Below are 72,089 nucleotides of genomic sequence, written 5' to 3'. Positions count from 1 at the left end.
AGTGCAAAACCAAAAGAAAAAGAAAAATTGATGAAACGAGAAAAAGAAAGAAAAATAAAGAATTGAATACTCGAAGATTCAAAAGAAAAAGCATGAAAAAGGGCAGTCGTTACAAATTCAAGAAATAATAAAAGAAAACCGAGGAAATAAAAGAAACAAACACAGGATGTAACATCGACTCTGAACCAAAAGCCCCTTGTTATCCTTTTTGAATCCATACCCTAACCCAAGCCAAGCTACAACCCGAAAGACCTCAAATAGTGTGTGTGTTGTGTGTAGGTGATGAGAAAAGAAAGACTATTCAAACTTGTGAGTGATATTGCATACTTTGAATTATGAGTGTAAACAACTTACCCTGAGAGAATTGGTGAGAATGTGAAATAAGCTGACAGGTGAAACGGTGCTTTGAAGTGGAAGTGTGAATGATGACTTACGAGGATGGGCAACACTTGTGGAAGGAAAAGGGAAGACGTTCGCGAATGATCTCAGCAGTGGTGGGAAGCATAAAGTATTATTGGGAGTGATAATGAAACATTACTTGGGACAAGCAATGAGCTAAGTTTGGGGTTGTGTCAGTCACCATTTATAGTAAGTTTTCATTACTGATCCGACGTAAAACAGAGACATTTGATACACTGTGCAAGCAGTTATGGTACATTTCGAGTTAATTTTACTTCTGTTATTTTATTTACGCATTTTTAATCTTTGTTATGTTTTACCTTTTATTATCTTGATTTTATGCGTGGGATAGCTGTGTTTATGTCCGAGAGATCCAGGTAGAAGAACCGGCGAACTCAGAAGAAGACAGTGCGAGATTCCAGCATGCAAAGGAGCCAGAAAACCCCGGTACAGGAGGCCTAACACGGCCACCCGTGTCACCTGACACGGGCCGTGTCAGGGCAAGGGAAGCAAAAGAAGGAAAATAGTAGCCTGACACGGCCACCCGTGTCAGCTGACACGGGCCGTGTCAGGCAGAAACCCCCCCGTGTTAGGCTTGCCATGGGCGTGTCAGGAGAAACAGTAGGCTGACACGGCCACCCGTGTCAACCCAAGCCCAAAATTTCCAGTTTTCCCGGGCTTTTCATTCTGCGGGCTTTTTGGAGACATCTTTGGACCTGTCCAACTGCTGCTGGGAACTTTCACTATAAAAAGAGGTCTTCTGCCAAAGGAAAAATCATCTTGGAATACAACAAACCACAGTATTATGAAGCAATCAAGTATTACAGAGATCAAGGCATTTGGAGAGCTAAAGAGATTCATGAGCGGGAGCGATTGAAGATCAAAGTCCTCCAATTACTTGTAATGTGTAATTTTTATCTTGAATTTGTTTTAAACAATATGAGTAGCTAAACCCCCCAATGCTAGGGGGGTGTCCCTGATTTAGAATTGTAATAGATTTGAGTTTACATTTGCATTTATAATATTTTGTTTACGGTAACCTTTTGATGTGTTTATTGCTTTCTTTTTCGGACCAATTGAGATTGATTTATGGTTATCACTTAGGCTGGACCACCAGTGATAAGGTTTTCATCAGGTTACTCTACAGTAGATATCACCTAGGACTAGGGATACCCTGTATGAACCAGAGCATTCTTGATATTATACAGCTTAACTTCACCCTAATTGGCTATGGACATAGGAATTAGGGTAGATTGATTAAAGGTTTTCTCACCAAGTGTAAGACCCCAATTTTGGGCCCTAAGATCCCTCATGGCCCATATCATTCATTTCATAACCTCAAGGATCAATGCATGCTTTTGTTTTCCTCTTAGTGGATAGATTGCCTTGTGGGTGGATTTCTTGATCACCAAGCATACTTTGCATTTGTATATCTTTGCTTTCATATGTTTATCATTCAAAAAGTACAAAAATATTGTCAGTCTAACCTTGTTGCTTGCAGTGGAAGCAATCATCAGAAATTAGGTCAAAATCAGTCAGTGGTCAGTCAAAGCAATGGATGATGGCCATTCTTGTGGAATTTGGGCATCATGATCATTAATCAAAGGTTCATACAACTTGAGACATCATTTGAAGTCAAGTTCTCAAGGAATTAGGGTTTGGAAATCATCAGAAATGGTCCAATCATTCAAAACCCTAGAAAAAGTCAACAGACAGTCAAACTTGGTCAACTGTTGATTTAATCAATAATTTGATGGATAGAATTGATCTGAAGGAGTTCATTCATGCTTGTATAAGCCTTATCTATCATGTTCAACCTTATCATGGAAGAAAATCAAGTCAATCAGAAATTTTCCAGAAATAGAAAGTGGACCTGTAATTTCAACTGCCAAAAATGGAAACTTCTTGATCTTTAACTTACATCATGATACAAGCTTCAAATGAATTTTTGCCCAACATGAAAGTTGAAGATCTTGTCTTCCCATTTTCAAAAAGTCCAAAAACATCAAAATCCCATGTGTGGTTGTCAAGATATGATCAAATCATTTTCACCAATTTTTGAACTTCAACAAGCCATAACTCTCAAACCATAAGGCCAAATTTGGTGGGGTTTTTTCCTACACACCACATTTTTCATCCTCTTTCCAAAAATATAAATTTCATTCATTAAAACCTTATCATTCAAAATGGCATTTTTGGACCTTTTCATTTAAAAATCTAAGTTTGACCAAACTTTGACTTTTTGATTTATGGACTTTTTCATCATTTTGCCAATTGGGAAATGTTTCACATCCTATTTGAAACTTGCTCAAAGCTTAAAACCATCATCACATCACCATTTTACCACCATTTTGAACCATAGTACAATCTTGGCAATTTTAGCAATTGGTTGGAAAAGAGCAAAAGCAAGTACATCATTCCTTTAGCAGACCAAAGACAGCATTTGTGCTGGCCATTTGCAGTCTGTCCAAGCCCACTCAAGCAGACAAACACCTCCCATTTTCCACTTTGAGCATAGTTAGCAATTTTGGCAAATGGAGCTCATTAAGCTAATCCAGCTTATCATTCCTTAAGCCAATTTAAAACAGAGAATATAAGGACATTTTCTGACATTTTGTAACCCTAGTTTTCAGAGCCTACCACACAGAAAAACTCATTCCCTTCTCTCTTGCAACCTTGCATTTTGACTCGATTTGGAGAAACCACCAAAAACCACAAAGAACCTTTGCATCCATCATCATTTGGACTGCATTGTGAGGCATTTTGAATCATCCTTTATCAACTGGAACACCTTCTTTAACACTGCATCTCCAAGCTATCAACAATGGTGAAGGAGGATTTGAAGAACTCGATGCACCTCTGAGCCAAACCACCTCAAGATTCCATCATTGTAAAGCATAAACACCATCTGTTTCAAGGAGGATCATCAAGAACATCACTGTTACACGATTTCCTCCAAAACAAGTAAGTTTTTCGACCCTCTCTTTTCTCTTATCCATGCTATGCCATGTGAACTCCTTAACTTGCTGATGCCAATAGACTTTAAACCATCAAAAATAATCCACTGTGTTAAAAGAAATATGGTCTTAAAGTTCTAAGCTCAAACTTGTTTATGTGGATTTCTCTGTTATGTGCTTAAATTATTGGGTGTAGATGGTGGATTGTGTGTGTGTTTGGCTAGCTGAAGCTTTTGATATACACATTGTCAACTTTCGGGCACATTTGTTCATACTGTTTTTTTTAAGAAATGAGGAACACTGTTACATTCGAGCCCTATCACTCTGACCAGAAAACTCCCATAGTTGTGTTGTTTTGTTGTTGACTAGGATTGCTTAATGATAATGGTTCATTACCATGCTTGATTATTGCATGATTGCTGTGTTACATGCTGTTTGCTTGCTGTTGTTCATGTTGATTACATGATGCTGTTAAACCCTACTGCTGTTTTGCTATCCTAATATGCCCAGTTTTTCCATGGTTAATGTTTTGTTGTTGTGAGTTAATACTGCATGATGATGAATGTTGACATGCTACTGTTAAACTACCTGTCCTGCTCAAACTTTGCTTGAATTGATTGATTGCTGTTGTATGCTGTTATTTGAGTTGCAGTATGAACATTACCATTGCCATGTTAATTTTTGTTTGGCTGGGTTTAATGATGATGACATGATGTTGATGAACCATGTTGCTAACAATGCTAGTTAAACCATGCTGTTACTACCCTGCTATGTTGTCTGCATTGCCAAGACCATAAACACATGAGCTGCCATGCTAATTAAGCCCTAGCTGCCTTCCAGACTTTCTCCATTGTGTGTGATTTTGTTGCTTAAAGCTGTAGGAAGCTACCAATACCATGCTGCAGTTTTGAACTCCTTGAACATTTGTCTTGAAAATCCATCTTGATTCATGTTATATTTTTTGTTTGTGTTGAATGCTGTTTGTTTATTACATTTGGTTACATGATGATGAATATGCCAATGCTGCTGTTCGAAATTTCCTGAACATTGCTCATAAAATCCTCATGTTGGTATTTGTTGTGTTTGGACATGAATGTTGGTTTGTTGTATGATCAGTGTTTTACATGCTGCTGCTTAATTGATGATGTATGCCCTGCTGCTACAACCAAACCCTGCCCAGATTTTTGAATATCATGCTGTTGCTGCTGTTATTTAAACAATTACCTTGTCCATAATAATGCTATGCTGATTGTCCATGCTGTAGACTGATGATGAACTTATGCTGTTGTTCAAACCATCTTGCCTAGAATTTCATGCTCATGTTTGTTTGTTGCTAGATGATGCTGCCTGTACCAATACCATGTGGCTTATATGTTGGTCGAATGTTGTGTTGATGTTGAACATACTGAATGCCATGGCTGCATAACCCTGCTGCATTTTTGAAACATGTTGTATGCTGTTGTTTGGTTGCATTGTGAACATTACCAATTGCCATGACAGTTGTGTATTGTTGGAATTTCAATTGCCATGATCTCAATGATGATTACCTGAACCATGCTAGTTAAGCCATGCTGATTGAATCCTGCTGCTTGTTTAAACCTAGTTGCACAGAATTTTTTCATGATTTGTTTTAGTCTGTTGCTGTTGTATGGTTGCTTGTTGGTTGGGAACTCCAATTGTTGATGATTTTTTGATGAATACATTGTGCTGCAGTTTTGAAATCCCATGAGCATTGTTTTGAAATCCATGTGGAATATGTCGCCCTGCTGTTGGTCGATTTGCTTGTTTCGAGTGTTAGTTGATGATTGAGCATGAATGATGATGTTGTTTGTGGCTACTGGATTGTTGCACAATTGTTCTGTTATATGCTGCTGTTCATTGGATTTTGTTTGATCGGTCGCTTGAAGCAAAAACATGCATGCATGCTGTTTGAAACCCTCGAAAATTTCCAAAGAAAAACCATGTGAATTGTTGTTTGCTGTTGTTTGGATTGCAGTAGGAACATTCCCATACCATGCTTTTTGAATGATGTTTGGTTTGAACTTGCTTGACATGCCATGATGTTGTTGCTGGTCGAGTGTTTTGTGATGATGTTGTTGAACCAAGTTGCCTTTGCCATGCTACAGCCCTTAGGGTTTTGTAAAACCCAGAAAACTTGAAGGTGATTGGTTGTTTTTGCCATTGCCACTGTTCCATTGGGTTTGGACCAATAGGAACATTTCCTGGTCGCCCCCCAAAACGCAGTAGTTTAAGTTAATGAGCTCAGAATTACAGCTATGCCACCCGTTGACCTTGGTTTGACCAATAGTTCATGTTGTTTGTCCATACTTCATTCAATTATTCATCAAGTTTCCATAATTCATTTTTTATTCATTTTAACTCCAAAAATTATGAAATTTTTTCCACATATTCACAATTGAGTCTAGTATTTAATGGTGAATTTTAATTAATTTTCCATTGGCTGGTTTTTAATTGATAATTATTTTCTTGACATGTATGCATAAATGATACATTGTGCCATTCTCTTTGTGAAATTGTCATATTGCATCCAATGAGCTTGAAATTTTTTGTGGTAAAACTAGACACATTGATCTTCATTTCCATATAAAGTTTGTGGATTTCTCATTTGTGGTTTGATAGATATGAATTTTTGAATTAGGGTGTGACAATTTGTGTCACACCAATGATATGCAAATGTATGATATTTGTTCACATGCTTCCCCTTATTCAAATCATTTGAAATTTTGCATGAATGATCCCTTGTATGTCTAGTTTATGTATGAATTTTCTTGGAATTAATCTTGCTGTTTTCCATTTAATTGAGGATTTTCTTCCATACTTGGTCATTTGTTGACTTTTTGTGCTATGTCTTGCCAAATCTTTTGTGAAATTCTCAAATCTTATTGTATGTCCATGAAATTTCATAGGTGATAACTAGACATCTCAAGCTTTGCATTGATGTTAATCTCATTCATTTATCTTCTGTTTTCAAATTGATATGATTTTTTGAAGTTGACCCATGCTTGTTGACTTTCACCATGTTTACTTGAATTTGATTTGACTTCATGATTTTACTTGACTGCCTTCCTCTCATCCAAATGCCATGAAATTTTGCATGTATACCATGTTAGATGTTAGGATTGAGTGTGATTTATTTCATGATTTTTGAAAATACTTGAGTTGACTTTTGAATGAAGTCTTTGCTGTTGACTTTTGTATGCTTCTCTTGCCATGCTTTGCATTCATTTGTGTATGAAATGACCTTGATGCATGATATAAGTTTGAATCCAATTGTGTTTGATTCCTACATGATTGAGCTTGACTTTGATTGAATATTGCTTGCTGCCTTGACCTTTTTCTTTCATCTTTGACCCTAGGCTAGCCCTAGTGGTCTTCTAAGCTTACAATTGAGCTGTTTGTTTCAGGCTGAGCACCAATGCCCCAAAGACCTTTCAATTTTGATTGAGTTGGTTTGTTTATCATGTGCTAACACTTTGTTTTGTAGGTGACTCATACTTGAGTCTTTGTGCCTTGCACAAGTGGTCCCTCTGTGTGACTATTGGGTTATTTCCTTTTGATTTTGATTGTTGACTTGTTTGCTAATAAGTTTGACTTTTGCAGGTACTTTAGTTGCCTAAGTTCTTTGAACTTGATTGCTTGCTTTGCTTTTTAGCATTTGCTTTGAGGTATAAATACTTCTTCTTCATGTAGTCTGGAGACCCGGTCTGTTATTTGACCGGGCAAACTGTCTGAAGTCCTCCTTAAGAGGCAATGCCTGTGTTTGTTTATATTTGTCCTAAGCAGGAAAAGTCCTCCAAGTAAGGCAATTGGTGGAAGGTAGGGATAAGTAATCTATCCCCCACTATTCAGTGTGTCCTCTCTTTGCTCCCATTACATGGTTGAAGCAATGAGATAAATACCCAAGATCTAATCGAGTCAATAATGTGGAGAGAGTTCCTACTTTCTGAACTCCCACACTGTCTTTGATGCTCTCTCTGATATGAGATTGAAGCAATGAGGCACACCCCTCATCTCCTTTTCATCTGCTTCACCTGAGCCCCTCAATGGCCAGGTTAAGAGCGACCTTCACCCATTACAGTGGACTTTCAAAGTCAAACCCTCTTGTGTGAGCCCCCATTGTTTGGCTATAGAGTGTGCTGTTTGTTATTCATTGATTGTTTGATCGCTTCATATGCACTTGCTTGCCTGTATGCTATGCATTTATCATCATCATCAATTGCCATTAATGTATGATCATCTCATTTGCTTGTGTGCTATCATTTGTTGTTTGCCCATTGAGGACAATTGTAAGTCCATCTCTTTTGGCATTTGCTCCTGTGATATGGAAGGATAGAGTGTAAGACCTCATTGGTCACTCATATCTTCTGTTATCTGTTGGCATGTGAGGATACAGTTATAAGTCCCTGTAAGTTGGCATCTGTTATCCTGTGATCATAATTTGATCTGTTTGGTTTTGTATGTGAGGTTGCAGTTATAAGTCCCTGTAAGTTGGCATCTGCTTTCCTGTGATCATAGTTTGTTCATTTGTTTGTGTGAGAGGTTGCAATTATAAGTCCCTGTAAGTTGGCATTTGCATTCCTGTGATCATATTGTTTCTTTTGTTCTTGTATGTGAGGATCCATTGTAAGCCCCTGTGATGCGGCATTGGATTTCCTGTGAGCATACTGTGGAGTTAACCTAAGTCCAGATAGATTGGCAGTTGACTTCCCTATTTCATCTTTGTTTTTCTTTTGAGGAGATTAGTGTAAGACCATTGAGTGGCATCTGATATCCGTTTTGTTTTAGGAGATTGGTATAAGACCATTGATTGGCATCCGATATCCGCCTTTGCTTTGTTTGTTTATTATTAATTGCTATTCCAAAGGACACACTTGAATCATCTGCTATATGACCTCAAGAAGTGAACCTTCTAAGAAGTTTTACTATCCATCCTTCATCCATTCATCATTCATTATGTCCTAGATCTTTTCACACTATACCTTTTAAACTTGACATAAGTGTTGTGCAAACATCTTCATGTTTTTCTAACTAAAAACCTGGACTCAAGTCCTTGACCTTTTTTCAAAACTCCATTTCATAATACTTATTTGAATTGATCTTAATCATACTTTGACACCATTTTCATAATCATAATCAGTAATTCCACTCATTCACTTGTTTTGGCTTTGTCCATTAATCTTTTCATACATGAGCTATAGGTTTGATTTATCTTAGTGGTTGATGTTAATCTCACCTTCTGTCTTTAGTGATTGAATTGTAAGTCTTCCTCGCCTATTATAGGGTTAACCCCTCCCGGGCCAGTTGAAGCTGTTCTCACATGGTGGACGTTGTTGTTTGTATAAGGTTGAGTTTTCTCCCGTGGATAACGTAAGACCTAGGGTTTGTGTTTAAAATTGAACCTAACCCACTTTTTGGAAATCTTTTAGCCGAACTACGGCGTTCTGATCCTTACCTTTGATGGAAGGTACGTAGGCAACGGGTTCATCCGTTCGAACCCAATAACCCAATAATAATAAATTGTACATTCTTTTCTCACCATCCCAATCATGTTTGCACAATCTTTATGTCATAATAAATAACAATATTTTACAACAAGTGTGAAAAGGGCTCCCTAGGAGTACCTAGGACGTAGTGGGTGCCTAACACCTTCCCATTGCGTAATTTACCCCTTACCCAGACTCTCTGATCTTTTTTATTAGTTTTCTACGTGTAAAACTTCTTAGGCTTTTGTTCGCTTTTTAGCCAATCCTTTGGATAAATAAAAGTGCGGTGGCGACTCGAAAATTTCAATGTATCTCATAGCTTATGATTTAATCGATAGATCATATAGCGACGAATACACCGCTACAGAAAAGTGGCGACTCTGCTGGGGAAGATAACCAGAATCCCTGGTGGTATTGCCTACTTTTCACCCTTGTTGTGCTATATTGTTATTCTTTATCTGACATATTTTTGTACAATTTGGGATGAATGTATTGATTGTAATGTGTGAATTGCTTGATATACATTTGCTGTTTGCTTTGGTGATCTATGAGATGAGTTCTATACCCGAACTCGAGTGCTCTCTAGGATAGGAGAATGGCATAGTCTTGTCGACTGGTGTGGAGTAGTCCTTAGCCAGTTGACTTGCGAGTCCATTCACTTGGTGGAGGTCATGTTGAACTAATAATGTCACACAAGTTATTTGTGGTTAGGCATTATTCTTTCAATCATGTTCCGCAGAAGCCAAGGACCTTAGTTTACCAAACCCATCTTGGCCTATTTTTAGGACCGTAGTGCGGAGGTCGTTCAGATGTCAGTTCTGATACGATTGTTACGCGATACTACACTCATAAGAGTTTCTCTTGAGAATATTCTTGGAATACGAGTATTCGTTCCTCCGATAATATTCGAAAGATGGAACGATGATTATGGGAACCTCTGATAGAACATGTCTGGCAGGTTTAAACCCTAGTACACTCCCTTTGGGTGGTTCTTAACTGAGACTCCATGCTCGTGACTCTCAACAAACCCGTGATTCGTGGTTGAGTCGTTCAAACATTGTTAATATCAATGGATCCCGGATCAGGTGTAAAACCTAAATCCATCAAAGCGGCTGGTTGATATTAAGAATGTTTGAACCGGTTCATGTACCGTTAATATCAATGGAACTTGGGTGTCGATAAGGTGAAAACCTAAATCCACCAAAATGGATGATTGATATTAGGGATACATAGAGCTTTCCCACGACCTTTGTTTGGTGTGCTTTGCTTGATCCTTGAGTGTGTTTGTTGCATTCATGCATTCACGCATTCATCCGCATTCATGTCATCAAAAGAGAAAATTTTCAAGGAACTTAAAGGGTTATTTGCAAAATTTTCAGACATGGAAAGACCGAAAAGGCATACAAAGAAGTACAGCTTCAAGCAGCCTGATGTAAAAGAGTTAAGGAATCTGACATCATATGTATTAGATCCCTTGGGTTTCAAGGCTCGTTATGGGAAGCTTCTGCCGTTGCTGACTACTCAAGTGGATGAGGGATTGATGAGCACTCTTGCTCAGTTCTATGATCCGCTCTATCATTGCTTCTTATTTCCAGACTTCCAGTTGTTGCCGACTTTGGAAGAATACTCTCACCTTATTGGGATTCCTATTCTGGATCAAGTGCCGTTCAGTGGCTTAGAGAGTATTCCATCTGCTCGAGAGATTTCCAGTCTGTTGCACATAGATGAAGATTTGATTAGAGCTAATCTGACTACCAAAGGCGGAATTCAAGGTTTTCCTTCCGAGTTCCTCATTGCCCAAGCTACCTTTTATGGGAAGGCCATGAGTGAGGATGCCTTTGAGGCTCTATTTGTATTGCTCATCTATGGATTGGTGCTATTCCCCAACTTCGACAAGTTCGTCGACATGAACGCCATTAGGATCTTTTCAGTCCTTAATCCAGTTCCGACCTTGTTGGGTGATGCGTATGTCTCCATGCATCTGAGGAATATGAAGAATGGAGGAGTTATTGTCTGCTGTTTACCCCTGCGGTACAAGTGGTTTATTTCGCACTTGCCGCAGACAGTTGCTTTCAAGGAGAACAAGGGATGTCTACGGTGGTCTCAGAGACTCATGTCTCTCACCAATGATGATATCACCTGGTATGATCGCGTGTATGATACCGTTCAGATCATTAATTCTTGTGGTGAATTCCCCAATGTGCCTCTTCTTGGTACATGTGGTGGGATTACCTACAACCCTACGCTTGCACGTCGTCAGCTTGGGTTCCCCCTAAAGGATAAACCCCATAACATTCTGTTAGAAGGTTTGTTCTTTCAGGAGGGTAAAGATCCCCAAGGCCTGAAAGCCAGATTTGTCCGCGCTTGGCGCAATATTCGCATAAAGAGTAGGAATGAATTGGGTCCAAAGAACTGCATTGCTTTGGAGCCCTATACCTCTTGGGTCAGACAGAGGGCTGCTACCTACCTGATGCCATATGATCATCCGAGACCTACACTGTTGGATGTGGCTGGGCCTTCAACCCTCCCTACCCAACGTGTAGAGGAGTCGAGAGAAGAAGACCTTTCGCGTGCCTGGATCCGCGAGAGAGAGGAATTGCTGCAGCAGCTCAAGGAGAAGGATGCTATGATTGAATTTCTCGAGCACCGAGTGATCGACGATCCGAATGACACTTGGACTTCTCTGCTTCCTCAGTCATCCAAATTCTGGAAAAGGAAGTATGACCAACTTGCAAAGGAGAAAGCTGATATGGAGGCCGCCTATGAGAGAGAGATCAAGAAGTTGTACACTTCTCGCCTTCCAGCATCCCGAGCTGATAGGGATCCATAGGATGTTATTTACCTTTTCTCTTTGTAATATTTAAAAGAATGCTGTACTTCTTTGTCTTAATATTTTTGAATGAAATATTTTCCATGAGCAATCAAAATGTTTAAATATTCAAAATATTGCAAACAAATACCCTAAGGGTTCCTTGAAAATCAAAGCATTTGCACAAGCATTTCATGCATCATTCTTGCATAAACAGGTACCCATTTTTCTGGTCTTCCGGTTCTAACATCTGCTCTTCATTTATTTTGAAGACAAGCTGACTCACCGGTATTATACGCGAGTCAACTCTGCAAGGATTATGGAGCAGTTGGAACAAGAGAACCAGAGTTTGAGAGATGAAGTCGCCAGACTTGGCGCTCTGATGGAGCAACTTCTTGCTGCCCAGAATCAGCCTGCTCCTCAACCAGCAACTCCGGTTCAGCGGACGGTCATATCTGAGATAGCTACATCATCGGTGCCTGTTAGTGCCCAGCAGCCAAATGCCATGCCTCCCGGTTTTCCTTGGGGAATGCCTCCTGGCTTCATGCCTGATCTGCCAGCTCCAACATTTGCACAAATGCCGGCATCTAGCCCGGTCCCTATTCCTGTTCCTCCTGTCGTGCATACCATGCCGAGGGTAGACGACACCATTTATCACTCTGAAGCGTCTGAGGGCTCAGATGTTCACGAGAAAATGGATGCTATGAACGATCAATTCCTCGAGCTGAGGAAGGAATTGAGAACTCTTAGAGGCAAAGATCTCTTCGGCAAGACAGCAGCCGAACTTTGTCTAGTTCCCGGTGTGAAAATACCAGTCAAATTCAAGGTCCCAGACTTTGAGAAGTATAAAGGGAACACTTGTCCTTTGGCACATCTGGTCATGTATGCCAGAAAGATGTCCACGCAGACCGACAACGATCAACTCTTGATCCACTATTTCCAAGACAGTTTGTCTGGTGCTGCCCTCCGTTGGTACATGAGCCTGGACAGCGTCAACATCCGCTCTTTCAATGATCTTGGCGAAGCTTTCGTCAAGCAATATAAATACAACGTTGACATGGCACCTGACAGAGATCAACTCAGGTCTATGTCACAAAAGGACAAGGAGACGTTCAAGGAGTACGCCCAGAGATGGCGTGAGCTGGCAGCTCAAATCACTCCACCATTAGAAGAGAAGGAGATGACCAAGATCTTTCTAAAGACTCTTGGGTCATTCTACTATGAGAGAATGGTGGCCAGCGCTCCCTCTGATTTCACCGAGATGGTGAACATGGGGATGCGTCTTGAAGAAGGTGTCCGTGAAGGACGATTAGCTAAAGATGACGGTTCTTCCTCTAAACGGTATGGAGCGTTTAAGAGGAAAGAAGGCGAAGCGCATGCTGTGCAGTCTCAACCCAAGCATCGAAGACCCTCTGTTCAGAGGAAGCCTGCACATCGTGCCAGACATCAGCATCAGGTGGCTAGTGTGGCACCTGTATTCAAGGATAATGCTCAACAATATCAGCATCAGCAGCAATATCCACAACCGCAATATTACCAGCAACAACAGCGTCCACAGCAACAGGCTTACCAGCCTCGTGGAAGTACAACCAACCAAGCAAATGTGAACTATGATAGGAAGAAGGTCAGCTTCGACCCTATTCCGATGACATATACAGAGCTTTATCCCTCCTTGTTGGAGAGGAAGTTGGTTTCACCCAGGGATCCTCCTGCTATTCCTGCAAACCCGCAATGGTGGTACAAACCAGACCAGCATTGTGCCTACCATTCCGGTGCTCCGGGCCATAATGTAGAGAACTGTTTCCCGCTGAAGAATAAGGTTCAAGACCTCATGAGAAGCGGAATTCTGAGTTTTGAAGACTCCAACCCTAATGTTACCAGGAACCCATTGCCTTCGCATGGGAAATCTGTGAATATGATCCAGGAAGACCTTGGGAAGTACAAGGTGAAGTATGTCAGCCATATCCGGCAATCGTTGGTTAGATTACATAAGATGCTGTGTCAGCACAGCTATTTGAAGCATAACCATGACCAATGCCGCGTCTGCTCAGTCAACCGCTTGGGTTGTGATCAGGTGCGCTGTGAACTTCAGAAATTGTTGAATGAAGGTACCATTGAGATTCTCCAGAATCGCAATGTGGATGTTGTTGAGCCCGAAGTGAGTGTTATCTCCCCGGTGTTCAAATTGCCAGAGCCCGTTATTATTCGGTATAATAGCAACAAGCCTAAAGCTTCGCCTTCTTTGATTATCAAACCAGCCGGCCCTATGCCCTATTCATCTGATCGAGCTGTACCTTTCAGATACAATCCTGTTGCTGTCCAGGATGGAGTAGAGGTTCCTTTGCCTTCCACTTCCGTGACCACTATCGCTGATATTAGTGGATTGACCCGCAGTGGTCGTGTCTTTTCTGCGCCTGCTAAGGCTGTTGCTTCTGAATCTGTTGAGCGTCCTGTGGGGACTGCTGTGAATGTTCAGAATCCGGCACTTGCTGTTGCCCAACCTTCCTCCTCCGTACCAAAGACTCCTATTTCTTCAGTTGTTGGCCCGAGTGGCATTGTTGATGAAGAATCTGATGAGATGCTGAGACTCATCAGAAAGAGCGAGTATAATATTGTAGACCAGCTTCTACATACGCCCTCCAAGATCTCCATTCTTTCTCTATTGCTGAATTCAGAACCCCATAGGGAGTCTCTGCAGAAAGTCTTGGACCTGGCGTACGTTGATCATGATGTCACCTTGGAACAATTTGATAGCATTGTTGCAAACATTACCGCTTGCAACACTCTGAGCTTTTGTGACGCTGATCTCCCTGAGGAGGGAAGAGACCACAACATGGCTTTACACATATCTATGAATTGCAAATCTGATGCAATGTCCAATGTACTGGTGGACACTGGATCGTCCCTTAATGTATTGCCAAAATCCACACTCTCTCGTCTGTCATATCAAGGTCCTCCTATGAGGCAGAGTGGGGTTGTTGTTAAAGCTTTTGATGGGTCGCGTAAGACCGTGATTGGGGAAGTTGATCTCCCGATCAAAATTGGACCAAGTGATTTCCAGATCACTTTTCAAGTTATGGATATCCACCCATCATACAGCTGTCTCTTGGGCAGACCATGGATTCACGAGGCTGGCGCCGTGACATCCACCCTACACCAAAAGTTGAAGTTTGTGAAAAACAAGAAATTGGTTGTAGTAGGGGGAGAAAAGGCTCTCCTGGTCAGTAACTTGTCTTCTTTCTCGTACATTGATGCAGAGGATGAAGTTGGAACTCAGTTCCAAGCTTTATCTATTGATAAACCAATCGAGAAGAAGTCTCCTTCATTCACTTCCTACCGTGATGCTAAGCTGGCCATTGAATGTGGTGCAGTCGCTGGATTAGGGAAAGTGCTTGAACTTGAAGATAACCGATCCCGGGCTGGCATTGGCTATGGTTCTGGGGCATGCAATGAGCAAGGTCTGTTCACCAGTGGAGGATTCATCCATGCTGATCAACCTGCAGAAGAGGAAGCTGCTGCTATCATTGAAGAAGAAGATGCAGAAGATTTGAACAATTTTGTTATTCCTGGTGGTGTCTGCCACAATTGGGTCGCTGTGGATGTTCCTACAGTTATCCATAGATCAGAGTAATTGTTCATTTTGTTTAAAACCCTTCTCCCATGCCAAAAGGAGAAGTGATGACATTGTTGGCAAAGCATATATACAATGATATTTTCATTCAATTTTTGCATTGTCAAAACATTTGTTTTTTCCTTTGTTTTCACTTTTTGCTTTTCTTTATGAAATCAGTGATCACAAAAAACCATAAAAACAAAAATAAAAGCTGTAAAAGCAACATTTTTTCATCTGCATAATGATTTGTTTGTTTAAATTCTGAAATTTTTCTTAACCAAAATCATTATGCAGGTTGATCCTAAAACCCATTGAACATAATGATCCAACGCCATCTCCCAACTTTGAATTCCCTGTATTTGAGGCAGAAGAAGATGACGTTGAAGAGATTCCTGATGAGATCACCCGTCTCCTTGAGCACGAAGAGAAGATCATTCAGCCGCATCTCGAAGACTTGGAAACAGTCAACTTGGGATCTGAAGATTGTGAGCGCCTGGTGAAGATTGGGGCACTTCTTGAAGGGTCTGTTAAGGAAGATTTGATCAGCTTGCTACGAGAATATTCAGATATCTTTGCTTGGTCCTATGAAGACATGCCGGGTTTAGATACAGATATTGTGCAACATTTCCTGCCTTTGAAGCCTGAGTGCGTGCCTGTGAAGCAGAAGCTCAGAAGAACTCATCCAGATATGGCAGTGAAGATCAAAGAGGAAGTTCAGAAGCAAATTGATGCGGGGTTTCTGGTGACTTCGACATATCCTCTATGGGTGGCCAATATTGTGCCTGTTCCTAAGAAGGACGGAAAAGTCCGTATGTGCGTTGATTACAGAGATTTGAATAAAGCTAGTCCAAAAGACGATTTTCCTCTACCACACATTGACATGTTGGTAGACAATACAGCTAAATTCAAAGTCTTTTCCTTTATGGACGGATTTTCCGGATATAATCAAATCAAGATGGCACCAGAGGATATGGAGAAGACAACATTCATCACACCTTGGGGAACATTCTGTTATCGAGTGATGCCCTTCGGTTTGAAGAACGCCGGAGCCACGTATCAACGAGCTATGACTACCTTGTTTCATGACATGATGCACAAGGAGATAGAAGTCTATGTTGATGATATGATTGCTAAGTCCCGAACGGAAGTTGAGCATATTGAGCATTTGTTGAAGCTTTTTCAGCGTTTGAGGAAGTTCAAACTTCGTCTGAATCCGAACAAATGTACTTTTGGAGTCCGTTCCGGCAAGTTGTTGGGTTTTGTGGTAAGTGAAAGAGGTATTGAGGTTGATCCTGCCAAGGTCAAAGCAATACAAGAGATGCCCGCACCCAAAACTGAGAAGCAAGTCCGAGGTTTTCTTGGCCGCTTGAACTACATTTCCAGATTTATATCCCACATGACTGCCACATGTGCGCCGATATTCAAGCTCCTCCGGAAAGATCAGTCTCATGATTGGACCGAGGATTGCCAGAAAGCTTTCGACAGTATCAAGGATTATCTGTCTGAACCTCCGATTTTGTCTCCGCCAGTGGAAGGAAGACCTCTGATTATGTACTTGACAGTTCTTGAAGACTCGATGGGTTGTGTACTCGGTCAACAAGATGAATCAGGGAAGAAGGAGTTTGCTATCTACTACCTCAGTAAGAAGTTTACTGATTGTGAGTCTCGGTACTCTATGCTTGAGAAGACGTGCTGTGCTTTAGCTTGGGCAGCTAAGCGTTTGCGCCAGTACATGATAAATCATACAACTTGGTTGATATCCAGAATGGATCCAATTAAGTATATCTTCGAGAAGCCTGCTTTAACTGGGAGGATTGCCCGTTGGCAGATGTTATTGTCTGAGTATGATATTGAGTATCGAGCTCAGAAAGCTATCAAAGGTAGTATCTTGGCTGACCATCTAGCGCACCAGCCAATTGAAGATCATCAGTCTGTTCAGTATGACTTCCCTGACGAGGAAATTCTGTATTTGAAGATGAAAGATTGCGATGAGCCTACACTTGATGAAGGTCCAGAACCTGGTTCCAGATGGACGATGGTGTTTGATGGCGCTGTTAATCAATATGGAAATGGAATTGGGGCAGTAATTGTTAATCCCCAGGGATCGCACATTCCATTTACAGCAAGGCTAACTTTCAAATGCACGAATAACATGGCGGAGTATGAAGCCTGTATTATGGGACTTGAAGAATGCATTGATTTGAGAATCAAGTATCTTGATGTCTATGGTGATTCAGCTTTGGTTGTCAATCAGATCAAAGGTGAATGGGAGACAAATCAGCCAGGTCTCATTCCATACAGAGATTATGCAAGGAGAATTTCAACTTTCTTCACAGAAGTTGAATTTTATCATATTCCTCGAGAGGATAATCGGATGGCGGATGCCCTTGCAACGCTTGCTTCTATGATAGTTGTCAGATGGTGGAATGATGTCCCCAACATTACTGTGATGCGCTTGGACAGACCCGCTCACATATTTGCAATCGAAGAAGTGAAAGATGACAAGCCTTGGTATTTTGATATCAAGAATTTCCTCCAGAACCAGGTCTACCCGCCTGGGGCATCTGTGAAAGATAGGAAAACTTTGAGAAGGTTGTCAGGCAGTTTCTACCTCAGTGGTGAAGTGCTGTACAAGAGAAATTTCGATATGGTTTTGCTCAGATGCGTGGATAGACACGAAGCAAGCCTATTGATGACTGAGGTCCATGAGGGTTCATTTGGTACTCATTCCAATGGACATGCCATGGCTAAGAAAATGTTGAGAGCAGGCTACTATTGGCTGACAATGGAGTCTGACTGTTGTAAGTATGTGAAGAAATGTCACAAGTGTCAAATTTATGCGGATAAGATTCATATTCCTCCGACACTCCTGAATGTGATTTCATCACCATGGCCTTTCTCCATGTGGGGAATCGACATGATCGGCATGATTGAGCCGAAAGCGTCCAATGGACATCGGTTTATTCTCGTAGCAATTGATTACTTCACCAAATGGGTTGAAGCCGCTTCGTACGCGAGCGTAACCAGACAGGTGGTTGTGAAGTTTATCAAGAATCAGCTGATTTGCCGTTATGGTGTGCCAGAGAGGATCATTACTGATAATGGATCCAATCTGAATAACAAGATGATGGATGAGTTGTGCGCTGAATTTAAGATTGCACACCATAATTCCTCTCCTTACAGACCTAAGATGAATGGGGCTGTTGAAGCTGCTAACAAGAATATCAAGAGAATTATCCAGAAGATGACTGTCACGTACAAAGATTGGCATGAGATGCTGCCATTTGCTTTGCATGGATATCGTACGTCTGTACGCACTTCAACAGGGGCAACCCCTTTCTCTCTTGTTTATGGCATGGAAGCCGTTCTCCCAGTAGAGGTGGAGATCCCATCAATGCGAGTCTTGATGGAAGCCAAGTTGACTGATGCTGAATGGATTCAGAGTCGATATGACCAGTTGAATCTGATCGAAGAAAAGAGATTAACTGCCATGTGCCATGGTCAGTTGTATCAGCAGAGAATGAAGAAAGCATTTGATAAGAAGGTCAAGCCTCGTGTGTTCCGGGAAGGTGACCTTGTGCTCAAGAAAGTTTTGTCTTTCACGCCCGATTCCAGGGGCAAGTGGACTCCAAACTACGAGGGTCCATATGTTGTTAAGAGAGCCTTTTCAGGCGGAGCTTTGATGCTTACAACAATGGATGGGGAGGATTTCACTCGTCCTGTGAATTCAGATGCAGTTAAGAGATACTTTGCCTAAAAAAAAAAGTATGTGCAAATAAAAAAAAAAAAGAAAACAAATGAAAAAAAAAACAGAATATGCTCGCTAAGTTGAAAACCCGAAAGGGCGGCTTAGGCAAAAATGAGCGTCTCGGTGGAGAACCCGCAAGGGTAATCCAGGCAAAAATTAGAGACTTGAAAAAAAAATATATTTGCATACCCGCTAGATTGAGTACCTCACTCTGGGGCAATCTAGGCAAAAATTAGGGATTTTGGCAAGTAACTGCATCCTGACAAGACTTTCTGGGTCATCAGTCGTCATTCGTCAGAAGATTCTCGATTCGTCGTCAACTGAAGCTTCGGATACATCGAGATTCAAATTGGTAGAGAAAGGATCATTATGTTCAATGTAGCCCTCTTCCAATATATATCACTGATTTCAAATTTGTACAGATCTATGGAGTCTTGCCATTTGCAGACTACCATTCTATCAAATCAATTTGAGCTTTTTATCCAATTTATTTGCACTCTTATTTGTTTCAATTCAACAAATGTTTTGCATGTTTTAAATTGATAAAATGTCATTGTTTTAAACAAATCAAATTTTTCAAATTTGTTGTTTTAAACAAAGTGAACATTCCCAAGATTGAAAAGATACTCAAGAATATCTCAGTGCTCTCCCGAGGGTGGCATGATTTCCAACAGGTAGGACATTGGTTCATATTCCTGGTTTGGTGGTATCTTCTTTCTTCAGATTTTTGTTGAGGTTGTTCCTCAAAGCAAAGTTGTTATTGGGGTTGTTCCCCAGTACAGTCGCAGTGATGTGTTGTTGAAGACTTTGTACTCTCCAGCAGCAGTTTTCCCTAGCATGGGTGTTTTCTTGAGAAGTTTCGGCGGTTGATGGTTTGTCATCCTGGTGCCCCGTCACTTTCTCCAGTGGGTCGTGTATCCCCAGACTTTATTTGTCTCCTCAGCGCAGTCATGAGTAACTGATTGATTGGTACTCCCCTCGGAGTCGTGAGTAGAGCTGTTATTAATATCCCCTCCAGGATTGCAAGTGGAGTTATTACCTCTTTTCCCCATGCAGTGTGCCAGCGGATTTATCTGTTTCCTCAGCACGGTTGCTTTCTTTTTGAAGACTCGGTAAGTCAGTGGTTTGATACCCGGTACTTTACCCTTTCCCCGGCGAAGTCGTCTGTGGAATTTTTGCTGTCTCTCCATCAGAGTTTTCTCTCCAGCAGAACAGGATTTATTTTCCTGAGCAGTTTTGATTTGGGTTGGTATCCCAGTATATTGCAACCATCTTTTCCTCAGCTTAGTCTGCAGGCTGTTTGTTGTGGCAGTTTTTGCCTGTTGAATACTCTTTCAATCCCCAGTATGGTCGGATGATGGCTCTAGCCTCCAGTGAACGGATTTGATTCCCTGACTGTTTGTGATCCCCAGTAGAGTGGCTTGTATTGCAGAATCTACTTGTTGTGATCAATTTGCTGTATATTCTCCCAAGCGGAGTTGGTTTATTGCAGAATATATTTGTTGATCTGTCCTCCCTCAGTGGTTTGTTCCCAAGAGAGTAGCCGACAGTTTTTCCCCAGTAGAGTTGCTTATGCAGTTAGATTCTATCTGGATGATATCATTCTCTCTCAGTGGGTTGTTCCCCCAGTGGAGTTGTGTGAATTTGCTTCTACAGCAGTTCGTGCTTATGCATCTTTTGTTTCTCAGTTGACACTGGGATCCCCTGCAGATATACTTTGGGACCTCTCTTGTTCCCCTACAGATTTGTCTTGGTGGCTGTTTCGCCCGTTGTGACTTTCTGTACCCTGATTGGGTTGTTTCCTGTTATTTTCTGATTCTCTGCTTCTTCAGCAGTACTCGCAGATCTGTGCTTTTCAGCATATAGATCTCCGCAGATTGGCTCTCCAGCTGGTTTTTCCCCTGGAAGTATAATACCGGACGTTTGGTTCCTGAACCTGTTTGTGTTAGAATTGTCTGTTTTGTCAGCATTCATCAAACATAAATCACGCATATTCATGCATATTCATAAACATTCAGATATTCATGTTGCATTTCTTGCCATATATCTTTTGTTTGTCGTGTCTCCTGCTATGGTGATGTAGATCTCTTTACAGGTCTCCCCAAGCAGATGTTGGGTGTTATAAATCTCTCCATATAGAGTCAGCCCCGTAAGCAGAAAATGTTGTCTTTTCTTCTGCAGTTCCCCACTGAGATATATCCTCGTGGATGACGGTTTCTTCCGTATCCTCCCAACACATATATTGGGATGGATTTTCCTATTTGAGCTATATCCTCATTAGGACGTGTCTTGATTCAGTCTGTCTTTTCGGATCGTTCCCGAATCGGCTATTTGTCAGATATCTTGTGCTTCCCAGTGGGTTGTTCCCCAGCGGAATGTTTTTGGGCCTCTACCCAGTAACCGGTAGTTGTAAGTCCTATCTTTTCCTGGCCTTCTTAACAGAATTTGTGGTTATACACTTTTATTCTCCAGCCAGAGTTTTTGGTCTTCTACCTCGTACCCGGTAGTTGTAAATCCTATTTTTTTCCTGCTCTTCAGCAGTTTGTGGTTTGTTATAAACCCTATTTTGGTTTCCCGTGCGGATTTGTGATTTGTTATATCCCCACGCGGAGTTGTTGGTCTTCTACCCCGTATTCGGTAGATGTAAACCCTAATTTTGTGGTTATCTTCATCCAATATTTGATGATGATTTTCCTCTGCTTGTATAAGTTGCTCAGATCAGCACTTATATCCTCAGCAAGTTTTTTGTGGATAATTGCCGTATGCTAGCAATTTTATCCCCAGTGGGTCTTCTCACCGTATGCTAGTGATTTGTTCCCCGGATCATTGGTTGTTTACCAGTGCATCCCCAGCTAGTCTTCTGTCGATAATTGCCGGATGCTTGCAATTTATCCTCAGCAGATCGCCTTTCATTTACCCCTTTGTTGGTAATGTCTGTTGCTCCTTTCGATTGGTTATCATTATATACCTATTTTGGTGTCCCGATGCCTTTCTGTTCGGTTGATTTATCCTTTAATTAACCCAGTAACCGGTTGTGGATAATCTTCCATTGCGAGTATATTATTCACGGTCTGCCAGTAATGAATAGTATATCTCATGCACTCTTCAGTCGAAGCCTTTTGCGTTTCCCCAGTCGAGTAAGATTCGTTATTTCCCTTTGCGGAGTCGAACATTTTCTTTGTTGTCGGAAAATTGCCGGATGCTTGCAATTTATCCTTTGAGTTGTCTTTCGTTTACCCGTATGCTTGGTATCGATTGTCTCTCTTTTTGGTTAGTCACCTATTATATACCCAGTAACCGGTATCTCTGGTGTCTTTTCCTTTCGAGTGTATTATTCACGGTCTGCCGGTAATGAATAATATATCTCATGCGCTCTTTAGTTGGAATCCTTTGTTGATTTTCCCCGACTGAGCAAGATTCGTTTTCTTTGTAGAATCGAATGTCCATCCTTTAACCAGTTTGTGTTTTGGATGATGAGTGTTTTGGAAGTGAAAACCAATTCACGTTTTCGGTAAATCACCTATTATATGCCCAGTAACCGGTATCTCTGGTGTTTCTTACCATGCGAGTTTATTATCTACGTTCTGACGGTAATAGATAATATATCTCATGCGAGTATCTTATCCACGGTCTGCCGGTAATGGATATTATATCTCATGCACTCTTTGGGTTTGTGTCCCCATTTGAGTAAGATTCGTTTTCCCGTTGTGGATTCGAATGCCCATCCTTTAAGTCGATTTGCTTTTCCAAGCCCTCCTTTCGGATGATGAGTGTTTTGGAAGTGAAAACCAATTCACGTCTTCGGATCTTATCCTACAACCCAGTAACCGGTTCAGGATAATTTTCCTTTCGAGTATATTATTCACGGTCTGCCGGTAATGAATAATATGTCTCATCTGAGTATTCTATCCACGTTCTGACGGTAATGGATATTATATCTCGTGCGCTCTTGAGTCAATCTTTTGATTGTTTTCCCCTCAGAGTAAGATTCATTTTCCTTGTGGAATTGAATGTCCACCCTATAAACAAGTTTGCTTTTCTAGCTCTCTTTAGGATGATGAGCGTTTTGGAAGTGAAATCCAATTCACGCTTTGGTCGGTCACCTATTATATACCCAGTAACCGGTATCCTTGGTGTTCCCTCCTTTCTGCTCCCTATTATGACCTCGGTCCCCCTGTGGAGTCAGATTTTCCTGAGTTTGTTACCCGTATGCCTGGTAACATCTCATTTTTTTGCTTGTTACTTCCCCAGTGGAGTTTTCTTTTGCTTCTCCTCAGGAGTCAGCTTGTGTCTCCCCAATGGATTTATTTTCCATTTGGAATTCTCTTCCCAGTGTGAGTCCTTCACTCCCCAGTGAGTTCTCCAGTCTGTTTTCTGTTTTTTCTAATCAGAGTCGTGTTTTGATCACGTTGTGTCAGTTTTGTCTTTCCCCAGTTTGGAGTCGTGTATTGTTCACGCATTTCTTTTTCTATTATTATCCCCATAGAGTCTTGTTAGAGTCTCTGTTCCTGGTGAGTGTACTACTCCGATGGATCGTCTTTTCTTCTGGGTGAATCATACTCCCCACAGAGTTTGTGTCTTTTGCATACATACATTTGCATCATGAGGTCTCTTAGGGACCAAAATTTGTCTCATTACTGTTATTTAAGCCCATTCTACCGCGTCGAGATGAAGATTTCTAAACTTCACTTCTCCGGCTAGAATGACCTTAAATAGGGGCATCTGTAAGACCCCAATTTTGGGCCCTAAGATCCCTCATGGCCCATATCATTCATTTCATAACCTCAAGGATCAATGCATGCTTTTGTTTTCCTCTTAGTGGATAGATTGCCTTGTGGGTGGATTTCTTGATCACCAAGCATACTTTGCATTTGTATATCTTTGCTTTCATATGTTTATCATTCAAAAAGTACAAAAATATTGTCAGTCTAACCTTGTTGCTTGCAGTGGAAGCAATCATCAGAAATTAGGTCAAAATCAGTCAGTGGTCAGTCAAAGCAATGGATGATGGCCATTCTTGTGGAATTTGGGCATCATGATCATTAATCAAAGGTTCATACAACTTGAGACATCATTTGAAGTCAAGTTCTCAAGGAATTAGGGTTTGGAAATCATCAGAAATGGTCCAATCATTCAAAACCCTAGAAAAAGTCAACAGACAGTCAAACTTGGTCAACTGTTGATTTAATCAATAATTTGATGGATAGAATTGATCTGAAGGAGTTCATTCATGCTTGTATAAGCCTTATCTATCATGTTCAACCTTATCATGGAAGAAAATCAAGTCAATCAGAAATTTTCCAGAAATAGAAAGTGGACCTGTAATTTCAACTGCCAAAAATGGAAACTTCTTGATCTTTAACTTACATCATGATACAAGCTTCAAATGAATTTTTGCCCAACATGAAAGTTGAAGCTTGTCTTCCCATTTTCAAAAAGTCCAAAAACATCAAAATCCCATGTGTGGTTGTCAAGATATGATCAAATCATTTTCACCAATTTTTGAACTTCAACAAGCCATAACTCTCAAACCATAAGGCCAAATTTGGTGGGGTTTTTTCCTACACACCACATTTTTCATCCTCTTTCCAAAAATATAAATTTCATTCATTAAAACCTTATCATTCAAAATGGCATTTTTGGACCTTTTCATTTAAAAATCAAAGTTTGACCAAACTTTGACTTTTTGATTTATGGACTTTTTCATCATTTTGCCAATTGGGAAATGTTTCACATCCTATTTGAAACTTGCTCAAAGCTTAAAACCATCATCACATCACCATTTTACCACCATTTTGAACCATAGTACAATCTTGGCAATTTTAGCAATTGGTTGGAAAAGAGCAAAAGCAAGTACAGCATTCCTTTAGCAGACCAAAGACAGCATTTGTGCTGGCCATTTGCAGTCTGTCCAAGCCCACTCAAGCAGACAAACACCTCCCATTTTCCACTTTGAGCATAGTTAGCAATTTTGGCAAATGGAGCTCATTAAGCTAATCCAGCTTATCATTCCTTAAGCCAATTTAAAACAGAGAATATAAGGACATTTTCTGACATTTTGTAACCCTAGTTTTCAGAGCCTACCACACAGAAAAACTCATTCCCTTCTCTCTTGCAACCTTGCATTTTGACTCGATTTGGAGAAACCACCAAAAACCACAAAGAACCTTTGCATCCATCATCATTTGGACTGCATTGTGAGGCATTTTGAATCATCCTTTATCAACTGGAACACCTTCTTTAACACTGCATCTCCAAGCTATCAACAATGGTGAAGGAGGATTTGAAGAACTCGATGCACCTCTGAGCCAAACCACCTCAAGATTCCATCATTGTAAAGCATAAACACCATCTGTTTCAAGGAGGATCATCAAGAACATCACTGTTACACGATTTCCTCCAAAACAAGTAAGTTTTTCGACCCTCTCTTTTCTCTTATCCATGCTATGCCATGTGAACTCCTTAACTTGCTGATGCCAATAGACTTTAAACCATCAAAAATAATCCACTGTGTTAAAAGAAATATGGTCTTAAAGTTCTAAGCTCAAACTTGTTTATGTGGATTTCTCTGTTATGTGCTTAAATTATTGGGTGTAGATGGTGGATTGTGTGTGTGTTTGGCTAGCTGAAGCTTTTGATATACACATTGTCAACTTTCGGGCACATTTGTTCATACTGTTTTTTTTAAGAAATGAGGAACACTGTTACATTCGAGCCCTATCACTCTGACCAGAAAACTCCCATAGTTGTGTTGTTTTGTTGTTGACTAGGATTGCTTAATGATAATGGTTCATTACCATGCTTGATTATTGCATGATTGCTGTGTTACATGCTGTTTGCTTGCTGTTGTTCATGTTGATTACATGATGCTGTTAAACCCTACTGCTGTTTTGCTATCCTAATATGCCCAGTTTTTCCATGGTTAATGTTTTGTTGTTGTGAGTTAATACTGCATGATGATGAATGTTGACATGCTACTGTTAAACTACCTGTCCTGCTCAAACTTTGCTTGAATTGATTGATTGCTGTTGTATGCTGTTATTTGAGTTGCAGTATGAACATTACCATTGCCATGTTAATTTTTGTTTGGCTGGGTTTAATGATGATGACATGATGTTGATGAACCATGTTGCTAACAATGCTAGTTAAACCATGCTGTTACTACCCTGCTATGTTGTCTGCATTGCCAAGACCATAAACACATGAGCTGCCATGCTAATTAAGCCCTAGCTGCCTTCCAGACTTTCTCCATTGTGTGTGATTTTGTTGCTTAAAGCTGTAGGAAGCTACCAATACCATGCTGCAGTTTTGAACTCCTTGAACATTTGTCTTGAAAATCCATCTTGATTCATGTTATATTTTTTGTTTGTGTTGAATGCTGTTTGTTTATTACATTTGGTTACATGATGATGAATATGCCAATGCTGCTGTTCGAAATTTCCTGAACATTGCTCATAAAATCCTCATGTTGGTATTTGTTGTGTTTGGACATGAATGTTGGTTTGTTGTATGATCAGTGTTTTACATGCTGCTGCTTAATTGATGATGTATGCCCTGCTGCTACAACCAAACCCTGCCCAGATTTTTGAATATCATGCTGTTGCTGCTGTTATTTAAACAATTACCTTGTCCATAATAATGCTATGCTGATTGTCCATGCTGTAGACTGATGATGAACTTATGCTGTTGTTCAAACCATCTTGCCTAGAATTTCATGCTCATGTTTGTTTGTTGCTAGATGATGCTGCCTGTACCAATACCATGTGGCTTATATGTTGGTCGAATGTTGTGTTGATGTTGAACATACTGAATGCCATGGCTGCATAACCCTGCTGCATTTTTGAAACATGTTGTATGCTGTTGTTTGGTTGCATTGTGAACATTACCAATTGCCATGACAGTTGTGTATTGTTGGAATTTCAATTGCCATGATCTCAATGATGATTACCTGAACCATGCTAGTTAAGCCATGCTGATTGAATCCTGCTGCTTGTTTAAACCTAGTTGCACAGAATTTTTTCATGATTTGTTTTAGTCTGTTGCTGTTGTATGGTTGCTTGTTGGTTGGAACTCCAATTGTTGATGATTTTTTGATGAATACATTGTGCTGCAGTTTTGAAATCCCATGAGCATTGTTTTGAAATCCATGTGGAATATGTCGCCCTGCTGTTGGTCGATTTGCTTGTTTCGAGTGTTAGTTGATGATTGAGCATGAATGATGATGTTGTTTGTGGCTACTGGATTGTTGCACAATTGTTCTGTTATATGCTGCTGTTCATTGGATTTTGTTTGATCGGTCGCTTGAAGCAAAAACATGCATGCATGCTGTTTGAAACCCTCGGAAATTTCCAAAGAAAAACCATGTGAATTGTTGTTTGCTGTTGTTTGGATTGCAGTAGGAACATTCCCATACCATGCTTTTTGAATGATGTTTGGTTTGAACTTGCTTGACATGCCATGATGTTGTTGCTGGTCGAGTGTTTTGTGATGATGTTGTTGAACCAAGTTGCCTTTGCCATGCTACAGCCCTTAGGGTTTTGTAAAACCCAGAAAACTTGAAGGTGATTGGTTGTTTTTGCCATTGCCACTGTTCCATTGGGTTTGGACCAATAGGAACATTTCCTGGTCGCCCCCCAAAACGCAGTAGTTTAAGTTAATGAGCTCAGAATTACAGCTATGCCACCCGTTGACCTTGGTTTGACCAATAGTTCATGTTGTTTGTCCATACTTCATTCAATTATTCATCAAGTTTCCATAATTCATTTTTTATTCATTTTAACTCCAAAAATTATGAAATTTTTTCCACATATTCACAATTGAGTCTAGTATTTAATGGTGAATTTTAATTAATTTTCCATTGGCTGGTTTTTAATTGATAATTATTTTCTTGACATGTATGCATAAATGATACATTGTGCCATTCTCTTTGTGAAATTGTCATATTGCATCCAATGAGCTTGAAATTTTTTGTGGTAAAACTAGACACATTGATCTTCATTTCCATATAAAGTTTGTGGATTTCTCATTTGTGGTTTGATAGATATGAATTTTTGAATTAGGGTGTGACAATTTGTGTCACACCAATGATATGCAAATGTATGATGTTTGTTCACATGCTTCCCCTTATTCAAATCATTTGAAATTTTGCATGAATGATCCCTTGTATGTCTAGTTTATGTATGAATTTTCTTGGAATTAATCTTGCTGTTTTCCATTTAATTGAGGATTTTCTTCCATACTTGGTCATTTGTTGACTTTTTGTGCTATGTCTTGCCAAATCTTTTGTGAAATTCTCAAATCTTATTGTATGTCCATGAAATTTCATAGGTGATAACTAGACATCTCAAGCTTTGCATTGATGTTAATCTCATTCATTTATCTTCTGTTTTCAAATTGATATGATTTTTTGAAGTTGACCCATGCTTGTTGACTTTCACCATGTTTACTTGAATTTGATTTGACTTCATGATTTTACTTGACTGCCTTCCTCTCATCCAAATGCCATGAAATTTTGCATGTATACCATGTTAGATGTTAGGATTGAGTGTGATTTATTTCATGATTTTTGAAAATACTTGAGTTGACTTTTGAATGAAGTCTTTGCTGTTGACTTTTGTATGCTTCTCTTGCCATGCTTTGCATTCATTTGTGTATGAAATGACCTTGATGCATGATATAAGTTTGAATCCAATTGTGTTTGATTCCTACATGATTGAGCTTGACTTTGATTGAATATTGCTTGCTGCCTTGACCTTTTTCTTTCATCTTTGACCCTAGGCTAGCCCTAGTGGTCTTCTAAGCTTACAATTGAGCTGTTTGTTTCAGGCTGAGCACCAATGCCCCAAAGACCTTTCAATTTTGATTGAGTTGGTTTGTTTATCATGTGCTAACACTTTGTTTTGTAGGTGACTCATACTTGAGTCTTTGTGCCTTGCACAAGTGGTCCCTCTGTGTGACTATTGGGTTATTTCCTTTTGATTTTGATTGTTGACTTGTTTGCTAATAAGTTTGACTTTTGCAGGTACTTTAGTTGCCTAAGTTCTTTGAACTTGATTGCTTGCTTTGCTTTTTAGCATTTGCTTTGAGGTATAAATACTTCTTCTTCATGTAGTCTGGAGACCCGGTCTGTTATTTGACCGGGCAAACTGTCTGAAGTCCTCCTTAAGAGGCAATGCCTGTGTTTGTTTATATTTGTCCTAAGCAGGAAAAGTCCTCCAAGTAAGGCAATTGGTGGAAGGTAGGGATAAGTAATCTATCCCCCACTATTCAGTGTGTCCTCTCTTTGCTCCCATTACATGGTTGAAGCAATGAGATAAATACCCAAGATCTAATCGAGTCAATAATGTGGAGAGAGTTCCTACTTTCTGAACTCCCACACTGTCTTTGATGCTCTCTCTGATATGAGATTGAAGCAATGAGGCACACCCCTCATCTCCTTTTCATCTGCTTCACCTGAGCCCCTCAATGGCCAGGTTAAGAGCGACCTTCACCCATTACAGTGGACTTTCAAAGTCAAACCCTCTTGTGTGAGCCCCCATTGTTTGGCTATAGAGTGTGCTGTTTGTTATTCATTGATTGTTTGATCGCTTCATATGCACTTGCTTGCCTGTATGCTATGCATTTATCATCATCATCAATTGCCATTAATGTATGATCATCTCATTTGCTTGTGTGCTATCATTTGTTGTTTGCCCATTGAGGACAATTGTAAGTCCATCTCTTTTGGCATTTGCTCCTGTGATATGGAAGGATAGAGTGTAAGACCTCATTGGTCACTCATATCTTCTGTTATCTGTTGGCATGTGAGGATACAGTTATAAGTCCCTGTAAGTTGGCATCTGTTATCCTGTGATCATAATTTGATCTGTTTGGTTTTGTATGTGAGGTTGCAGTTATAAGTCCCTGTAAGTTGGCATCTGCTTTCCTGTGATCATAGTTTGTTCATTTGTTTGTGTGAGAGGTTGCAATTATAAGTCCCTGTAAGTTGGCATTTGCATTCCTGTGATCATATTGTTTCTTTTGTTCTTGTATGTGAGGATCCATTGTAAGCCCCTGTGATGCGGCATTGGATTTCCTGTGAGCATACTGTGGAGTTAACCTAAGTCCAGATAGATTGGCAGTTGACTTCCCTATTTCATCTTTGTTTTTCTTTTGAGGAGATTAGTGTAAGACCATTGAGTGGCATCTGATATCCGTTTTGTTTTAGGAGATTGGTATAAGACCATTGATTGGCATCCGATATCCGCCTTTGCTTTGTTTGTTTATTATTAATTGCTATTCCAAAGGACACACTTGAATCATCTGCTATATGACCTCAAGAAGTGAACCTTCTAAGAAGTTTTACTATCCATCCTTCATCCATTCATCATTCATTATGTCCTAGATCTTTTCACACTATACCTTTTAAACTTGACATAAGTGTTGTGCAAACATCTTCATGTTTTTCTAACTAAAAACCTGGACTCAAGTCCTTGACCTTTTTTCAAAACTCCATTTCATAATACTTATTTGAATTGATCTTAATCATACTTTGACACCATTTTCATAATCATAATCAGTAATTCCACTCATTCACTTGTTTTGGCTTTGTCCATTAATCTTTTCATACATGAGCTATAGGTTTGATTTATCTTAGTGGTTGATGTTAATCTCACCTTCTGTCTTTAGTGATTGAATTGTAAGTCTTCCTCGCCTATTATAGGGTTAACCCCTCCCGGGCCAGTTGAAGCTGTTCTCACATGGTGGACGTTGTTGTTTGTATAAGGTTGAGTTTTCTCCCGTGGATAACGTAAGACCTAGGGTTTGTGTTTAAAATTGAACCTAACCCACTTTTTGGAAATCTTTTAGCCGAACTACGGCGTTCTGATCCTTACCTTTGATGGAAGGTACGTAGGCAACGGGTTCATCCGTTCGAACCCAGTAACCCAATAATAATAAATTGTACATTCTTTTCTCACCATCCCAATCATGTTTGCACAATCTTTATGTCATAATAAATAACAATATTTTACAACAAGTGTGAAAAGGGCTCCCTAGGAGTACCTAGGACGTAGTGGGTGCCTAACACCTTCCCATTGCGTAATTTACCCCTTACCCAGACTCTCTGATCTTTTTTATTAGTTTTCTACGTGTAAAACTTCTTAGGCTTTTGTTCGCTTTTTAGCCAATCCTTTGGATAAATAAAAGTGCGGTGGCGACTCGAAAATTTCAATGTATCTCATAGCTTATGATTTAATCGATAGATCATATAGCGACGAATACACCGCTACACCAAGGACTTGGGAGAAAATACCCTTGAGAACTGGTAGTAATTGATATTTTATGATGTAATAGTAACTCAGAGTTGTTACAGGGATAAATCATACACCTTCCCTGGCATTGTTCCTTTTTCTCTATAAACCCTTATTTTCATATTTCTTAACCTTTACTTTTATTATTACATTTTTACACTCAAAAACCAAATTAATACTTTTTGTTTAATTGAATGATAATTTAAACTCAATACTAACGTGTAGTCCTTGAGATCGACATTCGAGGAATTTCCCCATTATTACTATAAAAGGCAAAATAGTACACTTGCTATTTACCTGATCAGGGCCTTCTTTTAATATGAGAGGACACATCATGGATATATCCCTCTTTCTTCCTAGAAAAGCCTCCATACTTCTTCGCTGAGGAACTGTCATCTCTAGATAAACGTCCTTCACGGACCCCCTCTTCTAATCTCATCCACATATTCACCATTTCGGTGAAGTCTGAGGGAGCACTGGCAATCATTCTTTCATAATAGAAAGAGCTCAAAGTCTTCAAGAAGATCTTTGTCATCTCCTTCTCTTCCAAGGGTGGCACTATCTGAGCTGCCAGTTCTCGCCATCTCTGGGCGTATTTCTTGAAGGTCTCCTTATCCTTCTACGACATTGCCCTCAATTGGTCCCTGTTCGGAGTCATACCCACATTATATTTATACTACTTGACGAAGGCCTCGCCTAGATCATTGAAAGAGCGGATGCTCGCACTCTCCAGCCCTATATACCACCGGAGCGCAACACCTATCAAGCTATCCTGAAAGTAGTGGATCAACAATTGATCGTTATCAGTCAGTGTTGACATCTTGCGAGCATACATCACAAGATGGCTGAGCGGGCATGTGTTTCCCTTATACTTCTCAAAGTCAGGCACTTTGAATTTAACAGGGATCTTCACGTTGGGCACTAGGCACAACTCAGCAGCACTTTTACCAAAGAGGTCATTATCCTCAAAGTCTTCAGTTCCTTGCGCAACTCAAGGAATTGATCTTTCATTTCGTCCATCTTCTCATATACGTCCGGGCCCTCAGATGGCTCAAAATGATAGATGGTGTCTTCAACACGGGGAAGGGTGTGCACAACGGGAGGTGGTACAGATAGGACTGGGCTAGATGCCGACATGGAGGTGAGAGTAGGAGCAAAACCCTCTGACACGAAATTAGCAGGCATTCCCCAAGGGAACCCGACTGGCATAGTCGGAGCAAAGTGGATTGTTGCAGCATGCACGGTTGACGTTGCTATCTCAGATAGGACAATCCTCGCGGGAGGAGTTGCAGGAGATTGCATGGCAGTCAACCTAGCAATCTCTTCCTTTAGGTCCTTGTTCTCTTGCTCCAAATGCTCCATTATCTTTGGATGATTGGCTCTGGTATTATACCGCTGCATCAACTTGTCTTCAAAATAAATGAAGAGCAAAGAGTTAGACCACTGATCAAGAGCCTGGAACAAAACCTGCTTATGCATATGATGCATGCAATGTTTGTGCATATGAACTTTATAGAGATCTACTTGCAAATATTTGAAAATATTTAACTTTTAAGACATATATGGAAACTCATAGTAATAATATTTGGAAACTTTTTACACCAAAGAAGTAGTACAGTTTTGGTAACCAAATACAATACAAGAGAAAAGGAGAATAAACATCCTACGGAGCCCTAGAAACAATCGTCCAAAGCCTTCGAGATTGGAAGATAAGCTGCACAAAGTCTCTTCACTTCTCTCTCATAAGTTGCTTCAATATCGGCCTTCTCCTTGGCGAGATGATCATACTTCCTCTTCCAAAACCTAGATGAGTGAGGAAGAAGAGAAGTAACCACATCATCAGACTCATCAATAACCTGATGCTCCAGAAATTCTATCACTTCATCCTTATCTTTGAGCTGCTGAAGAAGTTCCTCACGCTCACGAACCCATGCACGCGACCGGTCTTCATCTCTCAACTCCTCTACTCCTTGGTTAGGGAGGGTTGAAGGCCCAACCATAACCATAGGGGTAGGTCTCGGATAATCGTATGGAATGCGGTACTCAAGAGCTCTCTTCCTCACCCAAGAGGTGTAGGCTTCCAAAGCAATGCAATTCTTCGGACCAAGCTCATTCCTTCCCTTCCTATGAACTTTGCGCCAGGCGCGGACCATCCTACCCTTCAAGTTCTGGGGATCTTTACCCTCTTGAAAGAATAAGCCTTCCAATGAATTTTTGTTAGGTTTATCCTTTAAGGGGAACCCAAGCTGACGGCGAGCCAAAACAGGGTTGTAGTTAATTCCACCACATGTACCAAGAAGAGGCACATTGGAGAATTCACCACAAGAGTCAATAATCTGAACGCCATCATAAACACGGTTATACCAATGTAACACCTCAAATTTGCACCTATCATTGTACATACATTCTCATATTAGGTCATAGCATAACATGGTCCACTGCATAGCATTGCATTGTCCCATTTGCCTCAAGTGCAAGCCAATCAAGAAATTAGGTCAAACTGGTCAGGAGATCAGTCAGTCAAGCAAGCAAGCACAATTCTCAAGGAGCCAAGGCCCTAGGGTTGGTCCAACATGTTCACATGACTTGGGGATCCATTTGAAGTGTTTTAGTCAAGGATTGGATGTTCAGAAGTCATCAGTCAATGCACAATCAGTCAGAAACCCTAAAAGTCAACTGTTGGTCAACTGTCCATTTAATCAGTGATTTGATGATGGGATTTGGTTTGAGAGAGCTTATTCATGTCCCAATAGGCCTCATATATCATGTCAAACACCATCATGGAAGAATTTGAAGCCAGATCAGAAATTTCCAAAAATGGAAACTGGACCTGTAATTAAAACCTGCCAAAAATGGAAAGTCTTGATCCTCAAACTTACATCATTATACAAGCTTCAAATGAATTTTTGCCCAACATGAAAGTTGAAGATCTTGTTCTCCCATTTCCAAAAAGTCCAAGAACACTCAATTCCCATGTATGGTTGGCAAGTTATGATCAAATCATTTTCAGAAATTCTTGAACTTCAAAAGGCCATATCTCTCAAACCATTTGGCCAATTTGGGTGGGGTTTTTTCCTACAAGTCACATTTGATCCCCTCTTTCCAAAAATGTAACCATCATGCATCAAAACATTACCAATCAAAATGGCATTTTTGGACTTGCTTGAATTAATTTTAAGTGTGGTACAAAAGTGAATTTGTGAGATAATCATTTCTAACCAATTCTACCTATCAAACATGTTCTGAAAATGCATTTGTGACATGAACCAAGTCATTTTTGTGCAGTACATATAGCCATCATCTACTTGCTTGAAAATTGGCCAAAAGTACACTTTTTTACCAACTCTATCCCACATTTTCATGGACCTTGGTTCAGTACCACAAAACAGCAGACATATAATACATTTTTCTGTCAAAAAAACCCTAGCAGCTGCCTCCAAAACACAGATTTCATCTCATTCTCTCAAAAATCCATTTCTTGCATTTTCCAAAAATCTGTCAAAACCCTCAAAAGACCACGCGCAAACATTGTTGTTTCACCATCTAGGCATCATCTTAAGCTCATTTCAACTACCATTCTTCAACTGTAAGAGCTTTTGGTGGACTGTTCTTTCCAAACATCATCCATGGCAAAGGTCGAGTGAAGCTTCTTCAAGTTGTTTCAGGCCCAAGAATCTTCACCATTCATCTTGTAGAAGCATAATCTTCACCTGTTTCGAGCATTGGCAAGCAAATAGCTACTGAATCTCATCTGCTTTTCAGAACTGGTAAGAAATCGACCTCTCAATTTCTCAAATCCATGCTATGCTTAGTGTAGGTCTATCCATGCTGAGTTTCATGATGCTTTTATTTTCGAAAATGGCTATGTATTCATGAAGTTATGCTGAAAACAAGTTTGATGTTGATTTATGTTTGTGCTCGATTCATGATACACATTATGTTTTAATGAAAATCAATGCTGGATTCTTGTTGTTGGTTGTTTGATGAGTCTTTTAGTGTATTCAATTGAGTTTTCTGGAAAAAAATTGTTGAGCACGATTTGAAGGGGATGAACTTGCTCACTGTGCCCAGAAACCCTAGCCATGTCCAGTTCCTGCTTCTATTTCACGTGTGTGCATGAACAATTTACTGTTCCTTTGGAACTGGCCAATGAAAACATTTCGTGCTGTAGCCCAAAACGACGTCGTCCCGTTTAATGAAGTCCCTTAATTACGCTTTTGCCATCCGGTCTTTAATATTTCCAAATTAATCCATTTAATTTTCAATAATTATTTCATTTGATCATCAATCTTGCAAAATTCATATTTTATTCATTTCAAATCCAAATCCAGTAGGAATTTTTGCATCATCTTCATCATGATCTCTACTTTTTTATCATATTTTTTCCAGAATTTTGTGATTATTGGTTTTTGTTTGGCATATTGGTTTGTGACATGTATGCATATTTTGTACACTTTGCCAAAACATTTGTGAAATGGTGATACTTTATCCAATGGCTCCCAAATATTTTGTGCTTAAACTAGACACACTCATGGTGATTTTGGTGTAGAGTTTGTGAATTTATCATTGCTGGTTTGTGAGTTATGTTTTTTTGAATTAGGGTGTGACAATTTGTGTCACACCATTGATGTCCAACTTCATGATTTTCATTACCATGCTTCTTGAACTCAAATTGGTTTGAATTTTTGCATGAATGTACTCTTGGATGTCTAGTTTACATGTGAATTTTCTTGGAATTATTTGTGGCATTTCCTAATTGTTTGAGATTTTCTCCTCTGTTTAGTCATATGTTGACTTTTTGTGACACATGTTCCCATTTCATTTGTGAAATTCGCATACTTTATTAGATGGACTTGAAATTTTGCATGAGATAACTAGACATCCTCATCTTTTCCATGGTTTTAGTACCATTCATTTATCATACACCATCTCTGATTTATGATTTTTCTAAGTTGATGCATGTTTGGTTGACTTCTTTGAGCATGTTCAAAATTGCTTTGACTTTCTGATTTTCATTGACTGCCTTCCACTTGTCCAAATGAGATGAAATTTGACATGCTTACCATGCTGTGGGTTAGGATTGATCATGATTTATTTGGTAATTTTTGGAAATGTTTGAGTTGACTTTTGATGCAAGTCTTTCTGATTGACTTCTATGAGCTTCTGAATGCCATGCTTTGACTTCTTTTGTTCATGAAATGATGATGATGATTGATATGAATGTGAAACCAATTGGGTTTGTTTCTTGATTGTTTGAACATGATTTTGGACACTTGTCATTTGCTGTTTTGACTTTCTCATTCTCTTTTGACCCTAGGCTTGCCCTAGTGGTCCTGTTACTCACCTTTGAGCTCATGTTTTTAGGTTGACCAACAAATGACCAATGAAACCAATTCTTTTTGATTGAGCTTGCTTGAATATCATTGTTTAACTTGTTTGTTTTGTAGGTGGCTTGGCTCACATGCCTTGAGCCTTATGCCTTGCACATCCATTTGCTTCTGATTAACTGTTGATGTCTGTTTCTTTTTGCTTTGTTTGAAGTTGCATACTAACATCTGCTTGACTATTTCAGGTGCTTTTAGTTGCTTAGTTCCTTGTGAACTTCTTGCTTTGCTTTGCTTGTATAAGCAATTTGCATTGAGGTATACCCCTAATCTTCATGTAGTCTGGAAGACCTGGCCTGTTACTTGGCCAGGCAACTGTCTGAAGTCCTCCTTAAGAGGCAATGTTTGTGACTGTTTACATTTGTCCTTGTATAGAGTCAAGGACCTCCTAAGTGAAGAGGCAATTGGCAGAACCCAAGGGATATGCAATCTATCCCCTGCTATTCTGTGTGTCATCTGCTTTGCTCACACCACTGTGTTGATGCATTGCAGATACAAACCCAAGATCTTGTACAATTGTACAGTTGAGTCAGTATCAAATGTGTAGAAGGGTTCCCACTTTTTGAACCCACACATTCTTGTCTTAAGCTCTCCCAGGCCAGGGATAAGAGCTGTGAAGTCTTATCTTCACTCACCTTTCATCTGCTTCACCTTAGCCCCTCAATGGCAAGGTTAAGAGCTAACACTACCCAGTTCCAGAGGTTTGTTTGTTGAGGTTGATATGACCCCTCGACTAAAACCTAGCCTTGTTTGAGCCCCTTGCTTGTGTATAGTGTGTGCTATCTGTGCTTGTATGTTTGTTTGACTTGCTTCCTGTGCAAGTTAGGGTTAGTTTAGACTTGCTTCCTGTGCAAGTTAGGTTTTGCTTGGCTTGCTTCCTGTGCAAGTTAAGTGTGTGCGTGGCTTGCTTCCTGTGCAAGTCATGATTAGGATAGGCTGGCTCCCTGTGCCAGTTAGCTAGAAACCTTAACTTAGGGATGATTTGCATGATAACATCTAGGCTCGAGTCGTAGTCTCCCTAGTGTTGTGTCTCCCTCTGTTATCTGGTTAGGCTAGTCCTTTGTCCCTCTGTAGGGGAACTACGTCGCCCTGATCCTCATACCAGATGAGGTACGTAGGCAGGAGATGAGCAGATCTCTCCGGGCGCCTGTGTCTTTGTTTTGCCTTGTTGTGTGCTTGGAAGCTGATGTAAGTCCATCGAGTGGCAGTTAGGTTCCAGTGTGGGTTTGTTGGTTCGGATGCTGATGTAAGCCCAGTGATTGGCAGTCGGGCTCCACGTTTGCCTCTTTGTGTGTGTTTTGGTTCGGATGCTGATGTAAGTCCAGTGATTGGCATTCAGGCTCCAGGTTTGCCTTTGTTTGTGTTTGTTTGTGTGCGTGTCAGCCGAGCTACGAATGCTCTGATTCTCCTTCGTCCAAGGAGATACGTATGCATAGGATGCGATATCCTAGCGAGCATGTGTCGTTTCCCCAGTCCGAACTACTTCGACTCTGATGTCTATGCCTGATAGACTAAGTAGGCCCAGGATGCGATATCCTGCCGAGTCAGTTTCAGTCTTGTTTTCTTGTGTCTCTTTCAGCCAGTGTGTGTGTGTTTGAGCAGTGTTTTAGCAACCATTTTCCTTCCTATTGTGCGTGGATCCCGTCGAGTACGACGGATGCGTAGGGGTGCTAATACCTTCCCTTCGCATAACCGACTCCCGAACCCATTCTCTTTGGTCGCGAGACCATGTTCTTTCCAGGTTTACTCTGAGCGTTTCCTTTCCCTCTTTTGGGATAAATAACGCACGGTGGCGGCTCTGTTGTTCTTGTTTTCCCGCCGGTTTTTCGCGTGATGCGACAGCTGGCGACTCTGCTGGGGATATAGAGAAGTTGACCTCTTGCTGGTCCATCTTCCCTAAGCGAGTCTCTCCTAGCGCTCTCTAGGATAGGGTTTGGTTGCTTTTGCTGTTATTTATTGCATTCATTTATTTATTGTTTGCATTCATGTTTGCACTTATGTTTGCATTCATTCACATTCATTATTCATCTGGCTGGTTGTCTGTTTCTCTCTGTTGGGGTGGGAGTTACATGAGGTAAAAGGCCCAATACCCAGGCCATGAGTGAAATCTAGGATACTTAGGAATAGAGTGATTCATGGGAAGCGGGTGGTATTGCGCCACTTAGCGGAACATTGATATCACGAGCAGTTCAGACCCTGGTGGGATATTATCGTTACATACTTCGGGTGTGTATATGATGATGTTCTGCGAAAGGTTATTTATGCTGCGTTTCTCTCGACCTTACCCTGGCCTAGTTGACACCCGTGAGTGGGGAGGGAATGATCATTATTACAGGTACAGTTGGTGACTTGTTGGTGACTTGTTGGTGACTTGTGATCCTGTTGGTGACTATTGGTTCAGAATTTTGGGGTCTCAGATGACCTTGGGTTTCAGATGAATTTGTGGTTCCGAGTTCAAGCCGAAGCTTTGATCCTGTGTTCTGAGAGACACAGCCAACCAGTCGTGTCTGCATCATTTGCATCATAGCATATTTATTTTTCAAAAGAAACGCAATAAAAAAGGATAAAAAAAAAAGGAAAAAAAAAAGAAAAAAAACTAATCCCTGCATGCATATCATTTCTCAGGTACATTCCAGAGCTTGTTCATTGATAGAGATGGCAACAGTCCCAGAGTTGAAGCGGAAGACTTGTTCCTACAGCTTTCACCGTGAACCTTTGACGTCTCTGATTGAGTTGAGCAACCTTATGACCAGTGGTAACCAGAAGGAGTTTGTTGACCAGTATGGAGATATTCTGACACTGTTGAAGATGGTAGTCGATCCGGTGCCGTTGCAGACTCTTCTACAGTTCTACGACCCAGAGTTTCATTGTTTCACCTTTCAAGATTATCAGTTGGCGCCTACTCTTGAGGAGTACTCCATTCTGTTGAGTGTCCCGGTCCGGTATCAGGTTCCTTTCTTGGATGTGCCCAAGGAGGTTGATTTCAGAGTTGTTGCCAGAGCTCTCCATTTGGGTATCAAGGAAGTCAGTGATAGTTGGAAGTCCAGTGGGGATGTTGTAGGATTGCCTTTGAAGTTTCTGTTGAGGGTAGCTAGAGAAGAAGCAGAGAAGGGAAGTTGGGAAGCCTTTCATGCTCAGTTGGCCGTCATGATCTATGGGATCGTCCTGTTTCCGAGTATGCCCAATTTTGTTGACTATGCTGCAGTCAGTATTTTCATTGGAGGAAATCCAGTTCCTACTCTGTTAGCTGACACTTACTATGCTATTCACAGTAGGCATGGTAAGGGTGGGGCTATCAGGTGTTGTCTCCCGCTTTTGCTCAGATGGTTCTTGTCTCTCCTGCCAGTCAGTGGACCTTTTGTGGATGCTCAGAGCACGCATAAGTGGACTCAGAGGGTTATGTCTCTTACCTCCTATGATATCAGATGGCAATCTTACCGGATGGATGTGCGTAACGTCATTATGAGCTGTGGAGGATTCCGTAATGTGCCACTCGTAGGGACTAGGGGTTGCATCAATTACAACCCGGTTCTTTCTCTTCGCCAGTTGGGGTTTGTGATGAAGGGAAGACCACTTGAGGCTGAGGTAGCTGAAAGTGTGTATTTTGAGAAGCAGAGTGACCCGGATAGATTGGAGCAGATAGGAAGAGCTTGGAAGTCTATTGGTGTGAAGGATGGATCTGTCTTAGGGAAGAAGTTTGCCGTTGCTATGCCTGATTACACTGATTGGGTCAAGGAGAGAGTAGAAACTTTGTTGTTACCCTACGATAGGATGGAGCCGTTGCAGGAGCAACCACCTTTGATCCTTGCTGAGAGTGTGCCTGCGGAGCACTACAAGCAAGCCCTGATGGAGAATCGCCGTTTGAGAGAGAAGGAGCAAGATACCCAGATGGAGTTGTACAAAGCCAAAGCTGATAGTTTGAACTTGGCTCATCAACTCAGAGGAGTGCGAGAAGAAGATGCTAGCAGACTGAGAAGCAAGAAGAGATCCTACGAGGAGATGGAGAGCATGTTAGATGCAGAACACCGGGAGTGCTTGAGGTTGCAGAGGGTTGAGGCCAGCTATCAGAAGAAGATCAGAGACTTGGAGAAGCAACTCAGAGATAAAGACATCCAGTTGAAGAAGGAAGTAGACTTGAGACAGGCATCAGAGAACCACCTTGGAGGAGAAGTGGTAGAGCTTAGACGACAACTGAAGGAGAAGATCACTCTTTTGCCAGAATGTTCAGAATGTGACCTGTTGATAGACCAGTGTCAGTACTTGAAGACTCTCATTCCGGGAGGCCGTTTGTCTTAGCTTGTATCTTTGATGTGTATGTTGAGAATCACCTCCAGGCTTGTTGGATGGGATTCATTGTTGTACTCCGATTGTTTGGATTTTCTTTGTCGACTTTGTTGTATGATCCTGTTACTCATATAGATGAGGTTGTTGGTTTCACCTTGTACTCATCACTCTTGTGTATGTTGTTTCTGTGCTTCTATGTTGTTCTTGCTGCAGGTTGCCATCTTTTGAGGATGACTCAGGCTCTTTGAATGCCTGAGGAATGAACATATCATGTGCATCATACGCATCATTAGCACCATACTCATATCATTTTGCATAACAGGTGTTCTTGGTCGTGACTTCTCACTCTTGGTTCCTGTTCAGGCAGGATAGCTGATCAACGTCCGCACCGCTACTCAACAAGACTGAATCAACAGAGAGGTATGGATCAAGTTCAAGCTGAGTTGGCTGAGATGAAGGCTAACATGGCCCAGTTTATGAATATGATGCAAGGGGTTGCACAAGGTCAAGAAGAACTTCGAGCCATGGTTCAGAGACAAGAGGCTGCAATTCCACCGGTCAACCATGCTCCGCCAGAGGGAGGCCCGGTCAATGATAATAATGTTGCTGCTGCTGTACCCATCAACAACTATGCTGTAGGTGATGAGTTGGGGGGTATTCGAATCAACGGTCAACCTATTGCTCCAGATGCCGCTAATGCCAGAGCAGTCCGTGCCCCGGCCCGTAATCCTGTTCCGATTGTTGACAGACAAGAGGATATGTTTACTCTGCTCAGTGAAGACGAAGACGTTCTGGGAAGGGTTGATGAGAGGGATCGTAAAGTTGATGCCCTTGCTGAGAAAATTAGAGCTATGGAATGTCAGAATTCTCTCGGTTTTGATGTTACCAATATGGGGTTGGTGGAAGGTTTGAGAATCCCTTACAAGTTCAAAGCACCGTCCTTCGATAAATACAACGGTACTTCTTGCCCTCGCACCCATGTGCAGGCTTATTATCGAAAAATCTCTGCGTATACCGATGATGAAAAGATGTGGATGTATTTTTTCCAAGATAGTCTATCTGGGGCTTCTTTGGACTGGTACATGGAATTGAAGAGAGATTCGATCCGATGCTGGAGGGATCTGGGTGAGGCCTTTTTGAGGCAATACAAACACAACATGGACATGGCACCGAGCCGGACTCAGCTGCAGAGTCTTTGTCAGAAATCCAATGAGAGCTTCAAGGAGTACGCCCAGAGGTGGCGTGAACTGGCTGCTAGAGTTCAACCCCCTATGCTGGAGAGGGAGTTGACAGATATGTTTATCGGTACTCTTCAGGGTGTGTTTATGGACCGGATGGGGAGCTGCCCATTCGGTAGTTTTTCTGATGTTGTCATTTGTGGAGAGAGGACTGAGAGCTTGATTAAAACTGGGAAGATCCAAGATGCTGGTTCCTCTTCTTCTAAGAAGCCGTTTGCTGGGGCACCTCGTCGAAGAGAGGGTGAAACTAATGCTGTTCAACACCGCAGAGATCAGAACAGAAGTGAATACCGTCAAGCTGCTGCAGTAACCATTCCGGCACCTCAACCTCGTCAACAACAACAACAAAGAGTTCAACAACCGCAACAACAACAACAGCAACGTCCGTATCAGCCCAGACAAAGGATGCCTGATCGACGTTTTGATTCGCTACCCATGTCGTACGCCGAACTGCTGCCCGAACTACTCAGGTTGGGGATGGTTGAGTTGCGTACAATGGCTCCGCCTACAGTATTGCCTCCTGGGTACGACGCCAACGTCCGTTGTGACTTTCACTCTGGGGCACCAGGGCATCATACTGAGAAGTGTCGGGCTCTCCAGCACAAGGTCCAAGATTTGATCGATGCCAAGGCGATCAACTTCGCTCCAGTGCCTAACGTCGTAAACAACCCTATGCCTCAGCATGGTGGGCATAGAGTGAACAATATTGAGGGGAAAGAAGCTGAAGATCTGGTTGTTAATGTTGATGATGTTCAGACTTCTCTGCTAGTTGTGAAGGGCCGTCTGCTGAATGGGGGTGTCTACTCGGGCTGTGATGAGGATTGTTTGGGCTGTGCAGAATCTGAGAATGGTTGCGACCAGTTAAGGGCCGGTATCCAGGGTATGATGGATGAGGGTTGTTTGCAATTCAGTAGGGCTGTAAAAGATCGTGGGACAGTGTCAACTATCACCATTTACTTTAAACCGTCTGAAGGACGTGGACAAAGGGTCGTTAGTGCACCTGCAACAAATGGTACCCCAGTTACCATTTCCGTGCCTGTAACCATCAGTGCTCCAACTACTATCGTTGCGTCTGGAAGAAGGGCTGTTGAGAATAGTAGAGCCGTGCCGTGGAAGTATGATAATGCTTACCGCAGTTACAGAAGGGCTGAAAGTCAGACGAGACCAGTGAATCAAACTCCAGTGACAATTGGTTTACCGAATAGAGTTCCTGCAACTGTTGGTCCGGCTGTGGATAATGTAGGGGGTCCAGGAGGTTTTACCAGAAGCGGTCGTCTGTTCGCACCGCAGCCTTTGAGGGACAATAATGCTGAGGCTCTCGCCAAAGCAAAGGGTAAGCAAGCTGTGGTTGAGGAAGAACCTGTCCAGAAGGAAGCGCCCGAGGGGTCATTTGAGAAGGACGTGGAGGAGTTTATGAAGATAATCAAGAAGAGTGACTACAAGATTGTAGATCAGTTGAATCAAACTCCGTCCAAGATTTCTATACTTTCACTGTTGTTGTGCTCTGAGGCACACCGTAATGCCTTGCTGAAGATGTTGAATCTGGCTTACGTGCCTCAGGAGATTTCTGTCAATCAACTGGAGGGTGTGATGGCCAATGTGAGCACCAGGCATGGTGTAGGATTCACCAACCTGGACTTACCGCCTGAAGGGCGGAACCATAACAAAGCCTTGCACATCACCATGGAGTGCAAGGGGGCAGTGTTGTCTCACGTATTGGTAGACACCGGGTCGTCGCTGAATGTGTTGCCTAAGCAGATTCTGAAGAAGATTGATGTGGAAGGGTTTGTGCTTACTCCCAGTGACCTGATCGTTCGTGCTTTCGACGGATCCAAACGTTCTGTGTGTGGGGAAGTTACCTTGCCTGTGAAGATAGGTCCTGAGGTATTCGATATCATCTTCTATGTTATGGACATCCAGCCCGCCTATAGTTGTTTATTGGGGCGTCCATGGATTCATGCAGCAGGGGCAGTCTCGTCGACTCTCCATCAAAAGCTCAAGTATGTCTGGAACGGTCAGATTGTGACTGTGTGCGGTGAAGAAGAGATTCTGGTGAGTCATCTATCCTCGTTCAAATATGTTGAGGTGGATGGCGAGATCCACGAAACCTTATGCCAGGCGTTTGAGACTGTGGCTCTTGAGAAAGTGGCGTACGCTGAGCAGAGGAAGCCAGGTGCTTCAATTACTTCTTACAAGCAGGCTAAGGAGGTTGTTGATTCTGGCAAAGCTGAAGGCTGGGGCAAGATGGTGGATTTGCCTGTCAAAGAAGACAAATTTGGCGTTGGTTATGAGCCTCTCCAAGCAGAGCAGAATGGTCAAGCGGGTCCGAGTACCTTTACCAGCGCTGGGCTGATGAATCATGGCGACGTCTCTGCAACCGGTAGTGAAGACTGTGACAGTGATTGTGATTTGGACAACTGGGTTCGCCCGTGTGCACCAGGGGGGTCTATCAACAACTGGACGGCTGAAGAAGTGGTTCAAGTTACTCTTCTGACAGAGTAATTTTCTGTTGTTTTTTCATTTTGCATGAAAATCCTACGATCTGCCCAAGGCGTAGTGATTCATTGTAGGGCCTCATCATGTTTTAATGATTATCATTAATGAAGGACATTTTTTGAAATCAAACTTTGTGATCCCTGTCTTTCTATTTTTGTTTTCATCCTTTTTCAAAAACAATAAAAATGGCAATGTTTTTGTTTTTTGTGACTTTATTGAACTCTTTTTCTAAAACAAAGCATTAAACATGCAGAAGCGATCTTATGGCATTCACTATGAACAGTTCTGTTATGGCTCAGTATGATTTCGACAATCCCATCTACCAAGCTGAAGAGGAGAGTGAGGAAGACTGTGAACTCCCTGCAGAATTGGTCAGATTGCTGAAGCAGGAGGAAAGGGTCATCCAACCTCATCAGGAGGAGTTGGAGGTTGTTAATTTGGGTACTGAGGACGCCAAAAGAGAAATCAAGATTGGGGCTGCTTTAGAGGACTCTGTCAAGAGGAGGCTGATTGAGATGCTGAGAGAATATGTGGAGATATTCGCCTGGTCATATCAAGATATGCCTGGGTTAGATACAGACATTGTGGTGCATCGATTACCTCTTAGAGAAGGATGTCCTTCGGTCAAGCAGAAGCTTCGTAGAACGAGTCCTGACATGGCAACTAAGATCAAGGAAGAGGTTCAGAAGCAGTGGGATGCGGGTTTTTTGGCTGTTACAAGTTATCCCCCATGGGTGGCCAACATCGTTCCTGTGCCGAAGAAGGATGGTAAAGTCAGAATGTGTGTCGATTACCGGGATTTGAATAGAGCGAGTCCGAAAGATGATTTCCCATTACCTCACATTGATGTATTGGTTGATAATACGGCTCAATCCTCGGTATTCTCTTTCATGGATGGTTTCTCTGGATATAATCAGATCAAGATGGCGCCAGAGGACATGGAAAAGACGACATTCATTACACCTTGGGGCACGTTCTGCTATAAGGTGATGCCATTTGGGCTAAAGAATGCTGGTGCTACCTATCAGAGGGCAATGACGACTCTCTTTCATGACATGATGCACAAAGAAATTGAAGTGTACGTAGATGATATGATTGCGAAGTCGCAGACAGAAGAGGAGCACCTGGTTAATTTGCAGAAGCTGTTTGACCGGTTGAGAAAGTTCAAGCTGAGGTTGAATCCGAACAAGTGTACGTTTGGGGTGAGATCAGGGAAGCTTTTAGGCTTCATTGTCAGTGAGAAAGGGATTGAGGTTGATCCAGCGAAAGTCAAAGCTATTCAAGAGATGCCTGAACCAAAACGGAAAGCAAGTCCGTGGGTTTTTAGGGAGATTGAACTACATTGCAAGGTTCATATCTCACCTAACTGCCACGTGTGAACCAATTTTCAAACTGCTTAGAAAGAATCAGGCGATCAAGTGGAATGATGATTGTCAGAAAGCTTTTGACAAGATAAAGGAGTATTTACAGAAACCTCCAATCCTTATACCTCCAGTTCCAGGGAGACCTCTGATAATGTACCTGTCAGTGACTGAGAACTCGATGGGGTGTGTATTGGGACAGCATGACGAGTCTGGTCGAAAAGAGCATGCCATATACTACCTTAGCAAAAAGTTTACCGACTGTGAAACAAGATATTCACTGCTCGAGAAAACTTGCTGTGCTTTGGCCTGGGCTGCTCGCCGACTGAGGCAGTATATGTTGAACCATACTACCTTATTGATTTCTAAGATGGATCCAGTGAAGTACATCTTTGAGAAACCAGCTCTCACCGGACGCGTTGCTCGTTGGCAGATGATTCTAACAGAATATGATATTCAGTACACGTCACAAAAGGCCATCAAAGGTAGTATTCTGTCAGACTACCTCGCCGAGCAACCGATTGAAGATTATCAGCCTATGATGTTTGAATTCCCTGATGAAGACATCATGTATCTTAAGATGAAAGATTGCGAAGAGCCTCTTGTCGAGGAAGGACCGGATCCGGATGACAAATGGACACTGATGTTTGATGGGGCTGTGAATATGAACGGTAACGGTGTTGGGGCAGTATTGATCAATCCTAAAGGTGCTCATATACCTTTTTCTGCCAGATTGACGTTTGACGTCACCAACAACGAAGCTGAGTATGAGGCTTGTATCATGGGGATAGAAGAAGCCATTGATCTGAGGATCAAAACTCTTGATATATTTGGAGATTCCGCTCTAGTGGTCAATCAAGTCAATGGAGATTGGAATACGAATCAGCCGCATTTGATTCCGTATAGAGATTACACCAGAAGAATACTGACGTTCTTCAAGAAGGTGAAGTTGTATCATGTCCCCCGGGATGAGAATCAAATGGCTGATGCCTTGGCTACTTTGTCGTCTATGATCAAAGTTCATTGGTGGAATCATGTGCCACATGTTGCGGTGAATCGACTCGAGAGGCCTGCGTATGTGTTTGCAGCCGAGTCTGTTGTGATTGATGAGAAGCCGTGGTATTATGACATCAAGAACTTCCTCAAGACTCAGGAGTATCCTGAAGGTGCGTCGAAGAATGACAAGAAAACCCTGAGAAGGCTAGCTGGAAGCTTCTATTTGAATCAGGATGATGTGCTGTATAAGAGAAACTTTGACATGGTCTTGCTCAGATGCGTGGACAGACCCGAGGCGGACATGTTAATGCAGGAAGTTCATGAAGGTTCCTTCGGTACTCATGCCGGCGGACATGCAATGGCTAAGAAATTGTTGAGAGCGGGTTATTACTGGATGACTATGGAATCCGATTGTTTCAAGTATGCTCGGAAGTGCCATAAGTGTCAAATTTATGCTGATAAGGTGCATGTACCACCAAGCCCTCTGAATGTCATGAATTCGCCTTGGCCGTTTGCCATGTGGGGCATTGATATGATTGGGAAGATTGAGCCTACTGCTTCGAATGGACATCGCTTCATTTTGGTAGCGATTGACTATTTCACCAAATGGGTGGAAGCAGCTTCCTATGCTAACGTTACCAAACAAGTGGTTACCCGGTTCATCAAGAAAGAAATCATATGTCGTTATGGAGTTCCTGAGAGAATCATCACTGACAATGGTTCGAATCTCAATAACAAGATGATGAAAGAGCTTTGTAAAGATTTCAAGATTGAACATCACAATTCTTCTCCTTACAGACCGAAGATGAATGGTGCTGTAGAAGCGGCGAACAAGAATATCAAGAAGATTGTGCAGAAGATGGTCGTTACGTACAAGGATTGGCATGAGATGCTGCCTTTCGCTTTGCATGGGTACCGTACCTCAGTACGTACGTCGACCGGGGCAACCCCTTACTCCCTTGTGTATGGTATGGAAGCTGTCCTACCTGTTGAAGTGGAGATTCCTTCTCTGAGAGTTTTATTGGATGTCAAGCTGGACGAAGCCGAGTGGATTCGAACAAGGTTTAACGAGTTGAGCCTTATCGAGGAGAGACGGCTAGCAGCTGTATGCCATGGACAGTTGTATCAGCGAAGGATGAAGCGAGCCTTTGATCAGAAAGTGCGTCCTCGAAGCTATCAGATCGGTGATCTAGTTTTGAAGAGGATCCTCCCTCCCGGTGCAGATAACAGGGGCAAGTGGACTCCTAATTATGAAGGTCCGTATGTTGTGAAAAAGGTATTCTCCGGTGGAGCCTTGATGCTTACAACTATGGATGGTGAAGATTTTCCGTCCCCTGTTAACTCAGATGTAGTCAAAAAATACTTCGCATAAATTGACCCGCTGGACAAAAAGAAAAAAAGTCCAGGCAAAAAAAAAAAGGGCATCCCGGCGAACCAAAAAACAGAAAGAAAAGGTTCGGGCAAAAATTAGGGATAAAATGAAAAGAATTTGTACACCCGGTAAGTCGAAAACCCGCAAGGGCGGCTTAGGCAAAAATGGGTATCCCGGTGGATTGAAAACCCGAAAGGGCGATCCAGCCAAAAGAGGGATTAAAGCGAAGACTACAGTCTGAGTTGTCTGTACTTCATCAAGCTTTGTCGTCTGCCATCTCGAAAGATGTGATCCGTCCAGTCATTCTTCTCAGAAAGCAAGGAGTTGGGAGGAAAACTGATGATCTGTGAGTTATAACAGAATTGGGAAATAGTGGATGCCGTGTTCACATTGCCATTAGGATAGATTTTTCCTTTTGTGCGCAATTACCTCTTTCTAGGAATTGCCTCCCAATGTATTTGCCTTTTCAGGCACATTTTCAATCAATAAAAGTCGTTATTCAGATAAATAGCTCTTTGGTTTTTATTTTTACTGTTTTGTTTGCAAAAATGTCCGAATTTTTGATAAGCATTGCATATAAGAACATGAAGGCTACACAATAACGTGCAAAAAGATGAAACATTTGAAAATCATTTTGAATGTTGAGGACACTTGAGCGTATCTTGTCCATGTATCCCCTGGGGGCATTTTGTTGTGCTGTTTTTCAGGATTGGCATCTGTGAGGACGTTTCCTCAGCAGATATTTTCCCCAAGCAAGTTTGGAAGCTATCAGAGCTATGTTCCCCTGCGGAGACGTCTGTGGATAGTGCCTTCTATTCCCCAACAGATCTAAGGATTGCCTATCCCCAGCAGGCCTGTATTTGCCGATTTCCTCCCCGAGTGAGGCAGGTTCATTGAAATTTATCTCCAGCATTTATCCTATCTGTGGACTGAAGGATATCCCCAGCGGAGTTTACCTTCCCCCAGCAGCAGTGCTATTCTCCAACATGAGTGAGAAGTCGTTGCTCTCCCTGCAGAGTCTCCCCGCAGAGTTGGAGTACCCGATCAGTTTTGGCTCCCCAGCCGGAGTTTTTCATCATTTTTGCATTTTTGCATTTTAGTGATCATTGCATCCTCAAATGCGTAGCATTTCCATTCAATATGGAGCATTACGCCATAGAAAAATTCAAACATATGCATTCATGTGTTAACCTCACCAGACCGTATCCCCGGCAGAGGCGGATCATTTCATTCAACATCAGCACAGCAAGTCTGCTACAGTTGCTCTTGACAGCATTCAGGATTGATATCCCCACAAAGGTTTATTACCTCACCCGTTGGTGACAGAAAGTTTGTTTCTCCCCAGTGAGACCCCCAGCAAGTGGTCAACCTTGCCTTGACATATCTAAGATGTCGTTCTTGTGATACCGGTAAGTGTCATACTAGCACCCGCGTGTGTTTCTTTGTTTGGTGTCGGTAAACACCATTGTTTCGGTGTCTGTAAACATCGGGTATTCTCCCCAGTCATCGGTAAATGTCTGGTCATCATTTTGGTGTCGGTAAACACCATTGTTTCGGTGTCTGTAAACATCGGGTATTCTCTCCAGTCATCAGTAAATGTCTGGTCATCATTTTTGGTGTCGGTAAACACCATTGTTTCGGTGTCTGTAAACATCGGGTTTTCTCCCCAGTCATCAGTAAATGTCTGGTCATTTTTTGATGTCGGTAAACATCATCTTTCGATGTCGGTAAACATCGAGTCTTCTATGCAGTCATCGGTAAATGTCTGATAATCCCCAGATAGAGGTCCCCAGTAGAGTCATCGGTAAATGTCCTATCTGTTTTCCAGTTGCAAATATTTGTTTTTTCCCTTAGTGAAGTGTTCCCAGTCATCGGTAAATGTCTGGTCGTTTTTGGATGTCGGTAAACATCATCTTTCGATGTCGGTAAACATCGAGTCTCATCCCAGTCATCGGTAAATGTCTGGTCATGCTTTGTTTCCTTGTTGATAAAATCAAGATCCCCAGAAGTCGTCGGTAAACGTCTTGTTTAATTACACCACAAAGATTTTGTTCCTCCCCAAGTGGAGACGCCATCGGTAAATGGCCCCGTTTGCTTCGATATCGGTAAATATCAGATCCCCAGTTGCAGTAGCCATCGGTAAATGGTCGGGCTGAAGTTGATATCGGTAAATGTCAAGTTTCTTCGAAGCCACCATCGGTAAATGGTTTTGCTTCCTTTTACACCAGAGTTGTTTCCCAGCAGCCATCGGTAAATGGTCTTGCTGAAGTTGATATCGGTAAATATCAAGTTACCAGTTTCTAACCATCGGTAAATGGTTTCGCCTTTCTGAAGTTGTCAATTGCAGGCGTCATCGGTAAATGACGTGGTTCTTCTTGTATCATATCCAGCAGAGTGCAAATTTCTACGGTTCCTTGGTATTCAATCCCTGTTTACCCTGAAAGTCTGACAGCAGTCGCTCTCATCCATTCGGGTTCCCAGCTGATTGAATAGGGGCAGCTGTAACACCTCAAATTTGCACCTATCATTGTACATACATTCTCATATTAGGTCATAGCATAACATGGTCCACTGCATAGCATTGCATTGTCCCATTTGCCTCAAGTGCAAGCCAATCAAGAAATTAGGTCAAACTGGTCAGGAGATCAGTCAGTCAAGCAAGCAAGCACAATTCTCAAGGAGCCAAGGCCCTAGGGTTGGTCCAACATGTTCACATGACTTGGGGATCCATTTGAAGTGTTTTAGTCAAGGATTGGATGTTCAGAAGTCATCAGTCAATGCACAATCAGTCAGAAACCCTAAAAGTCAACTGTTGGTCAACTGTCCATTTAATCAGTGATTTGATGATGGGATTTGGTTTGAGAGAGCTTATTCATGTCCCAATAGGCCTCATATATCATGTCAAACACCATCATGGAAGAATTTGAAGCCAGATCAGAAATTTCCAAAAATGGAAACTGGACCTGTAATTAAAACCTGCCAAAAATGGAAAGTCTTGATCCTCAAACTTACATCATGATACAAGCTTCAAATGAATTTTTGCCCAACATGAAAGTTGAAGATCTTGTTCTCCCATTTCCAAAAAGTCCAAGAACACTCAATTCCCATGTATGGTTGGCAAGTTATGATCAAATCATTTTCAGAAATTCTTGAACTTCAAAAGGCCATATCTCTCAAACCATTTGGCCAATTTGGGTGGGGTTTTTTCCTACAAGTCACATTTGATCCCCTCTTTCCAAAAATGTAACCATCATGCATAAAAACATTACCAATCAAAATGGCATTTTTGGACTTGCTTGAATTAATTTAAGTGTGGTACAAAAGTGAATTTGTGAGATAATCATTTCTAACCAATTCTACCTATCAAACATGTTCTGAAAATGCATTTGTGACATGAACCAAGTCATTTTTGTGCAGTACATATAGCCATCATCTACTTGCTTGAAAATTGGCCAAAAGTACACTTTTTTACCAACTCTATCCCACATTTTCATGGACCTTGGTTCAGTACCACAAAACAGCAGACATATAATACATTTTTCTGTCAAAAAAACCCTAGCAGCTGCCTCCAAAACACAGATTTCATCTCATTCTCTCAAAAATCCATTTCTTGCATTTTCCAAAAATCTGTCAAAACCCTCAAAAGACCACGCGCAAACATTGTTGTTTCACCATCTAGGCATCATCTTAAGCTCATTTCAACTACCATTCTTCAACTGTAAGAGCTTTTGGTGGACTGTTCTTTCCAAACATCATCCATGGCAAAGGTCGAGTGAAGCTTCTTCAAGTTGTTTCAGGCCCAAGAATCTTCACCATTCATCTTGTAGAAGCATAATCTTCACCTGTTTCGAGCATTGGCAAGCAAATAGCTACTGAATCTCATCTGCTTTTCAGAACTGGTAAGAAATCGACCTCTCAATTTCTCAAATCCATGCTATGCTTAGTGTAGGTCTATCCATGCTGAGTTTCATGATGCTTTTATTTTCGAAAATGGCTATGTATTCATGAAGTTATGCTGAAAACAAGTTTGATGTTGATTTATGTTTGTGCTCGATTCATGATACACATTATGTTTTAATGAAAATCAATGCTGGATTCTTGTTGTTGGTTGTTTGATGAGTCTTTTAGTGTATTCAATTGAGTTTTCTGGAAAAAAATTGTTGAGCACGATTTGAAGGGGATGAACTTGCTCACTGTGCCCAGAAACCCTAGCCATGTCCAGTTCCTGCTTCTATTTCACGTGTGTGCATGAACAATTTACTGTTCCTTTGGAACTGGCCAATGAAAACATTTCGTGCTGTAGCCCAAAACGACGTCGTCCCGTTTAATGAAGTCCCTTAATTACGCTTTTGCCATCCGGTCTTTAATATTTCCAAATTAATCCATTTAATTTTCAATAATTATTTCATTTGATCATCAATCTTGCAAAATTCATATTTTATTCATTTCAAATCCAAATCCAGTGGGAATTTTTGCATCATCTTCATCATGATCTCTACTTTTTTATCATATTTTTTCCAGAATTTTGTGATTATTGGTTTTGTTTGGCATATTGGTTTGTGACATGTATGCATATTTTGTACACTTTGCCAAAACATTTGTGAAATGGTGATACTTTATCCAATGGCTCCCAAATATTTTGTGCTTAAACTAGACACACTCATGGTGATTTTGGTGTAGAGTTTGTGAATTTATCATTCCTGGTTTGTGAGTTATGTTTTTTTGAATTAGGGTGTGACAATTTGTGTCACACCATTGATGTCCAACTTCATGATTTTCATTACCATGCTTCTTGAACTCAAATTGGTTTGAATTTTTGCATGAATGTACTCTTGGATGTCTAGTTTACATGTGAATTTTCTTGGAATTATTTGTGGCATTTCCTAATTGTTTGAGATTTTCTCCCCTGTTTAGTCATATGTTGACTTTTTGTGACACATGTTCCCATTTCATTTGTGAAATTCTCATACTTTATTAGATGGACTTGAAATTTTGCATGAGATAACTAGACATCCTCATCTTTGCCATGGTTTTAGTCCCATTCATTTATCATACACCATCTCTGATTTATGATTTTTCTAAGTTGATGCATGTTTGGTTGACTTCTTTGAGCATGTTCAAAATTGCTTTGACTTTCTGATTTTCATTGACTGCCTTCCACTTGTCCAAATGAGATGAAATTTGACATGCTTACCATGCTGTGGGTTAGGATTGATCATGATTTATTTGGTAATTTTTGGAAATGTTTGAGTTGACTTTTGATGCAAGTCTTTCTGATTGACTTCTATGAGCTTCTGAATGCCATGCTTTGACTTCTTTTGTTCATGAAATGATGATGATGATTGATATGAATGTGAATCCAATTGGGTTTGTTTCTTGATTGTTTGAACATGATTTTGGACACTTGTCATTTGCTGTTTTGACTTTCTCATTCTCTTTTGACCCTAGGCTTGCCCTAGTGGTCCTGTTACTCACCTTTGAGCTCATGTTTTTAGGTTGACCAACAAATGACCAATGAAACCAATTCTTTTTGATTGAGCTTGCTTGAATATCATTGTTTAACTTGTTTGTTTTGTAGGTGGCTTGGCTCACATGCCTTGAGCCTTATGCCTTGCACATCCATTTGCTTCTGATTAACTGTTGATGTCTGTTTCTTTTTGCTTTGTTTGAAGTTGCATACTAACATCTGCTTGACTATTTCAGGTGCTTTTAGTTGCTTAGTTCCTTGTGAACTTCTTGCTTTGCTTTGCTTGTATAAGCAATTTGCATTGAGGTATACCCCTAATCTTCATGTAGTCTGGAAGACCTGGCCTGTTACTTGGCCAGGCAACTGTCTGAAGTCCTCCTTAAGAGGCAATGTTTGTGACTGTTTACATTTGTCCTTGTATAGAGTCAAGGACCTCCTAAGTGAAGAGGCAATTGGCAGAACCCAAGGGATATGCAATCTATCCCCTGCTATTCTGTGTGTCATCTGCTTTGCTCACACCACTGTGTTGATGCATTGCAGATACAAACCCAAGATCTTGTACAATTGTACAGTTGAGTCAGTATCAAATGTGTAGAAGGGTTCCCACTTTCTGAACCCACACATTCTTGTCTTAAGCTCTCCCAGGCCAGGGATAAGAGCTGTGAAGTCTTATCTTCACTCACCTTTCATCTGCTTCACCTTAGCCCCTCAATGGCAAGGTTAAGAGCTAACACTACCCAGTTCCAGAGGTTTGTTTGTTGAGGTTGATATGACCCCTTGACTAAAACCTAGCCTTGTTTGAGCCCCTTGCTTGTGTATAGTGTGTGCTATCTGTGCTTGTATGTTTGTTTGACTTGCTTCCTGTGCAAGTTAGGGTTAGTTTAGACTTGCTTCCTGTGCAAGTTAGGTTTTGCTTGGCTTGCTTCCTGTGCAAGTTAAGTGTGTGCGTGGCTCGCTTCCTGTGCAAGTCATGATTAGGATAGGCTGGCTCCCGGTGCCAGTTAGCTAGAAACCTTAACTTAGGGATGATTTGCATGATAACATCTAGGCTCGAGTCGTAGTCTCCCTAGTGTTGTGTCTCCCTCTGTTATCTGGTTAGGCTAGTCCTGTGTCCCTCTGTAGGGGAACTACGTCGCCCTGATCCTCATACCAGATGAGGTACGTAGGCAGGAGATGAGCAGATCTCTCCGGGCGCCTGTGTCTTTGTTTTGCCTTGTTGTGTGCTTGGAAGCTGATGTAAGTCCATCGAGTGGCAGTTAGGTTCCAGTGTGGGTTTGTTGGTTCGGATGCTGATGTAAGCCCAGTGATTGGCAGTCGGGCTCCACGTTTGCCTCTTTGTGTGTGTTTTGGTTCGGATGCTGATGTAAGTCCAGTGATTGGCATTCAGGCTCCAGGTTTGCCTTTGTTTGTGTTTGCTTGTGTGCGTGTCAGCCGAGCTACGAATGCTCTGATTCTCCTTCGTCCAAAGGAGATACGTATGCATAGGATGCGATATCCTAGCGAGCATGTGTCGTTTCCCCAGTCCGAACTACTTCGACTCTGATGTCTATGCCTGATAGACTAAGTAGGCCCAGGATGCGATATCCTGCCGAGTCAGTTTCAGTCTTGTTTTCTTGTGTCTCTTTCAGCCAGTGTGTGTGTGTGTTTGAGCAGTGTTTTAGCAACCATTTTCCTTCCTATTGTGCGTGGATCCCGTCGAGTACGACGGATGCGTAGGGGTGCTAATACCTTCCCTTCGCATAACCGACTCCCGAACCCATTCTCTTTGGTCGCGAGACCATGTTCTTTCCAGGTTTACTCTGAGCGTTTCCTTTCCCTCTTTTGGGATAAATAACGCACGGTGGCGGCTCTGTTGTTCTTGTTTTCCCGCCGGTTTTTCGCGTGATGCGACAACCAAGAGATATCATCATTAGTGAGAGACATAAGTCTCGGAGACCACCGTAGACATCCCTTGTTCCCCTTGAAGGCAAGCGTCTAAGGCAAGTGCGAAATAAACCACTTGTACAATAGAGGCAGACAACACACAATGGAACCACCACCTTTTGCATTCCTCATATGCAAAGAGAAATAAGTGTCACCCAACAGAGTCGAAATGGGATTAAGAGAAGAGAAAATCCTAATAGCGTTCATATCCATGAAGTTGTCGATGTTGGGAAATAACACTAGCCCATAGATGAGTAGTACAAATATGGCTTCAAAAGCTTCCTTACTCACGGCCTTCCCAAACAAGGTGGTTTTGGCAATGAGAAAATCAGATGGGAGACCTTGAATTCCATCCTTGGTAGTCATATGAGCAATAATATCGGATACATCTACATGAAGCATATCAGCAATCTCTTGAGAAGATGGAATCTTCTCTAAACCACTGAACGAAAACTGGTCAAGGATAGGTATACCCACATGATAGGCATACTCCTCAAGTGTAGGTAAAAGCTGGAAATCCGGAAAAGTGAAGCACCGATACAGAGGATCGTAGAACTGCACCAACACACTCATCAGACCTTTATCCACATTGGTAGAAAGAATAGACAGAAGCTTCCCATGGCGAGCTTTGAACTCCAAAGGCTCTAATACATAATATTTCAAACTCCTTAACTCTTTCAAGTCGGGTTGTCTGAAACTGTACTTCTTTGTATTCCTTCTTTGCTTATCCATGTCTGAAAATTTCCAAATAGACCTCTTAAGTTCCTTGAAAACTTTCATTGTTAATGATATGGATACGAATAAATGCATGAATGCATGGATGCAACAATCACACTCAAGGATCTAACAAGTCACGCCACACAAAGGTCACGGGATGGCTCAAGTCATTATCAATATCAATCATCCATTTTGGTGGATTATGGTTTACACCTTATCAACACCCAAGTTCCATTGATATTGAGAATATACGAGGACTGATCAACCGCGAATCAGGGTTTGTTGTAAGTCACGAGCATGGAGTCTCGGTTAAGAACCACCCAATGGGAGTGTACTATGGTTAAACCTGACGATCATGTTCTAAGAGAGGTCCCCATAGTCATCATCTCATCTTTCGGATACTATCGGATAAAACGACTACTCGTATTCCAAAAATATTCTCAAGAGGGACTCTTATGAGTGTAGTATCGCGTAACAATCATATCAAATCTTACACTTGAACGACCTTTGCACTACATCCTAAAATAGGCCAAGATGGGCTAGGTATCTAAGGTCCTTGGCTTCTAAGGTTTATATTGGAAAGAGTAATGCCTAACCACGACTACTCGTGTGACATTATTGATCCTAACAAGACCTCCACCAAGTGAACGGACTTGCAAGTCAACTTGTTAAGGAATAACTCCACACAAGTCAACAAGACTATGCCATTCTCCTATCATAAGTGCACTCGAGTTCGAGTATAGAACTCATCTCACAAGAAACCATCAAGCATACAAGAAATTGATATATCAAGCAATTCATACATTACAATCAATATAGTTATCCCAAATTTGCACAAAAAATATGTCACAAATAAATATAGACATACAACACACATAAACAAAAAGTAGGCTAAACCCACTAGAGACTTCCCCAGCAGAGTCGCCACTTTTCTGTAGCGGGGTTTTTGTTACCTTTAGGTTTATTGACTAAACCAAAAGTAAACATACAATTCGAGTCGCCACCTCACTTTTATTTATCCAAAGGAAAGGCTAAAAAGCGAACAAAAGCCAAGTAAGAAGTTTTATCAAATCAAAAACTAATAAAAATGTCAGAGATCTAGGTAAGGGGGTTGGTTATGAAATGGGAAGGTTTTACGCACCCAAAACATCCTTAGTACTCTAAGGGAACCCTTTTTGAAAATATGTGTTGTAGGTTGGTATTTGTGAAAATATGTGCAAAAGATTGGGGGGATGAGAAGAGAATAAATTATATTTACAAATTTTGTTGTTTGAATGGATGAAGCCACTGCCTACGTACCATCACAAAGGTAGGATCAAAACCTCGTAGTTCGGGGTAAAAATATCAAAGATTGGTGAATTGATTTGATCAAAAGCCTTAAGGTCTTTTGTTATCAAAGGGAGAAAACTCAACCTAACCAACAATCCACCATGTGAGGAGAGCTTCAACATACTAGCGAGGGGTTAACCCTATAATAAGTATGGAAGACTTATAATCCAATCACTAAGGATGAGGTGAGATTTACATCAACCACTATGATAACTCAAACCTATGACTAATGTTTTGAAAAAGGTTTTAATAAGATGGTCATTGGAACCACAAAACACCTTGAAGTGAGTTATATTTACAAGTTAGGTTTACTTACAAAATGAAGTCAAAGTTGGATAAAGATTTATTCACAATGAGTATTGATGAAAAGTCAAAGGCATAAGGCCTAGGTTTCTAATTTGAAACAAAGTCAAAAGTTTGGAAGAAAAGATTTTGGCTTGGGTTAGAGTGAGGAGAAGGAGAGAAGGGCTAGTCCTAAGGCAAGCAAAGATAAGAGGGAGAAGATAAAACCCTTGGAGTTCCTTTTCTTGAAATCATAGAGATGATTCAAGATGCTCATTTCCTTTGGACTTAGCACACAATCAAGTCATCAAACAATTTAGATTCAAGCTTCTAGGATCTCCATTTGGCTTGTCTCTCTTAAGTTGGCTACTCATGACAATGGTCCTCTTTACTATCTCAAGATGGAATCCCTATCACACAAGAGCAAACATCAAAAAGTTCACAACACAATAAGAGGAATGGACAAAGAATAAGTTTTGTAAAGGAAGTCCTTTGAAGTGAACTTTGAAATTTAGCATTCTAAAGGCATAAGGCCTAGTTGCTCTTGAACAAATTTAGCATTCTAAAGGCATGAGACCTAGTTGCTCTTGAAATTCTTTAAGCATGGGTATGTCCTAATTCTAAGTCCTTTCTCCTTTTTGCATTAGGTTCACACAAAACAAAAACAAAACAACCACAAGGCAACAATATATTTATATACAATAATGAGCTCAAATGAGCAGAAGGAAAATGACATAAACATAAAATATGTGCTCAAGTGAGCAAATTGAAAAGCAATATGAATAAATGAGCAAGAAATAAATGGCATTAAAGTAAATTGCAAGAAATTAAATGCTCAAATTAAAGTTAGTAATTAGTATGGTTATGTTAGTTTGTCATAAGACAATGTAGCACTATGTTAAGCAATCGTAAGTGGACTAATATAGTAGTCACACCTATCTGAGGCCGGTCAATAAAACTATAGGCAAATAAACACAAGTTAGAGATCATGACTAGTAAGCCAAGCTCCTAAAACTTGCCATGCCAAAACAAAAGAGGAAGGGCCTTGTATGGACTTTAGGTTTTTTGCTTGACCAAGAAGCAACCTATCTTGGGCACAAAACAACTCACTTGATCTTGGATCAAGTTGAGTTTGGTTTGGATCAAAGAAGGTTAAACCTCTCATTTGTCAAGACCAACCATAAGACATTAACTCATTGGCCAAATTAGAAAAAGAATGGGATGAAGATGAAATGGATGGAAGGAGAATTCAAGTGTCAAACTCAATTGGTAAAAAGTGAACCAAATCATCATCAATCAATGCTAAACAGAAAAGAAATGAGGATTACAAGTCAACAAGTCAAATACAATTTTTTGGCAATTTTTGAATTAAAAATAAATGCAAAATAAAATAAACAAAATATGGTCAAACGTCAAACTTAATTCAAATCAACTTCAACAAGTCCAATTAAATTCTCATAGGTTTAACATGGTCAAACAAACTTTGACAAATTTTCTCAATAATTTTGGAAATCAGAAACTATTTAAAAACAATTAAAAACAATAAAAAATAACACAATATGAATTAAAATCTCAAATAAATCTCAAATCAATTAAGAAATTGATGAGACTATTTTTCATTGACTTATCATGATCCATAGGTGTTAGGAAAATATTTTTGGATTTTCAAATATCAAAAAGTATTTTAAAATGAATTAAAACTATTAAAAATCAAATAATTCACAAAAAATATTAAATGAAGTCACGAAAATGATTAAAAATCAAAATATGAAACTAGATTTTTCAAGAAATTATTTGGCATTGGTCTCATATTTTTGTGACTTCAAATAAAATATTTATGAATTTTTGAAAATAAAAGGAATTAACTGAAATTAAAAGAAAATAAGAAAAATAGAAAAATCCAGCGCCATCAGATCAATTCATTAATTGACGTGGCAAGGCATCAAGGGCTCAGAGGCGCGGTCACATGGTGATCTCAAGTCAAGCGCGCAACACTTTGCATTAAAACAAGTCAATATAAAGAGAGGCCAAGATTAAAACGTTTATGCATGATCCAAAGGCTGGGAGATGCACACGTGGTATAGGCGGTTGAAAACACCTTCTTCTCCGGTGAAGTACCAGAATCCGACCACCACGCGCAGGAAAAAAAGTTGTAATGAAAATGAAAAATGAGGACATCAAAATGAAGCTGAGGTGATGTACATCACCCCTGTAACCATGGATCATCCTCACAGTTCCTATTTAGAGAGAAACATGAGCTTGAAAATTATGGTGTGTGAACTAAAATGGCACAATTTGCACAATTAAGACCACCACTGGCCTGCCTCATGTGAGAGGACTTCAGAAAACAACACAAACCAAAGAGAATCACATTGTATTGCAAGATCTAGATAAAAAAAGTTTGAGGTTCTACCTCTAAAATGAAGCTTCAAACAACACAAATCCTTCAAGATCTTGATCTGCTTTTGCTCTGGAAGTGTGATGGAGATGATAGGTTAAGGAATTGAGCTTTGAAGATCAACTAATGATGTTGAAATTCAAGCTTGAACAAGAGAAAGAAAACTGAAAATTCCTTTAGTGAGGGTTGGGATTTCAATTCAGTAGCAATTCAGATCTTCACTTGGTTGCCAATTGAATGAGAATAAGCACTTATTTATAGCTGAAATGTGATGCAAGGCAATGGTTCCCTTGTGTGCATGAAGTTTGAATCCTCCTTGCATGGGCCTGTACAGGCGCATGTGAGGCCCAAAAATGAATGAAAATCCATGCTGAGATCAACTGGTATTGAATTGGACATGCACAATGGACTGCACAAGCTTGCACACCAAGTTATAATGTGAAATGCAAAAATGAACACAAACATAAAGCTCTTCGAAACTCCCACATGGAAAGTCAAAAAACTTAATGTGAGTAATGGTTGGAAATCCCTTGAAATAAGGAACAAAAGTCATGTTGGGAAAAAATTCATTTGGAGTTTGGAACTTAATGAAAACTGGCTGTGAAAGTTTGGGTACAAAACATGTTTAAGTCACCTTTGAATTTTTTTACCAAAAGCAAGCCTCTTCAAGCCCCTCTGTTTCAATAATGCAAGCCTCAAATGGAAAAATCTCCAACATCAAAGTTTTATATCTTTTGAAGATGATAAATTTAGACTTAAATTGTGCATCATTTGGATTTTTCATGAGAAAGTTATGGGCACTTGAAGTTGGACATTTTTCAAATTCAATGACTTAGGTCCAAAGTGACCTATAATGTTTTGTATTATCACATGTATTTATTTTAGGATTATGAAATTTTGTCCAACATAACATTTTAAGTATACATCTTAATATTTCCAATTCATTTGGTATCACCTCAAAAGCATAAAAATTAAGGATGTTAGGTCCTTGGGAAGTTGGCCCAAAATTAGGGTTTCAGTCAAAATGACCTATAATGTTTTGAAATGAATGATGATCTTCCAAGCTTCAAATGGATTTATGATGAACATGAAAGTTGTTAATATGGTTCCTAAGATGATTTTTTCTCTTGGGGTCATCTTTATTTTACAAATACATTAAACGTTGTGTCTCAGTGATCCTCAGTTTAGTCAGATGACTTGACTGGTCAACTTTTCAAGGCCAAACTTCCAATCTTGATGAATGAGTGATTGAGCTTCAAAACAAAAAGAGTTAGTGACATCCAATATTGATGAATGAAGGATTGTGGACCATTGTCATGCTTTTTCTCATCCTTATCTAGTCACTTCATTGATCTTAGGAGCCTCTTAGGAGCATGGGAACACATGATCACTTGAGCTTCAAAACAAAAAGAGTTAGTGACATATTTTTATGCTTTTGGTTAGTAAACAAATAAGAAAAGCAATAATATACAATACAAGCATGCTTGGTGATCTCAAACCAACTCACACAAGTCCCACCCCTAGGGTTAATGAGCCACACATGCTATGATCCTTGAGGCAATGCATTGAGCAAATGATATGATGCCATGAGGGATCTTAGGGTCAAAATTAGGGTCTTACATGGTCACTCGTCCAGAGTAGGAGAACATGAAAATGTGATGTGTTTTGGTCATAAGTGGTGTAGAGAAGGAATCTCGTGGATAACCCACATCTCCATAGGAAATAGGGAATCAACAATCCACCCCCCCTTTACTAGCGGTTTCTGCGTTCAAGGAATCCTAAATCTAGATCAATAAGCTCCTATAAATACCCCAACCTTAAGATTGATGCATCGATCTCTTATTCACGAAAACACCCCTAAAACATAGGTTCTCACCAGCGTAAGCATGCTCTAACACCACAAAATACTAAAGCCTATGGTAATCCTTACCAATTAAGGGTTGATACGCATATATACCTTTTTTTAGCAAGTACAGTGGCCCCACTGTGGGGTTCTAGTAAAACTAACATGGTCCACACCTTCAATTACTACCACAACTTTCACTATATTATATAAAAAATGCCCAAGAAAGATCCATGCGTCACAATCAACACCATTTCTAGAGGGTTCGCCAACGAGGGAAATTCCAGCTCCTTAGAAAGAAAATACATCAAATAGGTGTTGGTTGTAATGCCACCCAGAGATGGAAAGGGACTAGAACCATTTTCTCTAGAAGAGACGCCATTGGTGTCTACTGTAACACCCTGAACCCCAGAACTTATATATAAAGTGTTACTCGATAATTTAAGGTGTCACCAACGACAACCCAAAACACAATTCAACAATTGTCAACATGCATCATAAATCATATCATAAAAACCTCAATAAAACTTCATAAATAGTTAATAAACTTCTCAAGCACCAAAGTCAATGTTAAACGCAAAAATATAACAAACATCCCGTCCCTGATGTTACACGATCAAAGCACTAAAACCACTAAAGTGCGATAAGGCGATAAATAAAAAACAAAGAGTAGCTCCAATAAGTCAACTTCCACACACATCAACAACTTCTACTCCTGAGTATCTGCAAGATGTAAATGGTGGACAACATGAAGCAAATGGGTGAGAAACAACATTGAATATGAATAATGTAAAGAATGTAAAGGTAGAGAAACATACAACATACACACATTCATCACACAATCAACATCACCATAATCTCACACCATTCACAATAACAAGCTCATATATATGAAATGCGACTCACGAAACAACGTAACACTTATACATGTGGTACCATTATGGATAACACATGTCCATCTCACTTCTGAATCCACACCATCGAACCAGAGCACACCAATTCACTACAAACACCTTTAGTAATGCTTCACCGATTCCCAACCTGGAACCAGCTACTCGCTCCTGAATCCACACCATCGAACCAGAGCACCTCAAAATTGGACCGAAGTCCATACACCATGATGCATGATTTTCAACAACATGCAATATCACAAAAAATATCACTATACGTTTACCATAACTATACACAACATCATTCTCAATGCACAATAATTGATTAATTACACAATAAATAATAAAAAAACAGCAAAATACCTCCAAATAATGACCAAACAAGAACACCATGTCAATTATATATCCACATACAACACTCAATCATGTTAAATCATTTTAATATCAATTCATCATTAGGTAAACACAACAAGTCACACAATTATACACACACTTCACAACATATACACATCATTAAAAAAATGAAAATTCATCTCACAAGACACTACCATAATGTAGATATGTGCGTTAGCTTTCCAACACGTTGATTCACGCCTTAATTCGAGTCCCGAAACTCAAGTTATGATAATTCGAGTTGTGAGCAACAACCCTGTATTGTCATCCTCGTCAGGCGAGCACAACAGCTCGCTGGGAGAAGTTCACAGGGCCAAGCTCACCAGGCGAGCCGAGCGAGGTCTTCCATACTTGCAGCACCAAAAACGTGATTTTTGTACTGCAAAACCTCCAAACGTTCCCCAATTCAGTCCCAAACATCCCCAAACGTCCAGAAAATTATATCACATGCCATAACATCATTAAGACATGTTAAATCACAAAATCACACCATTTAATTCATTCAATTTCATTAATTCATGTTTATGATCATGCTTTCAAAAACTCCAACAATGGCACACAAGCATACACATATAAACATAACCACATATACACAATCCAGCAACGAAAGTTAGATGAATGCACCTTTAATCATCAAATTCTAGAATTACATACAACAACAACAATTCATAATCAACTCACACAATTCCTAAAGAGAGTAAGGACCTCTCTTATTTATCCTTTAATTCTATACACCCATAGAGAAAGTTCTTTCCCCCCTTATCTTAGGTTCCTTGCAAAATTCAGAATTGACCAAAGTTGCTCTTCCCTCTTCAAGCCCCATCCCTGCCTTTACCTTTTTTCACCCAATTCTGTTTTTACGTATTGTGTTTCCTCCAAAACTCTACTAAATACTATTTATCCCTAACCTAATTATTTCAACTCTTAATAATTATATTAAGGCCCAACTTATGTTACAACTTTCACCACTCCCCTCATATTATCTAATTTCATACTTTCCACCCGAACTCTCCTTTTCTAATTTATTTTAATTAATCAAAATAACTACAATTCTAACTATTTTAATCTTCTAGTCCTTTTACCACCCCACCAACACTCTCACCATACCCCACCATACACCACATACATGTCAATATATTTAATTAAAATTGTTAATTCCTTGTATTTATGATTGACAATAATTTTGGTAAAACTAACTTAGTTGCAACATGTTGAACAATATGTCCTAACATGTGGATTCAACATCTTGTTTGTAACAGGTTTTACTCTTGGTAACGTTTGATTGTTTAACTCATTACAGAATATTCTAGTAATATTAAGTAATCCCATGTGGAGTCCATGAGTGAGGAATCAAAGATTCTAATTGATTTTGAAACTTATTATTTTTTCTAAATGTTGAGACATTTTAGGAAACTTTTGATTGGTAACCTAAATGTGTAGCTGTTTCACTTTGTGTACAAGGCCCAAATCAGTTCATTCCATTGATATATATAGAATGTCTCAAACCTAATTGAAGGATGAAGAAAAGAAGATATCAGTGTGGTGTTAGGGTTTGAGTGGACGTGTTATTTGTGAGCCTCTATAATATCATCTTGATATATGAGTAGGATTGTGTTAATTAATTGTAAGGTTTGTCAAGCCCGTATAAGCTTTTAAGCATTGAGTGATTGTGTGTCTATGAAGTGTGACTTCGGAATTTCTTGTAATTGTTTGAATTGTCACTGTTGTGATTGAAAGGGAAGTGAGAAGGGTCTCACACCTAGGAGTGTCTTAGGTAGAAGTTAAGCATGGGTAGTGATTATGGTGTAGACTGTAAATTGGAGATAGTTTGCAGAAGGTCTATAAACTGATACTACATAATGGATTTCCTCCCTGGCTTGGTAGCCCCTAGATGTAGGTGTTGTTGTACACCGAACTGGGTTAACAACTTTGTGTGTTCTACTATTTTATGTTCCCATATATGTAAGGTTTCTTGTTATAGTTTATTGATCAAATATCAGTGTCTCGATATTGCTTAGGACATCTGATATCTGCATACTAGAATGTTAATTGGTATCAGAGCAGGCATCCTGATTTGTGTTTGAGTGAGATTCAGGGAAGATACTTTCTGGTACAATGGACAAGGAAGGAGGATTTGTGAACATACCACCCATTCTTGATGGAACCAACTATGATTACTGGAAAGCTTGTATGGTGGCTTTTATCAAATCCATGGACAACAAGGCTTTGAAATCTGTGGTCAAGGGATGGGATCCACCAATGACTAGAGATAAAGATGGTAAGATTACTGATGTGCCGAAGGCTGAGAAAGACTAGGATGATGAAGATGATAAAGTCTATTAGGGAAACTCCAAAGCATTGAATGCCCTATTTAATGGAATAGACAAGAACATCTTAAGACTAATAAACAACTATATTGTTGCTAAAGATGCTTGGGAGATCTTGAAGAGTGCCCATGAAGGAACCTCTAAGGTGAAGATGTCAAGACTCCAACTTCTTACCACCAAGTTTAAGAACTTAAGAATGAAGGAGGATGAGAGCATTCATGACTTTCACATGAATATCATTGAGATAGCCAATGCCTCAAGTGCCCTAAGGGAGGAGATGCCAGAACCTAAGTTGGTCAGAAAAATCCTCAGGTCTCTTCCAAAGAGATTTGACATGAAGGTAACTGCCATTGAAGAAGCTCAAGATATAAACAACATGAAAGTTGATGAACTGATGGGATCTCTTCAGACCTTTGAGTTAGGGATCAGTGAAAAATCTGAAAAGAAGAAAAGCATAGCCTTTGTTTCTAATATTGAAGATTTCAAGGATGATGTGACCTAGATATAGATGAAGGGATATCTAATGCTATTGTATTACTTGGAAGACAATTCAACAAAATGATGAAGAAAATGGACTGGAAGACAAGATCTAATGTCAAGAACAAGTAATTCGACATCAATAAAAATCAGGATTTTGGCAGAAGACCCAAAATTGAAGAAAAGACTAACCCAAGGAAAAGGAATCCAATGTCATGGATGTGAAGGGTTTGGTCACATAAGAGCTGAGTGCCCCACGTATCTCAAGAAACAGAAGAAGGGTCTGTCTATTTCTTGGTCAGAAGATGACTCAGAAAGTCATCCTAAAATGGAACCTACCAAACAGAGTACTGCCCTGAGTGGAATTTATGATTCTGATGAAGATTCTGATTGTGAGGAACTTGCTGAATCTTACAAAGAGTTGTGCCTCAGAAGTGAAGAAGCCTGTAAACTAGGAGAAGATCAAAAGAAAGTTATTGCTCAACTACAGGCAATAAAAGAGGAACATCTATCTATCATCTCTGATCTGAAGGAGGAAGTTGTATTGCTCAATTCAAAACTTGACAATATGACTAAGTCTGTAAGAATGCTTAACAGTAGTTCTGATGTGCTGGATGAAATCCTTCAACCTAGTAAGAATGTTGGAAATGTTCAAGGTCTAGGTTATGATAATCTAGCTGGGATGAATAAAGGAAAAGGGTCTACTATGAACTTTGTTCAACCTAAAAGAAAACAGGAACACCATATGTCAAATCAAATGTTCAAACATCAGCAAGGGCATCAAGAGGTTTACCCAGGAAGCAAGACCCAACAATGGAAGTGTCATCATTGTGGGAAGTTTGGTCACATAAAACCCTATTGCTACAAATTATATGGCTATCCCAAACCTGTTTCACAACCCAGAAGAAAATAAACTGTGGTTAAAACAAAGAAAAGATGGATTCCCAAAAATGGTATGTCAAGACTCATAGCTCACACCTCCCTCAGAGCATCTGCTAGAGAGGATTGGTATTTCGATAGTGGCAGCTCTAAACACATGACTGGTGTCAAGAATTTTTTGGTGAATATTAAGTCATATTCTACTAGCTATGTCACCTTTGGAGTTGAATCAAAAGGAGAAATAAAGGGTGTTGGAAAGATGGACTATCTAGGACTGCCTAGTCTTGGTGATGTACTGTTTGTTAAAGGGCTGACTGCTAATTTGATAAGTATTAGTCAACTTTGTGACCAAGGTCTCAAAGTGAAATTTAGTAAATATGAATGTATGGTAACAAATGAGAAGAATGAAGTTACCATGAAGGGAGCCTGATCAAAAGATAACTGCTATCTGTGGACTCCTCAAGAAACAAATTATCCCTCCACATGCCTAATGTCAAAAGAGGATGAGACTAAGCTATGGCATCAAAGGCTTGGTCACTTACATATGAAAGGTGTGAAGAAAGTTGTGTCAAAGGAAGCAGTCAGAGGAATCCCAAAACTGAAATTTGATGAAGAAAGAATCCATGGTGAATGTCAAAAAGGGAAGCAAACAAAGATGTCACACAAGAAACTCCAACATCTGACCACTTCAAAAGTTCTGGAGCTACTTCATATGGACTTGATGGGACCTATGTAAGTTTTAAGTCTAGGAGGAAAAAGGTATGCCTATGTTGTTGTTGATGACTTCTCAAGGCTTACCTGGGTGAACTTCATTAAAGAAAAGTCAGAAGTGTTTGAAGTGTTTAAAGAACTCTGTCAAAAGATTCAAAGAGAGAAGGATTGTGGCATTTTCAGAATTAGAAGTGACAACGGGAGAGAATTTGAAAACAACAAGTTTGAGGAATTCTGCACCTCTGAAGGAATTAGTCATGAGTTCTCTTCACCCATCACCCCTCAATAGAATGATGTTGTTGAGCGCAAGAATAGGACCATTCAAGAATGTGCCAGGGTCATGCTTTATGCTAAGAAACTACCATATCATTTTTGGGCTGAAGCCATGAACATTTCCTGCTATATCCTTAATAGAATGACTATTAGATCTTGCAGATCAGCTACTCTGTATGAACTATGGAAAGGAAGAAAGAGAACTATGAAATACTTCCATGTATTTGGAATTAGATGCTATATTTTGGAAGATCGTGAGCAAAGGAGAAAAATGGATCCTAAAAGTGATGAGGGAATTTTCTGGGGTACTCTACAAACAGTAGAGCATACAAAGTTTTCAACTCCAGAACCAAGGTAATGATGGAATCCATAAACATTGTTGTGGATGACTCAACTAACAAAGCTGATGTCACATATGATGTTGAAACATCAATGGATGATTTACAAAAGATGTTGCAGACTCAAATGCTATTACTGAACCTACAGAGATTGAGTCAACTAACAAAGGGTCTTCCATCAAAATTCAGAAAGATCACCCTAAGGATCTTATTATAGGAAATCTAAATGAAGGGATAGTTACCAGATCAAGGGAAGTTGTGTCAAATGCCTATTTTATTTCTAAATTTGAACCTAAGAATATCAAGGAGGCCTTGAATAATGAGTTATAGATTAATGCTATGCAAGATGAACTTTGCCAATTCAAGAGAAATGAGGTGTGGGATTTGGTTCCAAGACCTGAAGGAACAAATATTATTGACACTAGATGGCTGTAGAAGAACAAGTCTGATGAACAAGGGGTTGTTACCAAAAACAAAGCCAGACTTGTTGCTCAAGGATACACCCAAATGGAAGGAGTAGACTTTGATGAAACCTTTGCTCCAGTGGCTCGCCTGGAGTCTATCAGACTGTTACTTGGAATGGCATGCCTTTTAAAGTTCAAGTTGTTCCAAATGGATGTGAAAATTCCTTTCTAAATGGCTATTTAAATGAAGATGTGTATGTTGAACAACCAAAAAGGTTTATTGATCCTACGTTCACAAATCACTTGTTCAAATTAAAGAAGGCATTGTATGGTTTAAAACAAGCTCCAAGAGCTTGGTATGAAAGGTTAACTGAGTTTCTCATCAACCATGGATATAGAAATGGTGGAATTGATAAAACTCTCTTTGTCAAAGAGAAGGATGGAAAACTTATGATAACTTAGATCTATGTGGATGATATTGTGTCTGGAGGGATGTCAAATGAGATGGTCCAACATTTTGTCAAGCAAATGCAATCTGAGTTTGAAATGAGTTTGGTAGGTGAACTAACGTACTTCCTTGGGCTCCAAGTCAAACAGATGGAAGACTCAATTTTTCAGTGTCAAAGCAAATATGCAAAGAGTATTGTGAAGAAATATGGATTGGAGAATGCTAGTCACAAAAGAACTCCTTCACCTACCCACTTAAATTTATCTAAAGATGAAAAGGGCATAAGTGTTGACTAGAGTTTATATAGAAGCATGATTGGTAGCCTTCTATACCTTACATCAAGCATACCGGATATAACTTTTGCTGTTGGAGTTTGTGCTAAATATCAAGCAGAACCCAAAGTGAGTCACATCAATCAAGTAAAAAGGATTCTAAAGTATGTGAATGGTACAAGTGATTATGGAATGTTGTATTCCCATGACTCAAATTCTATGTTAGTAGGGTACTGTGATGCTGATTGGGATGGTAACGCTGATGATAGGAAGAGTACCTATGGAGGATGTTTCTTCTTGGGACACAATTTGATTTCATGGCTCAAAAAGAAACTGAATTAGGTATCCCTATCTACTACTGAAGCTGAGTACATAGCAGTAGGCAGCCGCCGCTCTCAAGTAATATGGATGAAACAAATGTTGACTGAATACAATGTCACACAAGATGTCACGACATTATTTTGTGACAACTTGAGTGCTATTAGTATCTCCAAAAATCCTATTCAACACAGAGGACTAAACACATTGACATCAGGCATGATTTTATTATATAACTTGTTGAAGATAAAGTCATAACACTTGAGCATGTTAGCATGGAGAATCAACTTGCAAACATTTTTACCAAAGCCTTGGATGCAGTTCAATTTGAAACATTGAGAGGAAAACTTGGAATTTGTGTTAATGAGCATTTATAGCAATTACAACTATTTAAGTGTGTCAGACAAGAGTTTAACTCTCATCATTACACTGGACACGCTTACCTAAACCCCTTACCTCATTGTGTATCCTTTTGGATAAAAATATGCTACCATTCAAACGCCTCTTTCTTTTCCAGACATCTATGCTCTCTCTCTCTCAAGAGTCTTTCCCTATTCCATACGCATTAAATGTCAACTAAAATGTCGAAACAATCTTCACCCACCCACATGCCGGTCCCAACTCAAACCAGTAAATCACCCTCCCCACTTGTTAGGGCAAATGAACCGTTCAAATGATCAACCTGGAAGATCTGGTCTTGGATGTTACTTATTTATCCATGATTCATCCACCTCCTCAGAAGAAAGCTACGCCTTCTTGTAAGACCCTAATTTTGACCCTAAGATCCTTCATGGCATCATATCATTGCATTTGCATCTTGCCTCAAGGATCATAGTATCTTGGCTCTTTAACCTTTGGGTGGGAACTTGTGTGAGTTGGTTTGAGACCACCAAGCATGCTTGAATTGTATATTATTTCTTTTCTTATTTTTTTTACTAACCAAAAGCACAAAAATATGTCACTAACATTGTTTGTTTTGTAGCTTGAGCAATCATAAGATCCAAGGCTCCTAGGAGACCCTATGCTCATTGATATGGCCAGGTGAAGGTGAAAGCAAGCATGGCAATGGTACCCAAAGCTCTCATTCATCATATATGCCTACCAAGTATCTAAATTTGTCAATTTTATCAAAGCAAACAAAGGGGCTTGAGGCTTGTTTCCCAAGGAAACCCTAATTCATCTGTGCATCAACTATGCCTTGCTCATGAAGCAACCTCAACCCATGATCAAACACAATCAAGGGAAGTTATTTAATTCATCATTTCATGCATATTTGAGCTTATTTGAGAGTCCTCAATCATCAATTCATCAAGATTTGAGGTTTGGACTTGAGAAGTTGATCAATCAATTCATCTGACTATTTTGAAATACACTGAGACCTAACTCTTAATGTGTTTGTCAAATGGAGATTACCCCAAGAGAAAATATATTCTTAAGAACCATATGAATAACTTTCATGTTCATCAAAAATTTATTTGAAGCTTGGAAGGTCATCATCCATTTCAAAACATTATAGGTCATTTTGACTGAAATCCTAATTTTGGGTCAATTTCCCAAGGACCTAACTCTCTCATTTCTTATGATTTTGAGGTGGGATCAAATGAATTGGAAATTTTAAGATGTCTACTTCATTTTTTATGTTTAACCAATTTTCATAATCCTAAAATAAATACATGTGATAATGCAAAACATTATAGGTCACTTTGGACTAAAGGCATTGAAATGTGAAAAAAGTATAACTTCAAGTGCCCATAACTTTCTTATCAAAAATCTAAATGATGCAAAATTTGAGTCCAAATTGATTGTCTTGAAACTATCTACAACTTTGATGTTGAAGGTTTTGTCATTTGGAGCTTTCATCATTAAAACAAAAGGGCTTGAAATTGGCCCATTTTGGAAATTTTCACATGCACATGTCTTGCACCTTGAACTTTATGACCATTTTTCAC

This window comes from Lathyrus oleraceus, chromosome 1 (assembly GCF_024323335.1).
Source record: "Lathyrus oleraceus cultivar Zhongwan6 chromosome 1, CAAS_Psat_ZW6_1.0, whole genome shotgun sequence".
Taxonomy (NCBI): domain Eukaryota; kingdom Viridiplantae; phylum Streptophyta; class Magnoliopsida; order Fabales; family Fabaceae; genus Lathyrus; species Lathyrus oleraceus.
This window is presented reverse-complemented; position numbering follows the sequence as displayed.